Source organism: Primulina eburnea, chromosome 16, assembly GCF_022965805.1.
Source record: "Primulina eburnea isolate SZY01 chromosome 16, ASM2296580v1, whole genome shotgun sequence".
NCBI classification, from domain to species: domain Eukaryota; kingdom Viridiplantae; phylum Streptophyta; class Magnoliopsida; order Lamiales; family Gesneriaceae; genus Primulina; species Primulina eburnea.
In genome coordinates, this window is record NC_133116.1 from 6,707,754 (window position 1) to 6,772,171 (window position 64,418).

General features: G+C 37.0%; 3 protein-coding genes and 1 pseudogene across 3 annotated transcripts; all 4 read right to left on the bottom strand.

Moving 5' to 3' along the window:
• Positions 1 to 6,490: 6,490 nt before the first annotated feature.
• On the bottom strand, positions 6,491 to 7,904 carry LOC140817367 (uncharacterized). Its single transcript, XM_073177021.1, has 2 exons — positions 7,448 to 7,904; positions 6,491 to 6,534 (listed from the first exon to the last, which is right to left on the bottom strand). The coding sequence occupies exons 1-2, from the start codon at positions 7,902 to 7,904 to the stop codon at positions 6,491 to 6,493; spliced, it is 501 nt and encodes a 166-aa protein (XP_073033122.1).
• A 2,013-nt stretch (positions 7,905 to 9,917) lies between these two features.
• LOC140817370 (subtilisin-like protease SBT4.10) lies at positions 9,918 to 12,298 on the bottom strand (annotated as a pseudogene).
• Positions 12,299 to 24,944: 12,646 nt separating this feature from the next.
• Positions 24,945 to 28,473, bottom strand: LOC140816967 (subtilisin-like protease SBT4.3). Its single transcript, XM_073176487.1, has 9 exons — positions 28,245 to 28,473; positions 27,585 to 27,676; positions 27,227 to 27,473; positions 26,661 to 27,159; positions 26,485 to 26,579; positions 26,178 to 26,396; positions 25,984 to 26,095; positions 25,690 to 25,903; positions 24,945 to 25,602 (listed from the first exon to the last, which is right to left on the bottom strand). Exons 1-9 carry the CDS (start codon positions 28,433 to 28,435, stop codon positions 25,061 to 25,063), a joined length of 2,211 nt encoding a protein of 736 aa, XP_073032588.1. The 5' UTR covers positions 28,436 to 28,473; the 3' UTR covers positions 24,945 to 25,060.
• Positions 28,474 to 31,845: 3,372 nt separating this feature from the next.
• LOC140816710 (subtilisin-like protease SBT4.3) lies at positions 31,846 to 35,547 on the bottom strand. The gene is made up of 9 exons (XM_073176128.1): positions 35,382 to 35,547; positions 35,178 to 35,269; positions 34,809 to 35,055; positions 33,793 to 34,294; positions 33,614 to 33,708; positions 33,020 to 33,238; positions 32,825 to 32,936; positions 32,532 to 32,745; positions 31,846 to 32,439 (listed from the first exon to the last, which is right to left on the bottom strand). The coding sequence occupies exons 1-9, from the start codon at positions 35,504 to 35,506 to the stop codon at positions 31,898 to 31,900; spliced, it is 2,148 nt and encodes a 715-aa protein (XP_073032229.1). The 5' UTR covers positions 35,507 to 35,547; the 3' UTR covers positions 31,846 to 31,897.
• Between the last annotated feature and the right edge of the window lie 28,871 nt (positions 35,548 to 64,418).

The following is a 64,418-nucleotide window of genomic DNA, read 5'->3' on the forward strand; positions in this document are numbered from 1 at the left end:
AAATATTTTTAAATCACATTCAATAAAATTAATGAGAAATACATTTTTAAAAATTCAGTAATTTCTTCTAAATCCACATTCACGAACAATTTTGTGACATGACATGTGTTTGACACACTTGAATGATAACAATAATTGTTTTGTCAGTATCTTTATCGAAATGTGTTGTGATTTTATTTACAAAATCTCTTCATAATATACAAAACAATCTATTATTACGAAAGAAAAATGAAACATGTGATCATAAGTAAATTATATATAAATCAGAAAATTTATTTAATTAACATTTATTATGTGTATTCCAAAACAATGTCAATAAATTTTATAAGGTGTATTCTAATAAGATGATTACTTTCTTTAAAATTGGTAAGCATTTCTGTTATGAGAATTTTATACTATCATTATCCGTGAACTTTGTAATACAGAAGAAAATTATCACATTAGTAATACGTAATTTTTAAAATTTTGTACGAATAGATGAATAATATTTTTTACTTCTCGATCATGAAAGACATACAGATTTCAAAGTGCCTTGTTGTTTTCGTTGTTTCCATACGTAGGTAGTTTATAACAACGAACAAATCTAAATTTAAACGAACATACATTTTGAAATGATTCAACTCATATATGGTGCTGAAAAAATGAGTCATTTCAGAATTCAATTTTGGAGTAGATAAATTTAGTAAGAGAAATAGAATAAAATTGGTTTCTAATATAATATGTGATATTGCATTATTTATAATTTTAAATTCAAATAAGATATCTCAAAGGACAAAAATTATACATTGTATGCTTTTGACAGAATTATATCATACATTAACTATTTTAAATTATGGAAATCTTGAATTGCATGCATTGGATGTCAAACATGTCTGATTATTGATGGTAACACACATGTTTATTGAGAATAATTTAATATTCATTTGAAATTATTTTGAATTTATCTCTTTTAATTATTTTTGTGCTCTCTTATTTGAATTTTTAACAAAACAATTCAAGATATACAATATACATATGATTTTAGAAAAAAACTACAGCGCATTAATTATTTCAAATTAAGATAATTTCTAAATAATATGTATTTGAGATAAAAAATTTATGATTATTAAATGATAAATTAATGTTCATTGGAAAATCTTGTTGGTAGTGATAACTTTTAACATTTAACCAATTTTATTTTTATAAAAATTAAATAAATTAATTAATATTGTATTTCTTTTTTAGTAAGTAATTTGGGCAGAAAATTACTTAAAATAGAAAAATTTATTTTTGAATGATTTACCTCATAAGTGATACTGAGCATTGCAATCATTTGTTATCTAAATTTATTTAAACAGTTTTTAATTATACTGATTGATATAATCAATGCAAAATTTTTAATATATTTTATGTTTTTAATAGAGTTTAGTTTTAATTTGAAAAAAAAAACAAAAAAAAAACATATAATACATAAACTATATTTGAATTAATATAAAAATTAATTAAAATTAAAATTGAATTAAATGAATTGATATAATGAATGCAAACAATAATTGAAGTGATCATTTATTGCAGTACACATATGTCAATATTCATTATAAAAATTTCATTTTTTAGAAATGATATTTTGCCGGAAAATTACTATTTTTGGCAAAAACTCTGCTTTTTATATATACTAGTATTTAACTCGTGCGGTGCACGGGATGATATTATTAAAAATTAGTGAAAATGAATAGATATTTAAATTGAAAAAAATAATATAATTTTAAAAAATAAAAATAAAAACTATTTTTCGCTAATTTTAAAAAACTTTCTTAAATACAATAAATGTCGATTAATTTTTTTGGCTAATAATCACTATCATATCTCAAAAAATTAGATTGTGTTAGTCTAAGACAATGACATGATGCTTTTCGTGTTTAGTGAATTGATGTCGGCCACCAACCTTAATACATATTTAATTCTTTAATTTTCGAGAAGCTATATATTTTTATTTTTTAACCTGTGATAAAAAAAATATTTTTAAATCACATTCAATAAAAGTAATGAGAAATACTTTTTTAAAAATTCAGTAATTTCGTCTAAATCTACATTCACAAATAATTTTGTGACATGACACGTGTTTGACACATTTGAATGATAACAATAATTGTTTCATCAATAATGACCAGGGATCGAGTCTCGCAAGCGGCAGTGTAATGCCCGAGAATTTAATTACCGTAATCTGAAATGATTTGGGTATGATTACCGTAATTTGGAATTAATCTGGAAATGATTTATTAACTAATTACGGTAAATATAGATGGAACGGTTCGGACCAAAACACATGAGAAAGGTGTAAAGTGTGTGTGCAAGGAAAGGGGTCGGCGCTCATGCGCGAGGAATGGAGCGCACATGCGCGAGCAGGGCAGAAGCCTGCGCGCACATGCGCGACTTCACAGCGCGCACATGCGCGGAGCGTCCAGAGCCCTCGGCGCACATGCGCGGACGAGTAGCGCGCATATGCGCGGAAACTCCAGAGCTCTCGGCGCACATGCGCGGTAGAGTGTCGCGCATATGCGCGAGGCAGTGTGCAAGACACGCGCGGAGATTTTGGTGCTCGCGCATATGCGCCGCAATGAATCGCGCATATGCGCGAGACGTGCAATAGGCACACTCGGCCACTTGGCTCATTGCATGTGCGAGGTGTATATATATATATATATATACATGCAAAATAAATTCTCAGAAATGAAAAGGGGAAGGAAAAACGAGAATCGGGGAAACGCTTTCAAAATTCTTCGAGGAATATAATCGTGAGTTACGAGCGATCCGTCCGTTAGAATTTAAATCCGACTTCAGTACCGAGTTCCTATCAACGTAGACTACAACTGGACGTAAGTTTTGCTACGTTTAGACATGTTTTGAATTTATGATATTGTCTAAATTGAATAGGAGTTAGATATGATGCTCTTGACACAGTAGACATCATATATCTGAAGTCAGATTGAAGAACGGACTGTGTATGGAATTGTTATGAATTTTCAGAGTTTATTCGATTGTAATTATATTAATTGATATCAGAATCATGGTATTGTTGATTTTGTGATACTGGAATTAATATCTGATTTGTACTGTATCACTGGATATATTGATATTACCAGATTGAGATCAGATGAGTTGTTGATGTGTTTGTACTGAGATTGTATTGCCGGGATTGCGGGATTGTACAGAATTGATATAGAATCGGGTATTGATATTAATTATGAGTTTCTATATTATATCTGTGATGTTGGGATTGACGGGGTTACTGAGATTGTATTATTATACCGTCGAAACATCAGTGAATTGATATTGATCAGACTCAGTATTGATGGTGATTATATCGTGATATTGTTGATATTAATTGGATTGTGTCTGGATTCGATATTAATCAGAACGGGCTTTGAACTGAGCTGTATATTGACACAGTCTATTTGATATGGTGAATTCAGATTGACATGGACAGACATGAAATGGAGTCTTCGTCTTCGTCGGAGCGAGAAGATAAAGGTATAAGTCAATGTGGTATTGGGAGATGGACTTGAGTCGATTTAGACTTGGGTTTCCCTAAATCACATACTTTACTTTATTGCATTGATATTTGCATTGATTGATTGATATACTTGTTTTCTTGAGCTATAGATTACAGGTATTAGACGAGTAGTCTTATGACAGAAGTGCCGTTAGTGGTGGGATCACCACGGGCACATTGCACGATGTCATAAGATGGTGTATTGGCGGATGTGCCAAAGACTGTCACTGAATGTTGGATTATCGATGTGGATAGATTGAAAGCTTCTTCTATTACTGTTGGTTGATATTATATCGATGTGGATAGACGCATAGCTTCTTCTATTACTGTTAATTGATATTATATCGATGTGGATAGATTCATCGTTCCTTCTATTACTGTTAATCGATGGTATATCGATGTGGATAGAATCAGACTTTGTTCTATTACTGGTAATCGATATCATATCAATGTGGATAGAATCAGGGCTTGCTCTATTACTGGTAATCGATAATATATCAATGTGGATAGAATCAGGGCTTCGTCTATTACTGTTAATCGATACTGTATCGGTGTGGATAGAACTGGAGTCTTTTCTATTACTGTTAATCGATACTATATCGACGTGGATAGAACTGGAGTCTTTTCTATTACTGTTATTCGATATATACAGGCCAACTTCTGGAACCGGGATCCCTAGACTAGGATTGAGTCTAGTCTGAATTTAGTAGCTACGAGTATTGTTGACAGTGTGTTATTGATTATGTTTCAGATTTGTTACATATTGTTGATACCTGATTACATGCTTTATATTTGTTTATATGATTGCATGTTTCATTGATTTATACTGGGAGTTATTCTCACCGGTTTATCCGGCTGTTGTCTTGTCTGTATGTGTACTTGACAACAGGTGGGACAGGTTCAGGGTCGAGGAGATAAAGAGAGATCGAGTTAGAGTGGAGACTTCGGACTTTGATCTGAGATAGGGTTTGAACAATTGACATGAGTTGTTAAACTCTAGTTTGAATAAATGTTTTGTAATACAGGATTTGTATTTTATATACTGGAATGTATATATATGTTTTATTTCACTACGTTCCGCAATTTAAAAATAAAAATTTTTAGACCCTGATTTATAATTGATTAATTAGTCCCAATGATGATTAAGAACTTGATTAGCGTCCGGGTCCCCACAGGCAGTGTGGGAGTTAAATTCCCTCCAATGAGGGGAAGCTCCTTGTGCGCGGCGTAGCATAAGGTCTAGCTGCTGCTGGTTGGCTGAGTCACCACGATTTACCTCCTCTCACAATCCTGTCGGGCCGGGGGTGAGAGGCGCCTAAGGTGAGCGATTTCACCTTTGGAGCAATAATTGTTTCATCAATATCTTTATCCAAATGGGTTGTGATTTTATTTACAAAATCTCTTCGTGATATACACAACAGTCTATTGTTCCGAAAGAAAAAATGAAACATGAGATTATAAGTAAATTATGTATAAATCATAAAAGTTATTTAATTAACATTTATTATGTGTATTCAAAAACAATGTCAATAACTTTTATAAGGTGTTTTCTAATAAGATGCTTACTTTCTTTAGAATTGGTTTAATCATTTTCATTACGGGAAATGTTATACTATCATGTATCCGTGAACTTTGTAATATAGAAGAAAATTATCACATTAGTAATACGTAATAATCAAAATTTTGTACAAATAGATGAAATAATATTTTTTATTTCTTGATCATGAAAAACAGATTTCAAAGTGTCTTGTTGTTCTCGTTGTTTCCATGTGTATGTAGTTCATAACAACGAACAAATCTAAATTTAAACGAACATTACATCTCGGAAGGATTCAACTCATATATGGTGTTGAAAAGAGGATTCATTTCAGAATTCAATTTTGGAGTAGATAAATTTAGTAAGATAAATAGAATAAAATTGGTTGTCGATATAATATGCAATATCGCATTATTTATAATTTTAAATTCAAATAAGACATCCTAAGAGATAATAATTATACATTGTATGATTTTGACAAAATTATATCATACATTAACTCTTTCAAATTATGAAAATCTCAAATTGCATGCATTGAATGTCAAACATTTTTTTTTATTATTGAGAGTAATATACATGTTATTGAGAGTAATTTAATGTCCATTTGAAACTCTTTTGAATTTATCTCTTTTAATTTTTTTGTGCTCTCTTATTTGAATTTTTAATAATACAATTCAAGATATACAATATACATATGGTTTTGGAAGAAAACTACAACGCATTAACTCTTTCAAATTGAGGTAATTTCGAAATAATTTGTATTAGAGATAAAAAATTAATGATTATCAAAAGGTAAATTAATGTTCATTGGAAAACCTTGTTGTAGTGATATCTTTTTAACACTCAACCAATTTTATTTTTAGAAAAATTAAATAAACTAATTAAATATTGTATTTCTTTTTTAGTAAGTAACTTGGGCAGAAAATTACTTAAAATTGAAAATTTTATTTTTGAATGATTTACTTCATGAGTGATACTGAACATTGGAATCATTTGTATTTTAAATTTATTTATACAGTTTTTAATTAAACTGATTGATATAATCAATGCAAAATTTTTAATATTGTTTATGTTTTTAATAGAGTTTAGTTTTAATTTGAGTAAAAAAAACAAAAAAAAACATATAATACATAAACTATATTTAAATTAATATAAAAATTAATTAAAATCAAAATTGAATTAAATGAATTGATATAATGAATGGAAACAATAATTGAAGTGATTATTTATTGCAGTACACATATGTCAATAATAATGATAAATCTTTCTTTTTTTTAGAAATAACATTATGGCGGAAAATTATTATTTTTGGTAAAAACTCTACTTATATATTATTATTATTATTATTGTTGTTGTTGTTGTTGTTGTTGTTGTTGTTGTTGTTGCATGCGATTCGAGTAAGAAATCCATGCATTATACTCTTAGTCAGAATCACTGGTGCTAGATGGTAAAATTACTAAAAAAACTAAGCAAAAATAACATAAACAATGTTAACATTGAAATTGGAAAGAGATTGGCATAAATAGCCAAAATTATAATTTTTCTTTCCTTTGGTAATGTTCGCCATCCTCGACAAGGATTAATGTACATAATACAAGTTAATTAACTAATAAAAGATTTCATTAATTATTAATTAGTGGTGACACGTAAATGAGTTGACATTTTATTCAAATGTAAAACACTCTATAAAATTCGTGGCAAAAACTTGTGTGAGACGGTCTCACGGGTCGTACTTTTGAGACGGATATCTTATTTGGGTCATCCATGAAAAAATATTACTTTTATGCTAAGAATATTACTTTTTATTGTGAATATGAGTAGGGTTGACCCGTCTCACAGATTAGAATCCGTGAGACGGTCTCACATGAGACCCACTCAAAATTCGTATAGAGCTCTGTACAAATTTCGGCTAAGATAAGGGTAAGATCATTCCTGCCTAGGAAAAGTCAGTTTGGAACTTGTTTTCTTCCTACATTTGTAATCAGTTTGGAACTTGTTTTCTTTCCTGAACCATACGACCACCTATAGTAACACGTTCAATAAAATATTTTACGCACCTCAGAAGTGTCAAGTGCACTATGGCAGATATATGAAGTCTACGAGCACCTTTCAACACACTATTGAAACACTCCGACATATTGGTTGTCATCACCCCACGACGCCAACCACCGGCATGAGCCAAACTCCATTTTTCTTTCTCAATTCTACCCAAATATCGGCGCGCCAAAATGTTTTTATGCTTGATTGCCTCCATTATTGATCCAACTTACAAATTTGATTTTGTGTGCCTGCCGCCCAGCATAAATCTTTCAGATGCACGTTTTTGAATTTAGTGTTAAAGTTTGAACATACATGTCTCAAACAAAAACGATGCACACCGTGTGGAGGTTGAAAATATGGTAGATCTGCAGTTGCGCGCACGATTCTCTTATGTCTATCAGAAATAAGACACACGACACTTTCACCACGAACAACATGTCTTCCTAGGCTCTCCAAGAACCATTTCCAAGAATCTGTTGTTTTTTCATCCACAATAGCAAATGCTAGCGGTAGAACCTGATTGTTCGCATCCAGAGTGATACCGATCAACATTTTGTGCTTGTATTTGGTATACAACTGTGTACCATCAACACTAATTATTTTTCGACAATGCCGAAACCCATCAACACACGGCCTGAATTCCCAGAAAAGATAGTTCAGTGTCTTACTCATTTCATTGTTGGTTCTGAGATGCTTCCACTCCACAACTGTTCCCGGATTATATTTGAAAAGAGAAAAAATATATTTTGGAAGTAATTGAGCGGAGCTCTCCCAAGTATCATAAGCAATTTCCATAGTACGTTTCAAACTTCGCCATGTCTTCATGTACGAGATTTGATATCCATATTTATCTTTCATATTTATCGTACAAAGGTTCAGAACGAACAACTCCCAATAGCATATGTGCCACCATATCACTGTTCAAATTCTTATGGTCTATACCAACAGAGGTAGATATACATGTGTGAGGCCCGTCATATTTTGTTATTTTCCAATAACTAGTCTTGGCCTTCAAAGAAGCGCGAAGTCCCCATCGACAAATGGTCGTAGAAGAATTATTTTTACAACCTAACTTCCACAAACTGCGTGTGTTATCCACGACACAGTACTCACGCCTGAAAACTCTGACTGAATAATCCTTGACAGATGCAATAAGATCATTCTTATCTTTAAATAACATATTAACGCATAATTCACCTCTATCCGGATTGTAATAGCTTGATTGCACTCCACAAGGAACATCGAAAAATTCAGGAGGCTCTTCCTCAAAAAAATTATTAAAAAATGATGGCATTGCAGAAATGTTTGACAGAAATGGTACGGTCTGCCTCTGTAATGTGTCACGTGGTGGTTGTCGAGATGATGTCCTCTCATCAAGATTTGTAAAAGTATTAACTTCATCATCAACATTCACTTCTTCTTCTTGAGACTCGTTGTATGACTTATCGGGTTTGGAATCAGTCCTCCAAATATCATCATTATTGGCCTGATCCGGACAACGAGCACTCGTATCTAATGTTGGTTTCGGCCAACATGGAGCATTATTTTGTTCCGACGAGACATTTATATATTGGTCCCAAGGCCCACTTACATCATCGAAACTCATATTACCGAGTCCTTCAGTAACCTGTGGAACATAAGATTCTTGCTCCTGGAAACCACCATATGTAGACGTACAAGGTTGGTTATAAAAACCTGAATCTGATGCATGTGGAACGTAGGATTCAGGCTCATCAAATCCAACATTATGCTCAATTGAATTTGCTTCCACGTACAGTTGCAAAATATGCATATTCTCACATTGCATTATAAACTGTAAAGCATCGTCATCAACGAGATTGACTTGAATTTCATGCCAAGATGCTCTCTCCATGAATGAATACTTTGTTGACATCTATAGAGAAAAATTCACTGGATCGATTGCTAACATTTTATGAACAACTTCAACTAAATCCATCAAATTAATAGATCATAATACTCGTATCGGTCTAACAAATGGAATGTTATATTCAATCGATCCATTATCGCTAACTACATGACAACCAAAATAGGAGAAAATTTTGCCAATGAAAATTGAGAGAAAATTTAGGAGAAAGTTGATAACTCATTCGTTGAATTTTTCATCAATTATATAGGAGAAGAAATGTGAAGACTATTCATATTTGAATTATTGGTCTTCACGTGAATTTCGAGAGTCTCATCTTTGACTCTGAAATTATCATTTCAGAGTTTCAGCTTTCACGTGAAAATAATTTTCAGGCAGCGAATGTACGTAAACGATATGAGCGGACAATAAAAATCGAAAAAAATTTTAAAAAAAATATTAGCAAGCACGGACGGTACTCCACGTGAGCACCGTCCGCGCTTGGTAAGCGCGGATTACAGTAGAATTGCAATTTTTTTCTTTAAATTATTTTTGAAAAAAAGTTTTAAAATTAAATTACTTTTAAAAAAAACCCTGTTTTCTTCCCACATCTAACTCAAATTTTAAACTGTGTTATTTTAATTGAGATAAATTACTCGCACTGTAAATTTTGAAATGCAAATTGGAATATTTCAAATCTGTTTCCTGGCAGCTAGAAAAGAGTAAGAACGCAAAAAGAATTCTAACATGCAATAGCATATAGGATCTTGCAATTAAGAGGTGCGGGATTTTTATTAGTAATTCCCAGATCCAATAAACCAGTCAAGATCACTCAACATAAGAATTTGGAGCAATTCTTAGGATGAAAAATAATATGTTCGTGCAAATGAGGAAATTGTAGTTGATTTTGTAAGGAAAAACACAATCTTGTTCTTGCACTAAACTTTTGGTTGGATAGAAATATAAATTCTTGATCTAAATGTTATCTGTATACACAACAATTGGGCTCCTGACGTTATGAACGCCATCAGACCACTCCAATGATGCTGACAACACTGTCTTATCACGTATCTTCCCACTAATACTCACGGAAAACGATTGCTTTTGGTTCAGTGCGGAAAATTTAAGGATGCTAGGATTCACGGTGATGTTATAATATGAACTTTTGCTGATAATTGCCTTGTATGTCGAATTTGCGGATCCTTTATTAGTAACAGTTCTGTTGAATTTTGCTGTGAATGGTGTGGTCTTTTTACTTCCACTGGCTGTAACCATAAAAGCCATCGCAGGGTAGTTCAGATCGCCGGTTGTTGAATTCTTGCCTGGACATTGAACATGTACTCCAAATATTTTACTAAGGGTTGACTCATCATAGCCGGAGCCGCATAGGAATTTGACATAATCATCAGTTAAAATCTCGTAGATGAGACCAGGATCAGTAGCTTTGACCGGATCGATATGGCCTGTTCCGTAAGATAATTCAGCCATTGGATCCTTTTTGGCATTCATTCTCCATGCTACAAGCAAAAAACACATTTAGCATATGAAACAATGATGCATCTACAATCTTTAAATTTCTTATGATGAAAACTTGAATTACCAGTTGTCATGAGAGCTGATTTGATCGCAGAAGGTGACCAATCGGGGTGAAATGATCTAACATAGGCAGCTGCACCGGTGACATGAGGGCAAGACATCGATGTCCCAGATAATATATTATATTTAACGGATCGCTTATCTTCGGGAAAAATGAAGGTGAACTCACAGGTGAATATGCTGCTATGATTTCGACTCCAGGGGCTGTTACATCTGGCTGCATATGCAAATATTATATTACTACATCATCATATACATATTCTTAAATATAGTAGTAACTCTATTTTGTCCTATGTACCTTCAAGATATTTGGAAAAAGGACGCTAGGGCCTCTAGAAGAAAATGAAGCAACCGAAGGGGCATCTAGATTTTTCACTACTTCACTCTTGAGTATGTCCAGGGTATGATTTCTGCATTAAAGATTGGTTATTATAAAAATCTCGCTATGCTCGAGTTTCGGTATTATAATTGATGTTGGATTTTTACTTCGTTGAATTGAAGTATCTTAGCAAGTCGCTGAAGCGAGGTTTACTTAGAGCAGAAGCTGGAAATGGCACGACAGATGCCATATCTTTTTGAGACTGCACGACCGAACCGACTGCTCCAGCACTGTTGACTTCTTGCATGCCATTGTATTCGCTGCAAAGTACGACCTTGCCTTTTACTTGATTTCTATCTAAACAGTCAATACGACAGGTCCTGAAATTTTCAAACAGAAAAATGAATGCTACGTATAAATTTTGGTATAACAATGGTGAGAATTTCAAATTTCAAGAATTGAACTAACTGAACACTCTCTCCTATGCATTCACTGCTCGCCACTTCATCTCCATATGCTAAGGGAAATTTATGACCTTTCAAGTCGAAAGGATTGACCGATTTTCCCTGTAGGATATTGCATAATTTGATCAAAACGTGAGCCTAAAGATTTATTAATGAACAATATATATTTTCGGGAAAATGCATACCGTAATTATAGTTCCATTCCCAAGAACAACTTTGGTGATGATACTCCTATCAGTAGTGCTAGCTGCAACCGTGAAAATCCATGGAACGGTGCTTGAAACCTTTGATTGAAACCCACCGTTCCCTGCTGATTGTACAACTAAAATGCCCTTTTGGAAAGCATGAAGTGACCCGATCGCAACAGCATCATCTTCCAATCCAACTGGCTGACCGGCTACAAGAGAGACAGTTATGATATCAACTCCATCAGCTATAGCATCGTCAAATGCAGCTAATACATCTTCAGATGCGCATCCTAAGCCGTCGGGGTAGCAAACTTTATATGCGGCGATTCTTGCTGATGGTACCCCTCCTCTCGCGGTCCCGTCAGCGAAGCCATAAAAACTGGTACCTTTTACATAGTTTCCAGCTGCTATCGATGCTGTATGAGATCCGTGGCCTTCTATATCCCTGGTCGTTGTATAACTTGGTGGCAAAATCAAAGAAGAGGCATAGAAGCGGGCTCCGATTATTTTGCTGCATACAGAAAATTCAATATTAAAATTTTATGAACATGCATGAAATGCCGGTGAGAAAGGTATTTTTACTTATTGCAAGTGAAGTTTTCTCCTCCTTTACACGCTCCTTTCCATTTCCTTGGAGGATGGCTGAATCCCTTGTCGCTAAAACTCTCTGATTCTGGCCATATTCCGGTGTCAATGACTCCAATGATGGTGTCGCTCTCGACCGTGGGATTTCGATGAATTTTTTCAGGGAGTCCCATGAAATCCCATGATCTTGTTGTTTGTGTTCGGAAAGTCCTACTTGGAAATATTGATACTACTTCTTCTTTCTCTGTATTTCAATTTAAGTCGTTGCAAAAACTTCAAGTTACTGATTTTTTCCATCTTTTGAAGACATACCATTGGGAAATAGAAGGCAAAACATGTGAATATGGAGACTATAGAAGTTTACTTGCTAACTTTTCCCGCTCTTCATGTGTGAGATAGGCAGCAAATCCATTGAAACTCCTCGTATAACTTCTGACCAATGATCGATCTCGAAACCTTCAGGAAACACAAGGAAATCACAATATGATATATATGCACAAAAAGTTCGATCCTTTTTCTTGAAACCTCGTGTCTGTAAATTAAATTTGTGTTAATCGTGTTCATGATACCTGCTGTCCACAACTTCTTGAAGCATGTTCAAGTGGTCCGTCGAATACGATTGTCCCTTTTCACCATGATTTCCCATGTACACTATATAAACCTTCCTTTCTTGGTCCGAAGCCCGACAACAGATTATCCGACCCAAAACACACAGAGCAAGCAAAAGGTAGGAAAGTTTGAGAGAATGCTGCCGAGCCATTGTTGGCTGATTGACGAATGAAACAAAAACAAGTGAATGTGTCTTTTGTTTTAGCCATTTGACGTCCTTAAATAGGATGAAATTTCATTTAAGAATTATATTTGAAGGGTTGATTTCTATTATTGATCGAGATTTGTGCATTAATCGAAGTAAATCCTTGTTTTGGATTTCATATATTACCAGACTTTTAATCCGTTTTCCTCAAAATCAAATTGCTGATTTTGGGGTCAATTTTCATGGTGACCGATTACTAAATATAAATTTCAAAGTCGTTATCCAATAGTTAAATATTAAAAAGATTAAAAATTTCGTTAATTTCGGTCAACGGGAAATCAGCCAAGGATCGCATGCACACACATTATAAAATATTTGTGACAATTCAGATTTTTGGAGATTTAATTATTTATTTAATTATGTATATGTATAAGATTATATTTTCGAAATCTTGGTATTATGTTAAATAATAAAAAAATTTGAAAATATTAAATAGTAAATAGTATTCAAATTTTCGGAAGCCAATAAATACATGAAATTTGAAATCCAGTGCAAGACGTATATTAATATCGAAAATCAAGGCTCGGATATCAATCAAATTTGGAAGAAAGTATTACATACAATGTAGTTTTCTCAATAAGAAAGCTAGAAAATTTCAATGCAATCTAGATACAATATAAATTTATATAAGAAAACAGTTTACATTCAACCATCTAGTCCAACATCAAATTTCAAAAACTAATGATAGTGAACACATTTTTCTAAGTATTGTATGACATTAAGTATGGAAGAAACATCTCGAATTATGGAAGAATTATCTCAAAATTTTTGAAGGAATATTAACCGAATTATGGTAACATTTTCACAATATCACCTATAAATATCACCCTATGCTATGTGAAAAGTCACAATCAAAAAATTCAGTCATAATTTCGAGAATTTAATCTCAAAGTGCTCTCAAGATTTCGAGTTTTCTCCCAAGCTCTGTCGAGTTTCAAAGTTCTACCGTTGTTCAGATCTAAGGAGAATTCGAAAATCCAAACAACAAAATTGTTCTTCATGTTTTCTTCCAAATCTAAGGTGGGTGTGTTTGTATTAAAAAAGTACAAATTCGGTTATCAATTGATTTTTTTTTTTTTTTGAAAGTTAGGTCGAACACAATTCTTTTTCTACCACATCTTGATACGATTATCATATATTCTATATTTTGGCACAGTGATGATTCAATTGGATGTGCAAAAGAATTCCAATATGAGATATGTTTATGATCCTTTGGACAAGCTGTGCTTAGGTGGATGCTTATGATATATGTTATATGAAATATGTTATGCATGATATGTTTTTTCGAAAGTCATGTGTATTTGGCATGTATGTACTCGAACGGTCTCTACTTACTGAGTGACGACCATATCACTCACACTTTTCTCTACCCTCACCAAATAAGTCCGAAAAGAAAATCGAGGAACATGAACCAGACCAGTTTTGGGACTGATAACAAGAAGGATCGAGAAGTTTATTTTAGTTTTCTCTTATTTAAGTTTTTAACTCGATTTGTAAACGATTCTGCATATTTTTATTGTTTTAACAATTCACGTGTTAAAGACAATTTTATGATTGATTATGAGTAATAAACGATTTTTTGGTTTATACTGTACCACGAGGTTTGTTGTTTTCAATTGTGTGGTTGTAAAACAATGTCGGTGACAACTAATCCGGTCTCAGGGTGAGACGATATTAATTAAATATCACATAATTTTTTTTTTTAAAAATCAATTAGGAATATCGTATAAATCTTTATCTTTTATTACTTTGTATAGATCTCTGTTTTTAAAAAATATTGATAGAACGAGCAATACTGATAATTGAATTTTTTTGTCTTTTTATTTTCTATCTAATCATAAAAATATAGTCATTTCATTTTTTTTAACAACATCAGTAGTTTTAAAAATTTTATCTACTTTATTTTAGTGACTGCTATAAATAATTAAGTGATATATCTATATATTATATACTATGTAATAATACATCGACCCCTTATGTGAGAGCCCAGCCCGTTAGCCCAAGCCCAGCCCATTTAGTAATTAATATATAAAAAAAAAATAGATATAAAATAATGTAAAAAGAAAAAGAAAAAGAAGATCAGAAGCGCTTTCTCCTTCCCGTAACTTCCGCCAGCTTCGTTTTTCATTTTTCTTCAATTTCGAAACTTTGACCTTCGATTTTAGCCGCTCCGGTCGCCGAAAAATTCAAGTAAATATACGGTTTGAAAGCTCTCGACGAGGGCTACGTTTTGGTACCCATATTGAAAGGTTTCTCGACCCGTTTCGAAAACCCGTATTCTCTTTCTCCGTCGAATTGCCGCCCGTACGTCGCCGGAATTCGGAAATTGACTGAGGGATTTTGTTCCCTATGTCATAAGCTTCGTTTTGGTATATATATTGAGGTACAAATCATGATTCCAGCAAGGTGGTTGTATTTTTGTTGGGTTAAATTTGGTACCAATATTGATAATTGTTATATTATTGATTGTAGGTACGAGAATTGAGCCGATTTGAGGTATCTATCAGATTTTCGGAATTTATTTGGGATTAATTTCGAAAATTCAGAAATTTAAAATTGGGTTTTCGAATTTTAGTGTTCAATAATTAGGTGTTTCGATACTGTAGAATAGTCGTATATGAATTTGGAAATATGAAAGCCTAAATTATGGATTTTCGGAATTTTAGGCTAAATTAGTGAATATTGGAATAATAAATTGAAGTTGATATGAAATGTATTATTTGCCACAGGATTGGATTATTCAGAAATCCTTAAGAAATTCAGTGGTAAATTAAGGGTTCAGTTGAGGTACGCATGAACTGTTTTATTATGACGTCTATAGTGATGTGAAATGACGTTAAGTATTATGTATGAGTTGTGGCGTGCTTTATGTGCTTTTGTGAATAACGTGATTGCATTCACGCATTTATTTGAGTTGATCTCATTAGGGCATAGCATTTCGAGCCTTGACTCCGTTGATTGCTATTGTTACTGATCTATCGAGTTGTAGCGTCATCGATGGAGTGGGTGGGTAGGATTAGCACTCCTGATGACTTGCATGAGGACTGAGCGGGTCGCACCCGTACCCTCGATGCTACGTGCATGGATGAGCGGCGGCATGTTATTACGTTGCTGCAGTCCTGGCACGGGTGGCCACTGTTACTGTTGTTGATGCGATTCATTTGGACTCCATTTTGGTATCCATTATTTCGTTGCTACCGACACGCATTGCATTACATTGCATTGCATCGCATTTTACTTGACTTTATTTCATGTCAGTTATATTTGTCGTAATATTACTGGTTCGTCGTACTGGGGCCCGACCCCTCGTTTCTTTTTATGCTGTGGTTGTTTTTGATGCCATAGCAGGTTATTCAGGAGGATTTGACGCGTCTGGTGGAGCGTCAGGTAGTGGTGCCCAGTCGTCGAGTCGTGGTTGAGAGTTCCCAGATATATATATACTATATTATGGAGTCATACATTTACCGGGGAGATGCCCCGTGTAGCTGTACTGTTATTTTTACGATGTTTTGAATTGATAGTTGTGTGATCGAGCCTTGCCGGCTCTGCATGTGTTTAGTCCTGGCCAGTGCGGCTATAGGTTTGTGAATTGATGTTATGACTTTATTTCGAGTATATAAATGTTGTTGTGATATTTTGATATTTTTGGGATGTCCTATTTACGAATAGGTCATGCCGAAATTTCTGTAGGCCCAAAATGAGAAAATTTTAATCGCTTTCGCTGTTTACATTAATAAATCCTGGTTGTTTGGTCATTAAATATTAATCAGGAGCACGGGCCCCACAGTTGGTATCAGAGCGTAACTGGGATATGCTCGAATTAGGGTCTAGGGCACTTGAGTCTAGACACAAATAACATGATTGTGCATGTGTTTGACTATTTGCTCTTATTTGAATTATTTGGTGTGATTTGATTGAATTTACCTGCATTAGAATGACTAGCTGATTAGGCATGGTATGTAGTTTAAAAAAAAAAATTGCCTATAAATTTCTTTTACCTGTTATCTGCCTGTGGATTTAATCCTCGTGTCTTGTAGAATGGCACCTGGAGGAAGAGGTAGAAAAGGAAAAGAAATAGCACAAGAATCTGAGGCGCAAAATGTTCGAGGACTTGCAGATATCATTAGAGGTAGACGTGGTCGACCTCGAGGACAAGTCGCTCAAAATGTTGAAGAAGAAGTTAACCAAGAACCTCCTCGACTTGAAAGACCTGGAGCTAGACAGGTAGCGATTGAGCAAGAAGTGGAACAGCTGACACAGAAAGTTGGAGGAATGCAGTTAATAATTTCTCAGTTTCAAGAATTACGTCCTCCAAAATTCTTTGGCAACGAGAGCGGAGAAAAAGCATCAAGCTGGCTGAAAAGTATAAATCATCTATTTAATTTGTTGGAGTATTCCCAAGATATTAAATTGAAGCTTGCCATCTACCAACTTAAAGATCGAGCACAACTCTGGTGGGAAGCCACAGAAGAAGCAATGAAGGACTCTGGTGAAAGTATTACTTGGGATGCTTTTCGTGCTCACTTTACCCAGGAATATGCACCGCCATCATATTATGCTGCTAAAGAAGAAGAGTTCAATCAGTTGGTACAGGGCAACAAATCAGTGGTGGAATATGCTTCACAGTTTTCTGCTCTTTTGCCCTATGTTCCACATGTTGCCAGGAATGATCAGGCTAAACTATCACGTTTTCTGCATGGGTTGCAGCGGACTGTTCATACGTTGGTGATGACTGGATCGCCTAATACGTATATTCAAGCAGTGGAAAAGGCGAAGAAAATTGAAGCAAGTTTGCTTAGAGGAGATCCCCAGCCAGGTCCATCATCTGTTTCTCAGGGATCTGGGAGTAGTATGTCAATGCCAGTGGATTTACCTCCATATCAGCCTGTACAGTCATACCAACAACCCAAACAGCAGAGGTACAAGGCAAAAGGAAAGCAATTCAAGAAAAAGTCTCAATCCAGCTCCTCCAGTTCAGGCAGTGCACGAGGGGGAGGTTCTGTTGGGTCGTCTAGCACTGTGCATTGTGACCGATGTGGTGGTCGACATTTTAGTTCCCAATGTGTAGGAGTTCAGGGGTCTTGTTACGTTTGTGGTCAAGTTGGACATTTCGCCAGAGTATGTCCTAATGCACAAAGACAGCAATTTCAGCCACAACAGTCTGGACAAGTTCCCCGAGTACCAGCTTTCCAGCCACATGCTCCTGCACAGTCATTTCAGCAATCTGGTTATCCACCGCCTAGAGGTCCTCCTCAGCAACAATTTACAGTGCCACAGCAGGCTAGAGTCCATGCATTGACTCAGGATCAGGCTCAGGATGCACCAGGAGGAGTGATTGCAGGTATTTGCTATGTTTTTGACTATCCTGCACGCATATTGATAGACACAGGAGCATCTCATTCATTTTTATCTGCCGCATTTGTTGATGAGCATGAGATTGCTACTATTCCTTTGTTGGATACTGTGTCAGTTGCTACTCCTGCCGGTGTATACTTGATGTCCCATGAGATAGTTTTGAACTGTGTGATTAGATTTGAGGATAATATTATGATAACTAATCTAATCAAATTAGCTATGTCTGATTTCGACTGTATCCTCGGTATGGATATATTGACGAATTATCGAGCTACTGTGGATTGTTTCCATGGAGTTGTCAGATTTAGACCGTATTATGGCAGCAAATGGAATTTTTATGGTTATGATTCACAGTCTCGAATTCCATTAGTATCTGCAATGGAAATGTTCAGGTTGTTGTCAATCGGCAATGAAGGATTTTTGATCTATGCTCTTGATGCAACACGGGAAGAACGATTGAAAGTTTCAGACATTCCCGTTGTCAAGGATTTTCCAGATGTATTTCCTGATGAGATTCCAGGTTTTCCGCCTCAAAGGGAAATAGATCTTAGCATTGAATTAATGCCAGGGACAAATCCTATTTCTAGAGCACCATATCGTTTAGCTCCAACAGAGTTGAAAGAACTCAAGGAACAGTTACAGGATTTACTGGAGAAAGGCTATATCAGACCCAGTATGTCACCTTGGGGAGCTCCAGTATTGTTTGTAAAGAAGAAAGACGGAACGATGAGAATGTGCGTCGATTATCGGCAGTTGAACCGGGCTACTGTGAAGAATAAGTATCCTCTGCCGCGTATTGACGACTTGTTTGATCAGTTGCAGGGTACTTCTGTGTATTCCAAGATTGATCTTCGTTCCGGATACCATCAGCTCAGAGTCCGAGAGGAAGATGTTCCTAAAACAGCATTTCGGACACGTTATGGACACTATGAATTCCTAGTCGTGCCGTTTGGTTTGACTAATGCTCCAGCGGTTTTTATGGATTTAATGAATCGTGTATTCCGGGAATTCATAGATAAATTTGTTATCGTTTTCATTGATGACATCTTGATTTATTCTAAGTCAAAAACAGAGCACAAAGAACATTTGAAATTAGTTCTCCAAACACTCAGAGAAGCGCAATTGTACGCCAAATTTTCTAAGTGTGAGTTCTGGTTGGACAGAGTTTTATTTTTAGGCCATGTTATATCTGCACAAGGAGTATCTGTTGATCCTAATAAAGTTGAAGCTGTTATCAATTGGCCTAAACCAACCAATGTGTCTGAGATTCGAAGCTTTTTGGGATTAGCTGGGTACTATAGGCGTTTCATTGAAGGATTTTCTAGAATAGCTAGACCTATGACCCAGTTGACACAGAAAGATCGACGTTTTGTATGGACTGCAGAATGTGAGTCTAGTTTTCGGACTTTAAAAGAAAAGTTGACCACATCTCCAGTGCTAGCTTTGCCTTCAGGCTCAGGTGGATTTGTTGTCTGTACAGATGCTTCTTTAAATGGACTGGGTTGTGTTTTGATGCAAAATGGGCGAGTGATTGCGTATGCTTCTCGTCAATTGAAGTCACATGAGACTCGATATCCAGTTCATGATTTGGAGTTAGCTGCCATTGTGTTTGCATTGAAGATATGGCGTCATTATCTGTACGGAGAACAGTTTGTGATTTATTCTGATCACAAGAGTCTGAAGTATCTTTTTACACAGTCTGACTTGAACATGAGACAGCGTCGATGGTTGGAATTACTTAAAGACTTTGATTGTGAGATTCAGTACCAACCAGGGCGAATGAATCAAGTTGCAGATGCTCTGAGCAGAAAGGTTCAGCCTAAAATGTTGACATCTTTGACTATTTCAAAGATTCATGAGCATTTGGGAACTTCAGGATGGACTTATCAGTCTAAGGGCGACTACTTTATAGTTTCATCTATACAAGTTGAACCACAAATTGTTTCTAAAATCAAAGCAGCACAGAGAACTGATCCGCATGTTCATAGATTGAAAGAATTGACTCAGACAGGTCAATCAGAAAAGTTCAGTGTTGCTTCAGATGGATGTCTGCGCTATCAAGGTAGACTTGTGGTTCCGAATTTGATAGATTTGAAAGAATCTATACTTCGTGAAGCTCATTGTAGTCGACACAGTGTTCATCCTGGAATGAGAAAGATGTATCATATCTTGAAATCTCATTACTGGTGGGAAGGTATGAAGAAAGAGATTTCTGATTTTGTGGCTAGATGTTTGACGTGCCAACAGGTTAAAGCTGAGAGAATGAGACCTGGTGGTATGTTACATAGTCTTGAAGTACCACAGTGGAATTGGGAGCACATTGCTATGGATTTTGTGACACACCTACCTCGTTCTAATCGTGGTTGTGATGCGATTTGGGTGATTGTTGATAGATTGTCTAAATCAGCCCACTTTATTCCTTATGATCGTACTTGTACTTATAAGAAAATGGCGAAAATGTACATCGATCATGTGGTGAGATTGCATGGTGTGCCCGTAACCATAGTATCAGATCGTGATCCCAGGTTTGCTTCGAAGTTTTGGGGTAGTTTGCAATCAGCATTGGGTTCAAAGCTGGCGATGAGTACTGCATATCACCCACAGACAGATGGTCAGTCTGAAAGGACCATTCAGACACTCGAGGATATGTTGCGAGCAGTCGTGATGGATTTCAGGGGTGGTTGGCAGGAATCATTGTCACTTGTTGAGTTCTCTTACAATAACAGCTTCCAAGCAACCATCGGAATGGCACCATTTGAAGCTTTGTACGGTAGAAAGTGTAGATCTCCGATATGCTGGGAAGATGTAGGAGAAAGACAAATGTCAATGCCAGAATTTATTCAAGAAATGAAAGAGAAGGTTGAAATGATCAGGAAAAGAATGAAAGCAGCTCAGGATCGTCAAGCCAGTTATGCTAATAAAAGGCGTAGGCCTTTAGAATTTCAGGTTGGCGATCAGGTTTTCTTGAAAGTATCACCGTTTCGTGGTACTATGAGATTTGGGCGCAAAGGGAAACTAGCTCCGCGTTATATTGGTCCATATGCGATTGTTGAGAGGATTGGCACTTTGGCTTATCGTTTGGACTTACCGCAGAGTTTGTCTGCGATACATGATGTGTTTCATGTATCTATGTTACGAAAGTATGAGCCAGATCCTTCTCATGTCTTGAGGACTGATGAGGTGGAGTTGGATAGTTCCCTTAGCTATGTTGAACATCCAGTGCAAATCCTTGATCGCAAAGAGAAGCAACTGAGGAATAAGACGATTCCACTGGTTATGGTGCAGTGGAGTAGACATGGGAGAGAAGAAGCTACATGGGAATTAGAGGCTAAGATGCGTCAGGAATGGCCTCATTTGTTTGAAAATGTAATAAATTATTCCATGTATTCTGATTTCCCAATGTACTATCAGTGGTAAATGTTTATAAACCACTTTTGTATAAATGTTATGTATGCTAGATTTCGAGGACGAAATCTTTTATTAGTAGGGGAGAATGTGAGAGCCCAGCCCGTTAGCCCAAGCCCAGCCCATTTAGTAATTAATATATAAAAAAAAAATAGATATAAAATAATGTAAAAAGAAAAAGAAAAAGAAGATCAGAAGCGCTTTCTCCTTCCCGTAACTTCCGCCAGCTTCGTTTTTCATTTTTCTTCAATTTCGAAACTTTGACCTTCGATTTTAGCCGCTCCGGTCGCCGAAAAATTCAAGTAAATATACGGTTTGAAAGCTCTCGACGAGGGCTACGTTTTGGTACCCATATTGAAAGGTTTCTCGACCCGTTTCGAAAACCCGTATTCTCTTTCTCCGTCGAATTGCCGCCCGTACGTCGCCGGAATTCGGAAATTGACTGAGGGATTTTGTTCCCTATGTCATAAGCTTCGTTTTGGTATATATATTGAGGTACAAATCATGATTCCAGCAAGGTGGTTGTATTTTTGTTGGGTTAAATTTGGTACCAATATTGATAATTGTTATATTATTGATTGTAGGTACGAGAATTGAGCCGATTTGAGGTATCTATCAGATTTTCGGAATTTATTTGGGATTAATTTCGAAAATTCAGAAATTTAAAATTGGGTTTTCGAATTTTAGTGTTCAATAATTAGGTGTTTCGATACTGTAGAATAGTCGTATATGAATTTGGAAATATGAAAGCCTAAATTATGGATTTTCGGAATTTTAGGCTAAATTAGTGAATATTGGAATAATAAATTGAAGTTGATATGAAATGTATTATTTGCCACAGGATTGGATTATTCAGAAATCCTTAAGAAATTCAGTGGTAAATTAAGGGTTCAGTTGAGGTACGCATGAACTGTTTTATTATGACGTCTATAGTGATGTGAAATGACGTTAAGTATTATGTATGAGTTGTGGCGTGCTTTATGTGCTTTTGTGAATAACGTGATTGCATTCACGCATTTATTTGAGTTGATCTCATTAGGGCATAGCATTTCGAGCCTTGACTCCGTTGATTGCTATTGTTACTGATCTATCGAGTTGTAGCGTCATCGATGGAGTGGGTGGGTAGGATTAGCACTCCTGATGACTTGCATGAGGACTGAGCGGGTCGCACCCGTACCCTCGATGCTACGTGCATGGATGAGCGGCGGCATGTTATTACGTTGCTGCAGTCCTGGCACGGGTGGCCACTGTTACTGTTGTTGATGCGATTCATTTGGACTCCATTTTGGTATCCATTATTTCGTTGCTACCGACACGCATTGCATTACATTGCATTGCATCGCATTTTACTTGACTTTATTTCATGTCAGTTATATTTGTCGTAATATTACTGGTTCGTCGTACTGGGGCCCGACCCCTCGTTTCTTTTTATGCTGTGGTTGTTTTTGATGCCATAGCAGGTTATTCAGGAGGATTTGACGCGTCTGGTGGAGCGTCAGGTAGTGGTGCCCAGTCGTCGAGTCGTGGTTGAGAGTTCCCAGATATATATATACTATATTATGGAGTCATACATTTACCGGGGAGATGCCCCGTGTAGCTGTACTGTTATTTTTACGATGTTTTGAATTGATAGTTGTGTGATCGAGCCTTGCCGGCTCTGCATGTGTTTAGTCCTGGCCAGTGCGGCTATAGGTTTGTGAATTGATGTTATGACTTTATTTCGAGTATAGAAATGTTGTTGTGATATTTTGATATTTTTGGGATGTCCTATTTACGAATAGGTCATGCCGAAATTTCTGTAGGCCCAAAATGAGAAAATTTTAATCGCTTTCGCTGTTTACATTAATAAATCCTGGTTGTTTGGTCATTAAATATTAATCAGGAGCACGGGCCCCACACCTTATAATAACTACTTTGATCTTTAATAGAAAGACAAAAATACTCTTTTTCAATCTAATAAAAGATATTATACCAAATATTTTAGTAAATTATAAAAATAACTAAATAATTACTTAAATCGTAATCAATAACTTAAAATATAATTTTAATAATTACGTTAAAAATTTATGCATTCAAATTATCGTGTATGTTGGTTATTAGTGTACATGATGCTACTTCGCACATGCTGCATAATACGGCAAAATGGGTGGTTTTTGAGGTGAGTCTATGCTACATCGAGAGTTTTACTTCCGATGTGTTTATATAAATAGAAAAATATACATGACGACCTATATTTTATAGAAAAATATACGGCAAAAATATAGATTCCATCAATATAGAAAAATATTGATGGAACATATATTTTTTGTTTTCAAATGAGATGATCGACCTATTATTTATACAAAACAAAAAACGAGAATATATCTCTTAGTATAAAATCGGGACGACCCTGGGAATTATTTTTAGGGGCCTAAATTTTACATGAAAAAATTTATAAATAAAAAATCGACGCAAGATACATATAGGTTATATTAATCTGTCAGTCTCTTAATTTATTTATCGTTTAGTTATTTTTATGTTTTTAAATTGCAATTTCATTAATAATGATACGAAGCGCCAATTTATTTTATCCATATCAATTTATTATATTAATATTCTGTGCATTTAACAGATTATATATTATATTGCATTCTGCTAATTAAAATCTATTTTGAGAAATAATTGCGTAAAAATCCGATGGGTGAACGATTTTTTTTTTTGTGACTTAAAGAATTAAATATTTATATTATTGTCATAGTATAAATATTGGGGTTAGCCCCTACAATGGGCCATGATAATAATTGCCTATATATGTTGAGATTAATCGAAAGTGTTTCAACTATTTTTTAGATTAGTGCTTCTATAAAGACCCGAAAATTGTTATCATCGTATAAGGAAATTAATGGACAATTATCAGTAATTATCACATATTATATATAAGTCATAAACTCAAAAATAAAGCGGAAAAAAAGGATTCAAAAACTTGAGTGAGACGATCTCAAGAAAAAAAAAAGAGGATTCAAAAAAAGAGTTGTAACATCTAAATAAAAGATAATTACGTCATTTAAAGATGGCTATGTTTAGGACCTTTCAGCTCACCTCTTTGGAGATTATAAATAGTGGTTTGAGCTTAAGAAAAATCGCATATTTTTTTGAAAAGTTCTTTTAGACATATTTTTGGATTGTTTTTCTTCGTCACTTTGATGTTTCTTGACATTTTATTCAGCATTTTCAATCAAATTTCTACAGTCTAAATGGCCGTGATTCTGTTCATTAACAGACTATCAGCAATAATTTTTTTTTACATACTATGAAAAGATGCTGGATTGCTTCATGTAATATAACTTTATTATTGATAAGATAGAAATAATCAATTCTTCATCTATGCTTGATGTGGATATATAACAATCGGGCTCCTGACACTATGGACGCCATCGGACCACACTAACGATGCAGACAACATTTTCCTATCACTTAACTTCCCGCTAATACTAACAACAAAAGATTGTTTTTCATTCAATGCCTTGAAATTAAGGGTGCTAGGATTAACGGTGATATTATAATCCAAACTTGTGCTGGTTATTGCTTTGTATGTTGAGTTTGGGGATCCTACATTTGTTACTGTCCTGTTGAACTCCACTGAGTATGGCGTGCTCGTGTTCGTTCTACCCGTCGTAACTCTAAAAGTCATGGCAGGATAATTCAGATCGTTGGATGTTGTTTTCTTGTCAGGGCAGCGGATAGTTTCTCCAAATATTATGCTTAGTTTTGATGCATTGTATCCAGAGTTGCACATAAATATGATATAGTCAGCAATTAAGATCTCGTATACGAGGCCTGGATCAGCAGCTTTGATCGGATCAATATGGCCCGTACCATAAGAAAATTCAGCTTTTGGATCCTTGGTGGCATTCATTCTCCACGCTATCAGATGAGCCAAAACAATATATTAGCGTACAAAGCAATGATGCAACAACAACATTTAAATTTCAGTAGAGAAACAAGAATTACCGGTTGTCATGAGAGCTGATTTGATTGCGGAAGGTGACCAATCAGGGTGAAATGATTTGACGTAAGCAGCTGCGCCAGCAACATGAGGGCAAGACATTGATGTCCCGGATAATATACTGTATTTCACAGAGCGTTTATCTTCAGAATCATCTGAAGGTGAACTCAAAGGTGAATAGGCTGCTAAGATTTCAACTCCGGGGGCTGTTAGATCTGGCTGTATGTACAGTTTTAGTCCAATGTCTTCATGTATACATTCACAAATGTGGGAATAGATGTATTTTATTAGCAATGTACCTTCAAAATATTCGGAAAAATGACGTTTGGGCCTCTTGAAGAAAATGAAGCGACGGAGGGTGCATCAAGATTTTTCTCGACTTCGCTCTTGAGTATGCTAAGAGTTGGATTTCTGCATGCATCAAAGATTGATCAGTATAAATGATTTGTTATCCTGGAGTCTCTCTATATGTTAATTTGAATATCAGATTAACTTAGTAGAATTGAAGTAGCCGTGTACGTCACTGAAGCTTAATTGGCTTAAACTAGAAGCTGGAAATGGAACGACAAAGGAAACATTAAGAAGCTCTAAAGTCGGTACGACGGAACCAACTGCTCCAGCACTCAAGGCTTTTTCCATGCCACTGTACATGTTGCAAAGCACAACCTTGCCTTCTACTTTTCTTTTATCTAAACAGTTTTTACGGCATGACCTGCATTTTTCAAACCGAAAATTAAAATTATAATATGATATCTATGTTTTGTCATAACCATGCTAAGAATTTCAAGAGTCTAACTAACTGAGCATCCCGTTCACTGCATGTGCTCGTCACTTCTTTCCCGTATACTGAGGGAAAACTATTCCCCTTCAAGTCGAAGGTATTGACCGATTTTCCCTGTTAGAAATGGTAAATATAATCAAAATGGGAGCTCAAAAGATTTAGTAACGAATCGTATATTTTCAGGAAAATGCAAACCTTAATTATGGCTCCATTCCCAAGAACAACTTTGGTGATGATAGCTCTATCTGTAGTGCTAGCTGCAGCAGTGAAAATCCATGGAACGATGCTTGTAAGAGGATGTTCAGGTCCCGTATTCCCTGCTGAGTGTACAACTAAAATACCCTTCTGGGTAGCGTGAACCGCCCCGACAGCAATCACGTCGTTGTACAATGTTTGTGGCACAAAATATCCAATAGAGATGGTTATGATATCAACTCCATCAGCTATAGCATCGTCAAATGCAGCCAATATATCTTCAGACTTGCAATCCGAAAAACAAGCTTTATATACAGCGATTCTAGCAGATGGTACACCTCCTCGTGCAGTCCCATTAGCAATGCCATAAAAACTGGTCTCTTTTACGTAGTTTCCAGCTGCTGTTGATGCTGTATGAGATCCGTGGCCATCAGTATCCCTTGCCGAATCAGTTTCCGACGGCATATCCGAGTTGTAGTACCGAGCTCCTATTAGTTTGCTGCACGCACAAAATGCATGGTTAAAATATCAAGCATATAGAAATGACAATGAGAAAGGGATTTTACTTGTTACAAGTGAAGTTTTGTCCTCCTTTACACACTCCTTTCCATTTCTTGGGAGGAGCGCTGAAGCCTTTGTCATTGAAACTCTCTGATTCGGGCCATATTCCGGTGTCAAAGACGCCAACAATCGTATCACTCTCGACTGAGGGATTTCGATGAACATTTTCAGATAATCCCATGAAATCCCATGATCTCGTTGTTTGTAGTTGAAGAGTTGTACTGGCAAAAATTGATACTACTTCCTCCTTCCCTGGATTTCAAATTGCATAAACTTCCAACTTAACTGATTTTTTTCTTTTGCAGGCATACCATTGGGAATTAGAAAGCGAAATAAGTGAATATGGAGATGATAGACGTTTACTTGCTATCTTTTCCTGCTCTTCATTTGTGAGATATGCAGCAAATCCATTGAAACTCCTCGTATAACTTCTGATTAATGATTTACCTTGAAACCTTTAAGAAACACAAGAAAATTTCAAGAATGAGTTGAATGGCATGTTGGAAGTTCAGAAAACTGAATGGGATGTTGGATGTCTATCTGCAGCAATTAATCATAAAAAAAAAAGAAGATTAAAATTACCAAAAATTAAAAGATACCTACCTACTCCGTTTTGACAACACAGCGGTCCAACATCGCGAATAGGCCAAAATAAATATGTATGCAGTTGTCATGTAAATTTAATCAATCAAAAAATTAAAGAAATAAAATAATACTAGAGTATTGCATCACACTGAACTGTTCTGCAGTTTGTTAAGTTGTATTCGCTGTGATTTTCAAGTTTCAACACACAAAAGGTTATATCATTTTTCTTTAAATCCCATTTTTTTTGGGAAAAGACTCGGTTGTTTCAACAAGTGGAGTCGTTTTGGGTACATGTCATGTCTACTGTTAGTTTTAAACATTAAATTGATGAAAAGACCGATCGAAATTTATAAATGTTTAAGACTAAAGAGAGAACCGAAAGGTTTGGGATTAAATCGAGAAAATGAATTCAAATAACGTTAAAATTGTTCATGGTACCTTGTGTCCACAACTTCTTGAAGCATATTTTGGTGGTACGCGGACGTGGATTGTTCGCTTTCACCGGGATTTCCCATGTACACTATATAAACCCTCCTTTCTTGATCGGAAGCAAGACAACCGGCCGTCAAACTCAAAAGACAAAGAACAAATACAACGTAGGAAAGTTTCAGTGAATGCAGCCTATCCATCGTAGAATGATTGAAATTTCAAACAAAGTTCGACTAAGTTTTCAATATGAACGTCTGTTTATGTTTAGCCCATTGACATCCTTAATTAAATAGAGTGAAATTTCACTCAAGAATTGATTAATATTCCGTTGATTGAATAATATTCGTGCTTTACCATAAGTGAATCTTTTTTTTGGAAGCCATATTGTCAAGATTATAATTTCCCCTGTACTGATTTCATGGCTAAATTTTGACCTCTTTTTTAATTAACAAAATCTCAGACTTTTACTGAGTTGCCAAAAAGATGCCTTTGATTTTTAATTTTTATTTTTACTTTTGGTCAATGCAAAAATGGACAGGGATTGCATATTAAAGCAAATTAAATATAATAGATATTATACAAAGATTTTGCATAGTAAAGATAAAAAGTTATCTCTTGATAAACCAATTGTAAATGAAGTGAGTCTTATGTGAAACCGTCTCACGGACCATAATCTGTGTGACGGGTCAACCCTACCCATATTCACAAAAAAAAAGTAATATTCTTAACATAAAAAATAATATTTTTTCATGTGTGACACAAATAAGAGATCCGTAACACAAATACGACTCATGAGACCGTTTCACATAAATTTTTACCTTGTAAATGAATGGAATCAATTTTGTTAATTATGATTTTATTAATATATAAAATCTTGATGGAACTCCCGAATTTATATGTTGGCAATAACTATTGAAATTATTATGTTTGCGAAAGTTTACTATATCTTATATTTTATCTCGAATTTTACAAAAGATATATAAAACATTGCTTTACTCAAATTAAATATCAACCATAAACTAAAATTGTATGCGTAACTTGATTTGGTTAATTCATTATATCTATGATTAATTTGAAACATATAAGTTAGTTTATTTCATTTTATTAATTTTTTAAAAATTCGAAAAACAAATAAAATGAAGTTTAGGGGAAAATATTTGTTATTCATATTTTGATTATATTTTTTTTCTAAAAAATTTTATTCAACTGTCTTTGTTTAACGAAAATATTTACTTAATCTTCTTACTTAGAAATAAATTAAATTAGTTTGATTTTCAATAATTATATTTAATTGGTAACCCAATCAAGTTATACACAATATTATATATATTACTAATACTAGCGTCCTTTTTGTATGCATTACGTGTTAATTATCTGATTTTGTTTTAAAAAAAAATCAAATTAATGATTTCCATATTTTTTTAATTAAGAGTAACATAGTAATTAAAATATAGAAAAAATTTATGATTCAATTTAAAATATAGATAAAGATATGACTGTAATAATTAAAGATATGCTATTTTACGGAAATAAACTTGAAATGAATTTATTAAGAAAAAAATTTGGACTTTTTATGAACGTTTGATCAACATCTATATAAAATGGACGCATAAGAGAACTTTACGAAGAATTGCATTTTGAAATTATTTCGACCCGATATGCACAAGCTAAATAGTTTTACCATATCATTTAAGGATCATTCTGAGCAATCATTTGTTCTCATTTATATTTTGTATTGATGAGCTTAATTTTTTTGTGAGAATCATTGTAACTGTAATAAATTTTTTTCTGAACAGATTGAATTGTTTGGATGGTTTTTAGGAGTTTAAGCTCAATAAGATGGTGAACCAAGCTAAAGTGGGTTTGTATAATGAGTTGTGCATATCAAATCTTCTAGTGAAATTCTTCTAAAAACAAAAAGGGAGACGTAGAGGTTTTGTGTTCGAGCTTCCATAAACAAACTCTTGCCCTTATTTACTTTTAATCACTTACTTATCTATTCTGATTTTATCTGAGTTTATTATTTTCTTTGTATATTGATATGGTATGCACTTTATCAGTTTAGTTATTCTACGTACTAATTTTGATTGTAAAATTAACTTCAGATGCTCACTCGGCTTAACGGTTTCAAAATATGTCAAAAGATTTAAATAAGTTTATTCACCCATTTTAAACTTATTTTCGATCCAAATAAGTTGTATCAGAACGGATTTATCTGATCTTTGAATATTTTATATACTCATATGACTTCTTTCAATAAGTTTTCCATGTTTTCAAAAGAGGAATATGATGATTGAAATTTTCGAATGTAGTCACACCTGTCAGCTCAAGAAGATAACATTTGGTACGTCATAACAGATGGACTCATGAAGATCCTAAAAGCAAACACCCTCGTAGCCATATCAGAAGAAGCTCCACAAATGATAGAAAAACCAAAAATGAAATGGACTGCCAAAGATAAAACGAATGTTAATCTGGACAATGTGGCCTAATATAGTATTTATAAAACTTAATTTAGATAAAAATATGCCCATTTAAATTAAAACTTGTTCTACAACAAATGAGATCTGAGAAAATTCCACTCAACTTGTAAATGAAATGATCAGACCAAATAAAACAACCAGGGATCACTCATTCCAGAATTACCTTATATGAATTTATATGAGATGATTTAATCATTGTACTTAATGAGATAGTTATGGGGTACAAAAGACTTTCACAGACATTTGAAAAAGTTAAAACAGAAAACAAGCGTCTGACAAATAATTTTAACCACTAGCAGACCAACAATGAGAATTCAGACAGAATTGAGTCAAACACTTGAACAAAAGGTGATAAATTAGGACACTAAAACCAGCAAAAAATAAAGTTACAAGAATAAAGCACAGGTTTAACATATTGAAGGATCAAAACAGAAAACATGAGAATCTAGATGATTATATTGGTTATTTTCCCTAGTTGTTTTTAAGAAAAAAATATTTTGGCGCATGACCTTTTGACTGGAGCAAATTGATATAGAAACTTTTATTATTGACTCAATTGGTACATATATACATCTCAAATTAGGGTAAAGTTTGTATGAAATTTTACTAAGATGCCTATTATACCGCATATTGATTATAATTTAATTTTTAAATTATGTATGTATTTAAATAACTAAATTTATTAAAATATGAAATAAATTAGATATTTTAATTTGGTTAAATTTTTAAATCAAATTTCTAATTTTTTTTATGACGTAACCGCTACCTTTTAGTGCGCACTAGGTAAACTTTCGAGCTAACACAAGAACTTACAAATCACGTTATCTAGTTAAATCACACTAGACAAATCTTATGTTACAAGCTCATCTAGGAAGTTATTGGTTGGTAAGGAGAATCGGGCCCTTGATCACTGGTCAAATATTCACAAATTCGGACATCGTGTTGGGGCTCAATTTTCTAAATTTAGTTACAACGGCGATGATATTGAGTTATTTTATTATGCCTGACTGCCCGAGATTTCCCATGTATGCCATATCTTTTTAGGTAAGTTCAAGGAAAAATAAGGCTTTCAACATCCTTAATGTAAGAATTCAAATAAATTTTTAGGATGCAAAAAAATACATGCCTGCATGTCTTATTCATGCAATAAACATTTATTATTGGTATATAGAAATTGATCTATAAGTCACTTGAAAACATCACGATTGGACTCCTAACACTATGAACGCCATCCGACCACTCCAATGATGCAGACATTAACTTTATCTTAGAACTTACCTTCCCACTAATTGTGACTACAAATGATTGTTTTTGATTGAGTTCCTTAAATTTAAGAATTCTAGGGTTCACGGTGATGTTATAATCCAAACTACTGCTAGTAATTGCCTCGTATATTGAGTTTTTGGATCCTACATTTGTTACTGTTCTGTTGAATCGTGCTGAGAATGTTGCACTCTCGTTATTACTTGGACTAACGAACCGAAAAGTCATTGCGGGGTAATTCAAGTCGTTGGAAGTTTTCTTGTCTGGACAGCGGATGCTTATTCCGAATATTTTTCTCAGCGGTGGCGCATCATAGCCAGAGTTGCAAAGGAATTTGATATAATCATCGGGTAAAATCTCATAGACGAGGCCAGGGTCAGCAGCTTTGACAGGATCAATATGGCCTGCTCCGTAAGAAAATTCGGCCTTTGGATCCTTGGTGGCATTCATTCTCCATGCTATGATTTGGAAGGTAAAAAAAAATCAGTTAGCATACAGAAGAATGACGAGACTACCATCTTTAAATTTCACTCAATGGAACATGGATTACCGGTTGTCATGAGAGCTGATTTGATTGCAGAAGGCGACCAATTGGGGTGAAATGATTTTACATAAGCAGCAGCACCAGCGACGTGAGGACAAGACATTGATGTCCCGGATAAAATACTATATTTCACGGATCGCTTGTCTTCCGGATAATCTGAAGGTGAACTCAAAGGCGAAAATGCGGCTAAAATTTCAACTCCTGGGGCTGTTACATCTGGCTGCATGGACATAACCATTCCTATGTTATCTTATATACTTTCTTAAAATACGGTAATTACATAAGTTTTTACTATGTACCTTCAAAATATTGGAAAAAAATATATTAGGGCCTCTTGAAGAAAAGGAAACAACAGAAGGGGCATTAAGATTTTTCACAACTTCGCTCTTGAGTATGTCCACGGTATGATTTCTGCATTGAATTATCGATTAGTAAAACATTTGTCATACCCAATATATTCGAAATTTGAAAAATGAGACGTGACAGGGATTTACTTTGTAGAGTTGAAGTAGACTAGTAAGTCAATGAAGCGTTGCGGACTTAAACCAGAAGCTGGAAAGGGAACAACGAAGGAAACATCATGTGCGTCTGTTGACGGTACGACGGAACCAACTGCTCCAGCACTGAAAGCTTCTTCCATGCCGTCGAATTCGTTGCAAAGCACAACCTTGCCTTTTACTCTTCTTCTATCTAAACAGTCTAAATCACAGCCCCTGAAATTTTCAAACAGAAAATTAAGATTATGTCTATGTTTTGTTACAACAGTGGTAAGAATTTTTATAATTGAACAAAGAGAAAATAACTTTTTAGTACTTTTTTTTATTTTGAGTTTTGATCCACTCAATTTTCAAAGTTTAGTTTAGTATACTGATTTTGATTTTTTTTTATTAAAAAAATCAGTCTTATTTACAAGAGTACTAATGTGACATCGAAAATTACTGAGTTAACTTAATGACACGTCAACAATTGGATTAAAATCATCGAAAAATAAAAGTTAGTACCAAACGAAATTTTAAAAACTTATCGGAACAAAACAAAAATTGGAAAACTTTTAAGAACAAAACTTATTTTCCCTGTAATTAATTAACCTAGCATATTTTTCCTCGCATGTGCTCGTTACTTCTTTCCCATATGCCAAGGGAAAACTCTTCCCCTTCAAGTCGAAAGGATTGACAGCTTTTCCCTGTAAGGCAAGGTAAACTTTCATCAAAATGGCCGGAGCATAGAAGTTTAGAAATGATTCTAATATTTTTAAGAACACGCGTACCGTAATTGTAGTTCCATTCCCAAGAACCACTTTGGTGATGATACCTCTGTCAGTAATGCTAGCTGCAACTGTGAAAACCCATGGAACGGTGCTCGCAACCAGTCCAGGCCCTGAATTCCCAGCTGATTGTACAACTAAAATACCCTTTTGTGAAGCATGAAGTGATCCAATGGCAATCACGTCCTTCTCCAACACAACTGGCTCGGGGTTTCCAAGAGAGACAGTTATGATATCAACTCCATCAGCTATAGCATCGTCAAATGCAGCTAATACATCTGCAGACTGGCACCCAAAATCAGGGCGACAAACTTTATATGCAGCGATTCTAGCTGATGGTACTCCTCCTCTTGCAGTCCCATTTGCAATGCCATAAAAACTGGCATCTTTAACCACGTTCCCAGCTGCTGTTGATGCTGTATGAGATCCGTGGCCTTCTATATCCCTTGCTGAATCAGTTCCCGACGGCTTAAAGGAGTTGTAGTACCGGGCTCCAATTAGTTTGCTGCACGCACAAAATGCATTGTTAAGTGTTAATTGTCCCATATCGGTTGGATAAATAACTTGGGAGTTGTATATATTGGCTTGGACAATCCTCCCCCCTTGAACTAGCTTTTGGGGTTGAGTTAGGTCCAAGTTCCAATCTTAACATGCTATCAGAGCTCAGGTTCCACCGTAATGTGTTGGACCACCTGATCTGCCCATTATTGGGTCATTTGTAAACTCCACGCTCCAGATGTTCATTCTTGGGCGTGAGAGGGGTGTGTTAATTGTCCCACATCGATTGAATAAATAACCTTTGAGTGGTATATATGGGATTGGACAATCCTCCTCCCTTGAGCTAGCTTTTGGGGTTGAGTTAGGTCCAAGTCCCAATTTTAACATGGTATCAGAGCCAGGGTTCAACCATTATGTGTTGGACGTGATAGGGGTGTGGGATTGAATTAGGTCCAAATTTTAATCTTAACATTAAGTTTTCAAGAATATGCAGGACATGACTGCGAGAATAGGGATTTTACTTATTGCAGGTGAAATTTTGTCCTCCTTTACACACTCCTTTCCATTTCTTGGGAGGAGGGCTGAAGCCTTTGTCACCGAAACTCTCTGATTCGGGCCATATTCCGGTGTCAATGACCCCAACAATCGTGTCACTCTCGACAGTTGGATTTCGATGAGCATTTTCCTGGAGTCCCATGAAATCCCATGATCTTGTTGTTTGTGGACGAAGAGCTATACTAGGAAAAATTGATACTACTTCTTCCTTACCTGGATTTCATTTTGAAACATTACATACGCTTTCATACCTATCCATTATATTCTCTCTTTTTAATGCAAAGCATTAGGAATAAGAAAGCATAATAAGTAAAATTGAGAGAACATAAGTTTACTTCCCAACTTTTCCTGCTCTTCATGTGTGAGATAGGCGGCAAATCCGTTGAAACTCCGCCTGTAACTTCTGACTAATGATTGACTTAGAAACCTTCGAGATATATACAAGAACAAATTAGGAACAATACAAACGAAAACTTTAATATTTTCTTTGAAATCCTATACCTATATTTTATGGAAAATCTTACACAAATTTACGATACCTGCTATCAACAATATCATGAAGCATGTTCGAGTGGTATGTCGAAAATGATCCTTCGTTCTCACCAAGATGTCCCATATACACTATGTAAATCTTCCTTTCTTGATCGAAAGCATGACAATCCATTATCCGACCCAAAACACAAAGAACAAATAAAACAGACGAAAGTTTAAGACATCGCAGTCCGAGCATTGTTGAATGATTGAAAGGCCGAGTTTTGATTGTGAATGTGTCTGTGTTAGTCTTTTGAGCTCCTTAAATAGAGTGAACGAGTAAAATTTCGCTGGCTTGAAGGGGTTGATTCTACTAATTGATTTAAGATTTTCTGCATTGACATAAGTGTATTTTGTTTTGGATTACATGTATTCTCAAAAATTTTATTTTTATTTTTGCAAGTCATAAAGCTGATTTATTTGGTGAATTTGCTTGATTTTATGTGGGCTTGACTGAATTTGGGCTTTTTTCCAGTTCAAATTTCATGGTCGTTAGTTAGTTGCAAAAAATGTATTTTGATTTTGTTATTATTATTTTTTATGACACGAGAATCAGTCGGCCATTTCTGCTATTTTTCGATATGCATTGGGTAAATTTTCCAATTTATCTTTATTACAACAACAATAATAGTACTTGGATTGATGAAATTGATTTGAAGAGGGATTTGAGAGATGGTTTTCAAATAACAATCATATTTGGTATATTTGGAAATACTAGGAATGATCACGTGCGATGCATGTAGGTGACTAATAATGAAAAATAAAGATTTAGATAATTTTTAAAATCGTTTGAATAACATCTTGTTTATAAGTATTTTTTAATCTAAATATATCAAAACACAATAAATAAAAATACATGATGAAGATAAATCAAATATATTCATTTATTTATATAACATTTTTCAATTCGTGTGTTTATAACATAATGATAGCTCTATCAAATTAACAAAGATATTTTTCATGCAAATATTATTCATAATGGAAAACAATAAAAATAATATTAATGGAATAATGAATAATTACTAAAACAAAAATCACAAATTTTTAAATGAAGTACATATAGCGATTGTCAAATAAAATTCTCTTAATTAACTGAATTATCATAGTGATGTTAAAATAAAACCCCCAAACTTGTTATTAAATTAAATATCAATTTTGTTTTTGCTAACTTTTAACTCTTAGCGAATTTTGTTTAACTTTCTCCTTTTTTAAAATATATATTATACATAGTTAATTTATACCAAAATAGATCATTTGAAAATTAATACTGATGATTAATAATTTCACGTTAAATAAAATTTTAAAATAATATCAATCAAATAAATATGTGTAGTAAAACACATTTACGTAACATTCAGTTTAAAAATATCATATATAAAAAAATTAATTTCTAACAAATGATAATAAATTAGCTAATTCATATTTATTATAAAGATTACCTTAATTAAAAAAATTATAAAGATTATCTCATAAATTTAATATAAAAGTATAAAGTAATTTTTATTCTTTTTAATTTTTCATTAATTTCTTTTTCTATGAATAAAGTTGAAATAACTCGAAATAATCAAATTATATTGCAAATAAAATATTAAAAAATTTGCAAAAGAGCATATAGAATCTGTATGCTCTCAATATCCATTTTAATTGGAAAAAAAAATCATAAGAAAAATGACATTCTCTCGCATAATTTTTATAATACTTTTACTTAGAAAATTGTAAGCTTGAGATATATATTGAGACATTAATTAATATCACAATTTATTAAATTAAAAATATAAAAAAGTATCATACTAATGTATTTGTAATACTTTTCATCAATTCAACTAAAATAATGAAATAAAATTATTCTCATTTTTCATCTCAACTCTTAAATAATAAAATTAAAAAATCACCAAAATAAATAAATGAAACAATAACTAAGTAATGGTGTGTAAAAGTATAAACAAAACGTTAATGAAGTAATGATTAGTGAAAGGGTAATTTAGTAAAACATTAATGAAGTAAATGAGTGAAAGGGTAATTAAGTAAATTCACAATTCAAACTCACATATTTATTTGGTTTATTTCATCTTATCCATGTGGGCATTGCCCTCATGATAGGATGGATGACCAAGATTTGCCCATGCATATATAGAACCCACTTTTTCTTTGAAATTGTATGTGTGGCAAGATCTTACCCGCTGAAATGAAGTGAGGGTAGTGTCAACATAGGTAAGATCTCATAAACCTATTTATAGATAGTAGAGATATAGATATCAAAATTACTATTAAATTTATATAACTTGATATAAAGTAAATTTGAAAACAACTTGATTTTTGTCCGTCTAAACAAATCAAAGAATTTGAAATTCACCATATTAAATTCTTCTACCCAACGCAACATAAGAAAATATAAACAGTAAGAAAAGGATCCAATATCCATTATTTGAATTAACAACAAATTAAAAGCAATGCAGGGTGAAAATAATTCAAAAAAAACTTATTTGACATCGTCATTCAAGTCAATTTTGCGAGAAAGATTTCTTATCCGACCCGATTTGTGAAAAAAATACTACTTTTTTTATGTCAAAAATATTAATTTTCGCTTCAGATATAAATCGGACCAACTCATCTAACAATTATAAATCCGTGAGACCTTATCACGGGAAACCTACCCAAATAATTAAAGAAATCAGCAAATTAACTTCACATATGGTTAAAATAAAATATTGATGCAGCCTCCAAATGGTGTCCGAGTTGAAAAATAGCTGAGCGCTTGATCAGTTGTTAGGATTTCGATTTATCCTACTAACACATTCTCGGGCAATCCTATCGCACATAACTTGCCCAATCCGGTTTACCTGACTAGTGTAGTTTTCAAGTTATTGCATTATCCCATTGATTTACAAAATGCCTACCGAAACGTAGCGGCTACGAGTTCCCATGCACAAAAAAAATTATTGACGCCCATGGACAATTAAAATGACATCAAACAAAAGTAGTGGAGGATATTTGGGAGAATAACCATGGTCAAACTTCAATTTTTTTAAAAAATAAAAATCTCCAAGTGTTTTTGAGTGTTTTCAAATACACACAAGTTCATATTTTTAAAAAAATATTTGACCAATGTTATTTTGCTAACTACTCCAGCCGTACAGTTATTTATCACAAGTAAACTCAAATTAAAGATTTTAAGGTATGTATAAACGGAAATAAATTTAAAAACTCATAATATGTCCTACCTTTCATCATAGTTAAGTGACAAAATTATGATATTTCTTTTAATCAAAATTCTAATCACAATCTCAATCAATAAGACTAAACATATTATTTTTCGACTACCATTCTACATCATATTCAATTATTTAAATAATCATTTATATCTCGAAAATAATCACACTAATGAGCAGCAAGACCATAATGAGCAAACTCTGGGGGGCTGAGACTGGCCTCCACTGCATGGATCATCACCAAAATAATCAGAGGCCGATGGGCGATGTGTATTTCCGATTCAATTGATTATAAGTTTCGGTCTCAAATTAGAGACCGGATATACACATTGCCCATCGGAAATTTTTTTGCATAAAAATTAAGCGAAAAAAAAATCATTTATTTTTTAAGAAATAGGATTGATGTGTTTCACAACCGCCTCTATCAGCACAGAATTGATGAGATAATAAAATAAAGAGTTTGTTGAGGATCGAAGTTGAGTTTAGAGGGGAGGTGAATAAACTCTACTGGTTTTTCTTTCGTTTATGAGGTACTAAAATCCTATTAGAGATAGTAGTTTATCTTGTTGCGTATACCTTCACCTAGATTACAATAATAGGTGCGGAATCAATCTGATGAAATAAGTGAAAGACAATAATAACTGTAAGGACCGTGTATCGTATTATCGTAAATCTTATATGATTATCGATAATCAATGAATTTGATATGTGATTATACCTTTGATGTATATCGTGACAATGAAATTGGGAAATGAATATTGAATATGAATTGACGTTGTAAGAGCTCGAGTGGAGAGGTCGGACGCCAAAACAGTACAAATACGAACATTTGTACAGAAGAGGTGGCGCCCGGGTAGTAGAAAATGACCGCCCGAGCGCCAAAGTATGAAAAGGTAGTGTTCGGGCAGAACACTCCGCGCCCGAGCGGTAACTTTTGACCGCTCGAGCGCGGCGTAAATAAAATCCGGGGGCAGAATGTCTCGCGCTCGGGCGCGAGAATTCTACCGCCCGAGCGCGAGAGGCGGTGGGAGGAGAATAAATTCCTTCTTTCCTTCTTCCGTCAATAGTTATCGTAGAATTCGAGAGAAAGTTTGGGAATTTGATTTTATTTCTTCCGATTCGACTTTGAAACGTTGTCTAAACGCGAAACAAATTATATATTTGTAATCGTCGCGTCGAGGGCCTCAGAATGAGGTAATTTTCTTCTGATTTCAGCAGCTTGAAATATTAAAGTGCTGGAATAGCTTGTATTTGAAGTTGAATTTCTGATATGTAGTAGAATAACCGACAAGAAACTTGTATTCGAAGTCGGAATTAAATTATGATATGATTTTGATTTGATATGAATTTTTGAAGTTTCAAATGATATTTGAAACTCATATTAATGATTCTGGAGTATGTTATTGATTGAAATGAGTATGTAATTGATGTAGATAAAGCGTTATATCAATATCTTCAGGCTACATCAATTGGAAACAAAGAATTGAGATATGTTGCGACCGGATAACATACGACAGGTATCTGTATTATATGATATATATGTCGGTTTGATTGGATTGATTGGATTGGAATACGTGTCTATGTGCCTATTTGATGATTTGATGTGGCATACATGACATTGAGATTTGAGTATCGATGTACAAAATAAATGTTTTGTTAACACACATCATTTTATGCATACATCGATACATTACATGCACGTTGAGCTATGATCCTTGGATACCCTGATATGATTGGATTGGATTCCGGGGTTTGTGAACACAATCGCTATGCCGGTATTATATGACCCGTAAAGCATAGACAATTGTGGCCCCATATGATTGGATATGAGATGTGGGATTGATGGCGCTTCGTCGACGCTATCATATGTGTATTCCCATATCGGCCGGTGTGCCAGCTCGAGCATTGATTTGATTTGATAGCGATTCGATTGAGAATGTGCTCAGTGGATGGGCATTTGACCTGATACCTCCACGACATACATGCATTGCATACCATATATCATTGTTTAGATACTTGTGGTATATATTGTGGTTGTTCCTTACGGAGCTTTGCTCACCCCCAAGGGGGGCTGTTGTTGTCTTTGTGTGTGGACAATGGCAGGTACTCCAGGATATCAGGAGACCGGAGAGGGTACTTCTGGTGGGAGCCACAGCTTGGGCTGAGGTTTTATGTTTATGTCTGATTCCCAGTATATATGTATATGTATCTATATACCGGGGCATGTCCCGAGGATATGAGATGTTTGTATGTGATTGATTACGTGTGGGCATGTTTATGATTTGAATTTAGATACTATTTTTAGTATTTAAATATCAGAAGAGATATTTTGGGCTAATTGTAAAGAAATTTTAAACCCGTTTTCCGCTGTGATTAATTAAACCCTAATCAGATTGCATTGTAATAACGATTAGGAGTTAAGGGCCCCACACAGAGTGGTATCAGAGCATAGCTGGGAATGCTCTATTGAGTCTTGTGTACACTTGAATAGGCACAAATGAATTGTGCGTATGTGTTTGATTTATTTGTATTACTTGCTCTTATGTGATTTGATTTGAGTAAGTATCTGATGAGATGATGATATGAGACGATGAGATTATGAATTGATATGAAATTGTGATATTCATCTTTTGATTTATAGATGGATCACACAAATGAAACTGCGAGTAGCAGTACTGAGAGGATTGTTGGGCAATTTGAAGGATTGTCCATGTAGTAGCCCGAATTCTAAATTGGGTAATTAACGGATTAATGGTGATTAAGAAGGTTTAATGTGTAATTTTGACCGAGTCATGATCGGACGGACCGAAGATGGTTCGGAAGCACCGAAGAGTTCGTAAGGTCCGAAGTGGGTTCGGTGGATCCGACCATTAGGTGTCAAGAGTTGATCGACACGTGCATGTTCGGACGGTCCGAAGTGTATGATCGGAGGTTCCGATCATGAGCTGTCAAGAGCCAATGGACACGTAGCGTTCGGACGTTCCGAAGTGGTGTTCGGAGGATCCGAACATGGCCTATAAATAGTGGTCGGATTTCCTCATTTTGACTCGCCAATTCAGAGAATTCCATAGCATTTCAGTCGTTTCTGACAGGTTCTAGTCTTGTTCCGAGATTTGGGCACTAGCGGGGAGCTGCTGGTCTTGTAGCAGAGCTGTGCTCTAGTTGGGAGCTAGCGGCATCAGCGGGCTAGCGACGGACGAAGGTTTGGAATTTTATCAGTATTTATCTCAGGATTATCTAGTTAAGTCTGGTAGATAAGTTTAGTGATGGTTTTCACTTGATGAATAGGCTTGGATTAGACCTGTTGTCTGGTGGTTCCAGTGGATTAGGATTGCAGTGATAGAGGTACGAAAGTACTATCCGAGATATCCTGGTTGAGTATACATTCTTATATGTGTTGCATGATTATGTGGTGCATTGATATATGTCATATGATGCATACTATTATGTCACGTTTATTACTGCACGTTGCATTTCATGTTGAGCCGTATTCTCCTTCGAGATAGCCTTTACTGTTGAGCTGTATCTCTTTCGAGATAAGCTATATCTTGGGGCCGCTCAGCCCTGTCTTGTGGACGCATGGACACCGAGAGTACACAGTGGCCGACGGGTCGGGAGGGCTTCGGTGGTCCGGGACATTTTAGGTCCACGTCTGTCTTGTAGTGGATGCAGTGACCCAGAGGTGTACCGCGCGGCACTATCCACTTGGCGCCTCTAGACTGAGCAGTTTGAGATCCTTTGTGATTCCTGTTTCTTGACTACCCCGGTATCATGATCATAGCATGTGCATTTCATATAGGTCTGTATACTCATACTTTTGTACTGGGCGTTCTTATCGCTCACGTCCTCGGTTTTGTTTATTCTTGGACACCCTATTCCCACGGGGCAGGCCTCAGGTTGGACAGCTCAGGAGGAGCAGGAGGAGGACGTTGAGTAGCTGGTTGGTTTAGTTTATCGGTATTGTTTTGATTCGATATGGTTGTATTGGATATTTTATTTTGAGTTAGTCTAGACTTCGATTTTCGATTGGGTTGTATAACCATTATTTTGTTGACTATTTCCGCTGTTATCTCTGATTATTGTTAATTAGGTTAATTGCATGCTTAGTTCTTGACTAGTAGGTGATTCTGGAACGGGTCACTACATTTATGGTATCAGAGCATGCGTACGATTTTGGGATATAGATTTCTGTTTTGGGATTTCCGTTGACCAATTTACTAGTTCCCCATTCTATGTTGTAGCAATGGCTGACCACTTTGGTGATGAGAGTAGTCAGGGAAGTGTAGGTCGTTGGGGTGACCAGGACGATCGTAGGCGTCATCGTGAACATCGTCATCGTCGGGATGGTCCTAGGCGTTTCGATATGCATCGTTTCATTCAGATGGGGCCTAAGCCTCTAGTTGGTGGAGAGACTCCTGATGATGCTGAGGATTGGATAGAGCGCATGGAGAGTTGTTTCCGCGCATTCCAGTGCACCGATGAGCAGAAGATGGAGACCCTTAGTTTTCTTCTCGAGGGCCGTGCTCGCAGGTGGTGGCGATCGACTTCTGCGCCGATAGTTCAGTCGCAGGGTAGAGCGACTTGGGTCGATTTCCGTGCATCGTTCATGCAGCTGTACTTTCCTCCAGCCCTTCGCCAGGCCAAGACGATTGAGCTCCTGAACCTTAAGCAGGGGAGTATGTCTGTTGATGAGTATCAGCAGAAATTCTTCGAGTTGTTACCCTTTGCGCCTCATATCAGTGGCAGTTCTGAAGCCAAGTACGATCATTTCCTTCAGGGCCTTAACCAGGAGATTTTTGATCGTGTCACCGTCTGTGATAATCCTACTTCTTACGATGGGTTGGTGAACCGGTGTCGCCAGGCAGAGATCAGTCTCCAGCGTGGTAGGGCTATTTTTTCTTCTAGACCTTCGCATACTTTGAGCCCTCGACCTCAGTCTTTCAAGAAGTCAGGTTCTTCTTCTTCTGGATCTGGATCAAGGTCTAGCGGTGATGTTCGCTTTGGTGAGAAGAAGGATTCTTGTGCACATTGTGGGAAGAACCATCCATCGGAGCAATGCCGATTAGTAGCAGGAGCTTGTTTTCAGTGCGGAGAGATGGGTCATCTCAAGAAGAATTGTCCTCAGCTGCGAGGTGGAGCAGGATCTGGTTCTGGATCCCAGACGACTGTTCAGCAGAGGAGACAGGGTCAGGCAGTGGGTAGTTCGAATCTTCGACCTCGTGCCCAAGGTCAGGTTTTTGCGCTGAACCAGGATCAGCCTGAGATGTAATTGTTATACAGTTGTAATGAAGAATATTTGCAGTGTATTACAATGGTGTTTTATTCTCTTGCCTAGATTTCGAGGACGAAATCGTTTTTAAGGGGGGGAGAATGTAGTAGCCCGAATTCTAAATTGGGTAATTAACGGATTAATGGTGATTAAGAAGGTTTAATGTGTAATTTTGACCGAGTCATGATCGGACGGACCGAAGATGGTTCGGAAGCACCGAAGAGTTCGTAAGGTCCGAAGTGGGTTCGGTGGATCCGACCATTAGGTGTCAAGAGTTGATCGACACGTGCATGTTCGGACGGTCCGAAGTGTATGATCGGAGGTTCCGATCATGAGCTGTCAAGAGCCAATGGACACGTAGCGTTCGGACGTTCCGAAGTGGTGTTCGGAGGATCCGAACATGGCCTATAAATAGTGGTCGGATTTCCTCATTTTGACTCGCCAATTCAGAGAATTCCATAGCATTTCAGTCGTTTCTGACAGGTTCTAGTCTTGTTCCGAGATTTGGGCACTAGCGGGGAGCTGCTGGTCTTGTAGCAGAGCTGTGCTCTAGTTGGGAGCTAGCGGCATCAGCGGGCTAGCGACGGACGAAGGTTTGGAATTTTATCAGTATTTATCTCAGGATTATCTAGTTAAGTCTGGTAGATAAGTTTAGTGATGGTTTTCACTTGATGAATAGGCTTGGATTAGACCTGTTGTCTGGTGGTTCCAGTGGATTAGGATTGCAGTGATAGAGGTACGAAAGTACTATCCGAGATATCCTGGTTGAGTATACATTCTTATATGTGTTGCATGATTATGTGGTGCATTGATATATGTCATATGATGCATACTATTATGTCACGTTTATTACTGCACGTTGCATTTCATGTTGAGCCGTATTCTCCTTCGAGATAGCCTTTACTGTTGAGCTGTATCTCTTTCGAGATAAGCTATATCTTGGGGCCGCTCAGCCCTGTCTTGTGGACGCATGGACACCGAGAGTACACAGTGGCCGACGGGTCGGGAGGGCTTCGGTGGTCCGGGACATTTTAGGTCCACGTCTGTCTTGTAGTGGATGCAGTGACCCAGAGGTGTACCGCGCGGCACTATCCACTTGGCGCCTCTAGACTGAGCAGTTTGAGATCCTTTGTGATTCCTGTTTCTTGACTACCCCGGTATCATGATCATAGCATGTGCATTTCATATAGGTCTGTATACTCATACTTTTGTACTGGGCGTTCTTATCGCTCACGTCCTCGGTTTTGTTTATTCTTGGACACCCTATTCCCACGGGGCAGGCCTCAGGTTGGACAGCTCAGGAGGAGCAGGAGGAGGACGTTGAGTAGCTGGTTGGTTTAGTTTATCGGTATTGTTTTGATTCGATATGGTTGTATTGGATATTTTATTTTGAGTTAGTCTAGACTTCGATTTTCGATTGAGTTGTATAACCATTATTTTGTTGACTATTTCCGCTGTTATCTCTGATTATTGTTAATTAGGTTAATTGCATGCTTAGTTCTTGACTAGTAGGTGATTCTGGAACGGGTCACTACAGTCCATGGATGTTGTGATGGCTCGATTCCAGGATCTGAAACCACCAAGGTTCTTTGGCACTGAGAGTGCTGAACGAGCTGAGGCCTGGTTGAAGGACATCGAGCATTTGTTTAATATTGTTGAGTATTCCAAGGCTCGGAGACTGAAACTTGCTTTGTATCAGTTGAAGGACCGAGCTAAATCTTGGTGGGAAGCCGCTGAGATTGGACTGAAAGAGGCCGGGACTGAAGTCACCTGGGATGTCTTCAAGGCCCAATTTCTGGAGCAGTATTCCTCTCCTTCTTATTATACTGCTCAGGAGAATGAATTCAATAATCTGCAGCAGGGAACGATGTCTGTTGCAGAGTATGCTTCGAAATTTTCTACTTTGTTGAAGTATGCACCTCACGTGGCTGGGAATGCGAGGGCAAAATATAACAGGTTTGTAAATGGTTTACATCCTGCTTTGTATACCTAGGTTGTTTCTGGATTGCCTACCAGCTACGCAGAGGCAGTTGAACGAGCCAAGGCAGCCGAGGTTGGACTTAGGCGGGGAGGTCCACAGTATACTCCTCCACCACCGGTGTCAGCTCAGCAGCCTACTTTGCGACCGAGAGGTAAGAAGTTCAAGAAGACTGGCTCTGCTTCTTCGTCTTCTTCGAGTTCGAGTGGATCACATCGAGGGAGTCCTGTGATTGCTCCCTACTGTAGTCATTGTGGAGGCAAACATACTATCGAGCAGTGTCGAGGTATGTTTGGTACTTGTTATCAATGTGGGCAGGAAGGCCATTTCTCTCGAGTATGTCCGAACAGGGGTACGACTTCTGCTCAACCCCATCCAGGATTTAGAGGTGGCCCTTGTATGACGAGACCTGCTGTTCCTGTTCCATCTTTTCAGCAGTCGAATGTCCCACGATATCGAGGACCGGGTGGTCAGAATGCCCAAGTTCCTCCTCAAGTGAGAGTGTATGCCATGACTGAGGATCAGGCGAGAGAAGCTCCTGGAGGCGTGATTGCAGGTATTTGCACGCTTTGCGATTATCCTGCACGTGTTTTATTTGATACAAGAGCATCTCATTCATTCATATCTCATGCATTTGTTGCATATCACGATATTGAGTGTACCCCGTTGTATGATACTCTGTTGATAGCCACGCCAGCAGGGAAGATTATTTTGTCTGAGAAAGTTGTGCATAATTGTGTATTGATATATGAGGATAATGTGGTATTTCTGAATCTGATTGTCCTCCCTATGCACGACTTTGATTGTATTGTTGGCATGGATATCTTGATGACGAATCGAGCTACTGTTGATTGTTGTCATGGAGTAGTTCGATTTCGACCTATTGATGGACCCAAGTGGAATTTTTATGGCAAGGGTTCCCTAGCCAAGATTCCATTGGTATCTTCCTTGGAAATGTCTCGATTGTTGGCTAGCGGAGATGAGGGTTATCTGATCTACGCTATTGATATTTCGAAGAAGGAGTCTTCTTTATCTGAGATTCCTGTGGCGAAATAGTTTCCGGATGTATTTCCCGATGAGATTCCTGATTTTCCTCCTCATCGAGAAGTTGAGTTTAGTATTGATCTTGTGCCGGGGACTGTGCCTATTTCTAAAGCTCCCTATCGTATGGCACCATTGGAATTGAAAGAATTGAAAGAACAATTACAGGATCTTCTCGATAAGGGATATATTCGACCGAGTGTATCACCTTGGGGAGCTCCAGTTTTATTTGTTCGAAAGAAAGATGGTACGATGCGAATGTGTATCGACTATAGACAACTGAATCGGGCTACTGTGAAAAATAAGTACCCACTTCCGCGTATTGATGATTTGTTTGATCAGCTTCAGGGTACTTCTGTTTACTCGAAGATTGATCTTCGTTCTGGGTATCATCAAGTACGAGTTCGAGACGAAGATGTGCCCAAAACTGCTTTTCGTACGAGGTTTGGCCACTATGAATTCTTGGTTATGCCTTTTGGTCTTACAAATGCTCCTGCTATTTTTATGGATTTAATGAATCGGGTCTTTCGAGATTATCTAGACCGATTCGTTATTGTATTTATTGATGATATTCTCGTGTATTCGAAATCGAAGAAGGAGCATGCTGAACATCTGAGACTCGTTGTAACGCCCCAGATTTGACGACTGTTCTCACTGTACCAAGACGAGTCTTTCCAGCATGCTTATGTCCTCACTCACACGCACCCTAGGAAACTTCCCAGGAGGTCACCCATCCCAAAATTGCCCCAAGTCAAGCACGCTTAACTTTGGAGTTCTTATGTGATGAGCTACCGAAAAGAAGATGCACCTTCGTGATATGAGTAGTACTAATCAAATCTTTTAAGCCCTCTTCAACTGTTCAGTCCATTACATTGCCCAGTCTCGGAATCCCTCTCATTCCCGTGTGGGTCGGTTCATTCATGTTCCCTTCACCTAGAAGCCTGCCAGGAGCCGCTCATTGTCCGTGCAACTAATGGCACCGGCGTTCACCCCCCGCCCTCTTCGGCCCCGAGCCTCACATACTTCAAACTCTTCGTACTAGTCATTTATATGTCAAACTGTCCAAATGTGAATTCTGGATGGACAAAGTGGTATTTTTGGGCCACATCATTTCGAGACATGGCATATCTGTTGATCCTTCGAAGGTCGAAGCTGTATTGAATTGGCCAAGACCTACGAATGTTCCTGAGATCCGTAGCTTCATGGGTTTAGCTGGATATTATCGTCGTTTTATTGAAGGATTTTCGAAGATAGCTAAACCTATTACTCAACTGACACAGAAGAATCAGAGATTCATTTGGTCAGATGAATGTGAAGCTAGTTTTCTTGAATTGAAGACGAGATTAACCACAGCACATGTGCTTACTATTCCCTCAGGTACCGGAGGATTTGTGGTGTGTACAGATGCGTCTGGTAAAGGTTTGGGCTGTGTTCTGATGCAACATGGCAAAGTGGTTGCTTATGCGTCTCGTCAATTGAAATCTCATGAAACACGTTATCATGTTCATGATCTCGAATTGGCTGCCATTGTGTTTGCTTTGAAAATCTGGCGCCATTACTTGTACGGAGAAAAGTTTGTTATTTATTCAGACTATAAGAGTCTGAAATATCTCTTTTCTCAATCTGATTTGAATATGAGGCAACGCAGGTGGATGGATCTCCTGAAGGATTTTGATTGTGAGATTCAATATCACCCTGGATCGGTGAATGTTACTGCGGATGCCCTGAGCCAGAAAGTTTATGATTCTGTTCTAGCTTCTGTTAGTGTCGCCAAGGTACATGATGATATATGTACTTCTGGTTGGACTTTTCACTCGAATTGGAATTCTGTCACTGTCTCAGCATTGCAAATTGAGTCGAGTTTGATATCGAAGATACGAAAGGCCCAACGAAGCGATGCTCAGATTCAAAAGTCGAAAGAACTTGTATCTGCAGGACATCAGTCTGGATTTCAGATTTCTTCTGATGGTTCTTTACGACTTAATGGTCGGCTGGTAGTTCCTGAAGACTCTGATTTGAGATCTGCCCTTCTTCGAGAAGCACATTGTAGCAAATATAGTATTCACCCTGGAGGTCGGAAGATGTATTTGACATTGAGACCTCAATTTTGGTGGAAACGTATGAAGAAAGACATTGCTGAATTTATTTCTAAATGTCTTATCTGCCAGCAAGTGAAAGCCGAGAGAATGAAACCGGGGGGATTGCTCCATAGTCTTGAAATCCCGAAATGGAATTGGGAACATATTGCTATGGATTTTGTGACTCATTTGCCTCGTTCGCCCAGGGGCTGTGATGCTATTTGGGTGATTATTGATCGGCTTTCGAAATCTGCACATTTTATTCCGTATGAGCGGACTTATCCTTATAAGAGAATGACCCGTTTATACATTGAGAATGTTGTGAGACTGCATGGTGTGCCAATCTCAATTGTATCTGACCGTGATCCCAGATTTGCCTCTAAATTCTGGGGTAGTTTCCAGGAAGCGATGGGTACGCGTTTGGCTATGAGTACTGCTTATCATCCTCAAACTGATGGCCAGACTGAGCGTACGATTCAGACTCTAGAGGATATGTTACGTGCGATTGTGATGGACTTTAGAATGGGATGGCAAGATGCCTTACCATTGGTTGAATTTTCTTATAATAATAGCTTTCAGACGAGTATCGGTATGGTACCGTTTGAAGCTATATATGAGAGACGATGTAGATCACCGTTATTCTGGGATGAGATTGGTGAGAGACAATTGACTGGACCTGAAATGATACAGGAAATGAACGATAAGGTTCAGTTGATTCGGCAGCGGATGAAAGCTGCTCAGGATCGTCAAACGAGTTATGCGAATAAACGAAGACGACCCTTGGAATTCCAGAAAGGTGACAGAGTGTTTTTGAAAATATATCCCTTTAGAGGCACTGTTCGATTTGGCATGCGAGGGAAATTATCTCCTCGATATGTTGGTCCGTACGAGATTCTCGATCGAGTTGGTGATCTTGCGTATCGATTGGCATTGCCACCAGCTCTATCTGCCATTCACGATGTGTTTCATGTTTCTATGTTGAGGAAATATGAACCAGATCCATCACATGTACTTGCACCTGATGAGGTTGAACTGGATCCTTCTCTTTCCTATGTTGAACAACCTGTTCGTATTATGGATCGAAAGGAAAAGATATTGAGAAACAAATCGATTCCTCTAGTACGAGTGCAATGGACACGACATGGTGTTGAAGAATCGACATGGGAATTGGAGAGCAAGATGCGAGATTCGTATCCGCATTTGTTTGATTCTACGACATCTATTCCATTGTATTCGATGTATTCTGATCCTTATTCTGATTTTAGCTTTGATATGTACTATAACTGGTAACATATGTATGTTTGCCCATGTTATGTATATAAGAATGTTTGAGATTTCGAGGACGAAATCTTTTAAGAGGGGGAGAAATGTAAGGACCGTGTATCGTATTATCGTAAATCTTATATGATTATCGATAATCAATGAATTTGATATGTGATTATACCTTTGATGTATATCGTGACAATGAAATTGGGAAATGAATATTGAATATGAATTGACGTTGTAAGAGCTCGAGTGGAGAGGCCGGACGCCAAAACAGTACAAATACGAACATTTGTACAGAAGAGGTGGTGCCCGGGCAGTAGAAAATGACCGCCCGAGCGCCAAAGTATGAAAAGGTAGTGTTCGGGCAGAACACTCCGCGCCCGAGCGGTAACTTTTGACCGCTCGAGCGCGGCGTAAATAAAATCCGGGGGCAGAATGTCTCGCGCTCGGGCGCGAGAATTCTACCGCCCGAGCGCGAGAGGCGGTGGGAGGAGAATAAATTCCTTCTTTCCTTCTTCCGTCAATAGTTATCGTAGAATTCGAGAGAAAGTTCGGGAATTTGATTTTCTTTCTTCCGATTCGACTTTGAAACGTTGTCTAAACGCGAAACAAATTATATATTTGTAATCGTCGCGTCGAGGGCCTCAGACTGAGGTAATTTTCTTCTGATTTCAGCAGATTGAAATATTAAAGTGCTGGAATAGCTTGTATTTGAAGTTGAATTTCTGATATGTAGTAGAATAACCGACAAGAAACTTGTATTCGAAGTCGGAATTAAATTATGATATGATTTTGATTTGATATGAATTTTTGAAGTTTCAAATGATATTTGAAACTCATATTAATGATTCTGGAGTATGTTATTGATTGAAATGAGTATGTAATTGATGTAGATAAAGCGTTATATCAATATCTTCAGGCTACATCAATTGGAAACGAAGAATTGAGGTATGTTGCGACCGGATAACATACGACATGTATCTGTATTATATGATATATGTCGGTTTGATTGGATTGATTGGATTGGAATACGTGTCTATGTGCCTATTTGATGATTTGATGTGGCATACATGACATTGAGATTTGAGTATCGATGTACAAAATAAATGTTTTGTTAACACACATCATTTTATGCATACATCGATACATGACATGCACGTTGAGCTATGATCCTTGGATACCCTGATATGATTGGATTGGATTCCGGGGTTTGTGAACACAATCGCTATGCCGGTATTATATGACCCGTAAAGCATAGACAATTGTGGCCCCATATGATTGGATATGAGATGTGGGATTGATGGCGCTTCGTCGACGCTATCATATGTGTATTCCCATATCGGCCGGTGTGCCAGCTCGAGCATTGATTTGATTTGATAGCGATTCGATTGAGAATGTGCTCAGTGGATGGGCATTTGACCTGATACCTCCACGACATACATGCATTGCATACCATATATCATTGTTTAGATACTTGTGGTATATATTGTGGTTGTTCCATACGGAGCTTTGCTCACCCCCAAGGGGGGGCTGTTGTTGTCTTTGTGTGTGGACAATGGCAGGTACTCCAGGATATCAGGAGACCGGAGAGGGTACTTCTGGTGGGAGCCACAGCTTGGGCTGAGGTTTTATGTTTATGTCTGATTCCCAGTATATATGTATATGTATCTATATACCGGGGCATGTCCCGAGGATATGAGATGTTTGTATGTGATTGATTACGTGTGGGCATGTTTATGATTTGAATTTAGATACTATTTTTAGTATTTAAATATCAGAAGAGATATTTTGGGCTCATTGTAAAGAAATTTTAAACCCGTTTTCCGCTGTGATTAATTAAACCCTAATCAGATTGCATTGTAATAACGATTAGGAGTTAAGGGCCCCACAATAACAGTAGGCAATAGTTGTTTATGGAAGTTCGAATATGAAATCTTCTACGTCTCCCCTTCTCCTGTTTCCAGAAGGTATAACTAAAAGACTTTGGATATTACAGTACAACTCTTGTACACAACCAACTTCAGAAGGACGACTTACACCTTTGCCTACTGAAACTCTTAGTTACTCAACTCAAAATGAACGTGATACAAAAAGTTCTGAAAAGACTCTTTTCTGATTACAAGCTCTTACTGATAAAGTATAAGTGTTGTAAAAGATTGTGAAGAGTGTAAGAATCAATTGCACAAGATGATCTTCAAAAGATCATATATTTGCTATGAAGCGTGTGCTACTTTTCTTTGTGTTGAACTCAAAGTTATCAAGGAATTTCGAGGTTGTCTCGTTGAGTGAAATAGCGTGGATCCTTGAAAAGATATTACGCGTCGGGTGCTCTGTTTGTTCCATGTATATATAAGCGACTGAGTTCAACGTTCATAATCAGAAGATGTCTTTCAGATTTCTGATAGAGTCAGCTTTATTACCAAAAAAAGTTCCGGCAGAAAAGCTATAAAACAATCAGTTCTGTTTTATACTAAACTCGGTAAAGTGAATTAAATGATTCCGTATAGCATTTAATGCTGCAATAAATACTAGTACTTAGTAACTTTAATGGTAACATTTAAAGTGGTCACGTTAGGTGATATGACTCGTTTTTACGTGTTTTTAGTGTTGGTTTTGAGTCGCATTCATGCATCATATTAGTTTGTTTAGTTTAATTTAGCATTCATTTAGCATTATTTAGCATTTGGCTGATCTCGTGTATTTTGTGGTGGTTTTGTAGGAAGTGGACCAAAAAGTGGGATTTTATTTGCATAGCATCGAAGAGGTCTCGCTAGGACGGTCAAAAGTGACCGCCCCAGCGAGCATATTGGCCCAGCCGAGGAGTTTCTGCGCGAGTCCCTCGCTAGGGCGGTCAAAAGTGACCGCCCCAGCGAATCCATCGATGTGAACGAGAATATTTTGCGCAAAGCTCTCGCTAGGGCGGTCAAAAGTGACCGCCCCAGCGAGACCAAAGACACGGCCAGGAATTTTAATTCGAGAATCACTCGCCCCAGCGGACAATCTTGACCGCCCTAGCGAGCGACGCAATCCGGGAAGATTTGTTTCCAAGTTTTGTGGACTCTATCTTACACCATAACCTAATACACGAGGGAGGCGCCGTTTTGGAGACTATTCTGATATTTTCCATCATTTTTTCTTGGGAGGAAGGCTAGTAGCAAGAGAGACTTTCGAAGAACTCGAGAATTCCAAGCGTCGCAGCCGTCATCCATCGTCAACCTTAGTATTTTAATTATTCAGTTTTTATTTCTTGCATAGATTGTTGATTTTTATTATGAATTTTGTTGGCTAAACTCTATATTTGTTGGGAATTATCAGTTCACCTACCGCTCGTGTTCAAATAATTATACTCGACTTTGGAAGTAATCAAAAATCTACCACATCCGTCATCAATCAAGGGAGTCCGCAGTTTCTTGGGGCATGCTGGTTTTTATAGGCGTTTCATTAAAGATTTTTCTAAAATCGCTAAGCCCTTGTCCTCTCTATTGATGAAAGATGTTGAGTTTAATTTTGATTCTACTTGTCTGCAGGCATTCGAGATACTCAAGGAGAGTTTGGTGACAGCACCTGTTCTGACTGCCCCTGATTGGGAGCTACCGTTTGAGGTGATGTGTGATGCTAGTGATACAGCTGTTGGTGCGGTGCTGGGTCAAAGGAAGAACAAGGTATTTCATACCATCTACTACGTAAGTAAGACTTTAAATGATGCTCAATTGAATTACGCTACTACTGAAAAGGAATTACTTGCTATAGTATTTGCTTTCGAGAAATTTCATTCATATCTTGTTCTGTCTAAAGTGATTGTGTATACAGATCATTCTGCCCTAAAATACTTGCTTGCTAAGAAAGATGCAAAACCTAGGTTAATTAGGTGGATTTTACTATTGCAAGAATTTGATCTCGAGATTCGAGATAAAAAGGGTGTAGAAAATGTGGTTGCTGATCATCTGTCTAGGCTTGAGGATGTTAGAATTAATGGCGTTGATGCTGATATAGATGATTGGTTCCCTGATGAGCAATTGTTTGAGGTGAATGCGTGCCCTTGGTATGCCAATTTTGCCAATTTTCTTGTCACCGGCACACCCCCCCCAAATTTATCATTTCACCAAAGAAAGAAATTCTTTTCTGATGTGAAATATTATTTTTGGGAGGAACCGTTTTTGTTTAAAATCTGTGCAGATGCCATGATAAGGAGATGTGTAGCGGAGGAGGAAACCAGTCAAATTCTGAACCACTGCCATGACCGTGAGGTAGGTGGTCACTTTGGACCCATACGGACGGCATCTAAGGTACTTGAATGTGGCTTCTATTGGCCAACTCTTTTTAAGGATGCTCGTTTGTATGTTCTCAATTGTGATAGATGCCAACGCACAGGTAATATTTCCAACCGTCATGAGATGCCTTTGAATAATATTATTGAGTGTGAAATATTTGATGTGTGGGGGATTGATTTTATGGGTCCTTTTCCTGCTTCTTTTGGAAAGAAATTTATTTTGGTGGCAGTGGAGTATGTGTCGAAATGGGTGGAGGCAGAGACTTGTGCCACGAATGATGCACAAGTGGTGTTAAAATTTTTAAAGAAACACATTTTTAATCGATTTGGTACACCGCGTGCAATCATAAGTGATGGTGGCACCCATTTTTGCAATAAAATTTTTGATAAACTGTTGGGCAAATATGGTGTCACCCACAAAGTTTCCACTCCATACCATCCCCAAACTAGTGGACAAGTTGAAGTGTCCAATCGAGAGATTAAGAGGATTTTAGAAAAGACGGTTAATGTGAATCGAAAGGACTGGTCCATTCGGTTAGATGATGCTTTGTGGGCTTATCGTACTGCGTTCAAAACACCTATAGGCACTACACCATATAGGTTACTTTTTAGTAAAGCATGTCATCTACCCGTAGAATTAGAGCATAGAGCATATTGGGCGACCAAGGCACTAAACTTTGATTTTGCTCTTGCAGGTGAGAAACGATTGCTGCAGTTGAGTCAGTTGGATGAGTTCCGAGGTACAGCTTATGATCTTGCCCTATCTTACAAGGAACGCACCAAAAGAGCCCATGATAAACACATTGTAAGAAGAGAATTCAAAGTGGGTGAAGCAGTGTTGTTATACAACTCTCGCTTACGACTTTTTCCGGGCAAGCTGAAGTCCAGATGGTCAGGACCATTCATCATAGCCGAGGTGTTCCCATCAGGTGCAGTGGTGTTGCATGATGGCAAGGAAGGGACGTTTACTGTGAACGCCCAAAGATTAAAGCACTATATTGGTGGCACAATTGAGCCACAAATTGGAGTCACTCGGCTCCATGACAGTCGTTGAGGACATGGGTGAAAAGTCGAGCTCTAGACTATAAATTGAGAACTACCTCTACTCCTTATTTTGATTTTAATTAGATTTTTTTTTAGCATTCGCATCATTTGTATTTAGGTAGTTGCATGGCATGGCATTCATTGTTTTTATTTATTTTTTTTCGAGAGTATCTCGCTAGGGCGGTCAAAACCGACCGCCCCAGCGAGCCGTCGTTTTTAAAAAAAAAATTTTCACCGAATATAAATCGCTAGGGCGGTTATTTTTGACCACCTCAGCGAGGCGTCATTTTTAGAAAATTTTTTTTTCACCGAATATACCTCGCTAGGGCGGTCACTTTTGACCGCCCCCGCGAGCACTCATATTTTTTAAATTTGTCTTGGCGAGAACCCCTCGCTAGGGCGGTCAAAACTGACCGCCCCAGCGAGCACGCGTAAAAAAAATAATTGGTCACCGCAAACCACTCGCTAGGGCGGACACTTTTGACCGCCCTAGCGAGTCGCGCAGACTATAAAAAAAAATTTTTTTCCCCTTTCTTCCCCACTTCGAACCCTACCCCTTTCCTCTCCAATAATCGGCGCCTCCTCCTTCTTTTAAGCTCAATTCTTCTTATTTTGTGATAATTTCAAGAAAAGACTCGATCTTGGATGCTACACTCCACCGGGACGCGTTTACACTACAATTTCTTCTACTCCGGTCATCTTCCAAGGATTCCGGCGAGCTTTTCCGGCGAACTTCGAAAATTTTCCAGCGACTTCAGACTCTTTGCACTCCCATCTCGACATGGCACCTAAACGGTCTAAGGTAACTCACGGTGCCTCTAGTTCTCGTTCGACTCCGTCTAATTTTGTTAATGAGAAAGCTCGGGAGCGGTTTGAGCATGCTAAACTACATAGAAAACCAATCCCTGAGCGAGGGTTTACTACATCTGTTATTAGTGATTTTCCGGAAGTCTTAGTAGAGGGACGAGGGTGGAGTAATTTCTTAGCACAACCGAATGCCGCGGTGATTCCGGTTGTGCGTGAATTCTATGCAAATGCTCCGGAGCGGAGTGAGCCTAAGGCATCTGTGCGGGGGCGTCTAGTCTCGTATGATGCGAGAACTATCAATGACTTGCTGGGTTTACCGTCGGTCGATGACTCTGAGTTTCAGGCGTGGGTGCTCAACCCGGACTATGATTTAATTATTCGCACGCTCTGCTATCCGGGCACCACGTGGAAACAGCCGGGGACGTATACGGTTTTTCTTGAAAAATTTTTGAGAGTGGACGCGGCAATGTGGTATGCGTTTCTATCTAAGAGATTGATGCCGGTCGGGCATACGAGCGATGTCCAGCGTGAGCGGGCGGTTGTTCTGTATGCCATCCAGACTGGGATGGCGATTGATGTGGGCAGACTCATCTTTGGACAGCTCAACATGTGCATACACAGCAGCAATTTGGCGTTTTATTTTCCGACGATCGTGACTGAGTTATGTGCCCGAGCGGGGGTGATATTTGCCGATGATGATGAGTGGCTACCACCGATGAGAGCTATTGATGACGCTCTTTATCGATCCAAGAGGGAGAAGAGGCAGGCAGAGCTGCCCGAGGATGTATTTTTCGAGTATGGGGGCGCAGCTCAACCACCTCCGGCTTTAGGACATGCACTGCCTCCTCCGCAGCCACGCCGCCGTACCATGCGTGATCGCATCAACGAATTGGGCGCTTGGGCCACTTACCAGACTGAGTATCAGACCGTAAATCAAGCTCATATTCAGAACGTCGAGTACTTGGTACAGGGGATCTCAACGCATTTGGGCATCGACACATCCGGCCTGCCACCACCACCCGCATACCCGCCACCCTTCCAGTTCCAGTACCATTATCCTATGCCGCCACCAGCTGACGAGGGAGTCCCACCACCTGAGCATGACGAGGATGAGGACTTCTGATCAGGGGAGTTTACTGTTTCCCCTTTCTTTTTTATTTGTTTGCTTATTTCAGTCCTTGCATTTGCATTCATGCGTTTTTATGTTTGTTTTTAGTCTTTGTATCGTTTTGTGCTATGAGGACATGGCACAACTCTAGTATGAGGGGGTGGGTAGTTTGTTTTGGTTGTTTAGCTATTTGTTTTAGTTCATTGCATTTCTTTAAGTTTCGTTGCATTTCTTTTAGTTGGTGTCGTTTATGGTGAGAAGACATAGTTTATAAGCCAATGATGATCTTGAATTGATAGTTTACAAAAATGTTGATTGGGTCACTTCGTGAACGGTACTCTTAATTGTTGAAGCATAAAGTTTGGTACAAAATTTGAACTTTTGAGCACATTTGCGTGGGGACTAGGATTTTGTAGGAATAATGGTGAAATTTGAAAATTTTGTTTCGTTAACTTGAAAGGCACCATTTATGAGTTGATTTAGCATGCAAACCCGTGAAAATAAGTCGCTAATAGTGACCTTGATTGAGAAAAGTTGATTTGCCTTGAACTTTACTTGTACCTCCTCTCCAATGCACTAATTAAAAGATCAAACTCCCAACCGGCTATAATCCAAAGTGATATCATTCTTAGCCTAGGGAGTACATGTGTGAAAATTGTGCATTCAAAAAAAAAAAAAAAGAAGAAAAGAAAATAAGGAGATGTAAGGTGAGGGGGAGCCTAAATAAAAGGAATGAAATTCTATTCATAGGCTAAAAGTTGGAGATGTAAGGAGACGAGGAAAGTCAGACGCAAAAGTCTTGACGATTGCACAATGAAAATGATCGGTGTACTCCCAACTTTTTAGCCACTTGAGCTTATTTCCCTTCCTTTCGACACCCCTATCTGCTCTTAAAAGTTGAATAAAGTTCACTTTATGGCTAGTGATAAATGGATACGGGAATGCATGCTAGTGAGACTTGTATTGAAGTGCTAATTAAGTGACTCGCATGATTTGATAATTGATCTATTTGACGTACGAATGACTAGACCCATCACGACACACACACGTTCAAACTAGTGTTGATATTTATGTGTAGATGAGAAATGAGTATTCGTTTGCGATTTGACTTGACTATGATTGGTAGTGGGAAAGTAAACTGAGGCATGAACATAACCGTTGTCTACTCACCATTGACATTTACTTGTGTTGGTTTTTCTTGTTTGAGTTTGTTTGTTTTTGTTGAGTTTGTTTAGTATCTCGTGCTTTAACCTATTTTACTCGAGGGCGAGCAAAAGGTAAGTATGAGGGGGTTGATAGGACTCGTTTTTACGTGTTTTTAGTGTTGGTTTTGAGTCGCATTCATGCATCATATTAGTTTGTTTAGTTTAATTTAGCATTCATTTAGCATTATTTAGCATTTGGCTGATCTCGTGTATTTTGTGGTGGTTTTGTAGGAAGTGGACCAAAAAGTGGGATTTTATTTGCATAGCATCGAAGAGGTCTCGCTAGGGCGGTCAAAAGTGACCGCCCCAGCGAGCATATTGGCCCAGCCGAGGAGTTTCTGCGCGAGTCCCTCGCTAGGGCGGTCAAAAGTGACCGCCCCAGCGAATCCATCGATGTGAACGAGAATATTTTGCGCAAAGCTCTCGCTAGGGCGGTCAAAAGTGACCGCCCCAGCGAGACCAAAGACACGGCCAGGAATTTTAATTCGAGAATCACTCGCCCCAGCGGACAATCTTGACCGCCCTATCGAGCGACGCAATCCGGGAAGATTTGTTTCCAAGTTTTGTGGACTCTATCTTACACCATAACCTAATACACGAGGGAGGCGCCGTTTTGGAGACTATTCTGATATTTTCCATCATTTTTTCTTGGGAGGAAGGCTAGTAGCAAGAGAGACTTTCGAAGAACTCGAGAATTCCAAGCGTCGCAGCCGTCATCCATCGTCAACCTTAGTATTTAATTATTCAGTTTTTATTTCTTGCATAGATTGTTGATTTTTATTATGAATTTTGTTGGCTAAACTCTATATTTGTTGGGATTTGAGGGGATCCTACCCCGTACTCGTTGTTTAACATTATTTATCGACGTTTTTATGAGTGATTTGTTTATGCTTTTGTGTTTTCTTATTTACATTGAAGTCTAGCTAACTTCCTTTGATTATTTCATGTTGTTAATGATTTCGATAGAATAATTGACAATAGGATCGAATAGCATAGACCACGGATTTACAATTTTAGTAGATATACGGAATTGGGTACGTATCGATAGTGATAATTCACCCGGATGAAAGCTAGCGGATTCCATAGAATGTAATGCAATCGTGAACTGTTAAATAATTGAGGATACTTGATTACTGCATGTTTATGATTAGTATTAATATAGCTCGACAGAGTATATTAATTAGTCTAGGGAATTCCGTCGAATGCACGAGTAAAAGTCGAGTATAATTATTTGAACACGAGCGGTAGGTGAACTGATAATTCCCAACAAATTCGCTTCTCATTTGATTTACATCCAATTTAATCATTGATTTCTTGATTATTTGTTCTTGCATTTTAATCATTTTAGTTATTAAATTCACTTTAGTTTAATCACCAACTCAATCTATCGTTGCTAAAGAAATTGAAGTGAAAATAAGAATATTGTAACGCAGTCCTTGTGGATCGATACTCGTATTCACTTACGTTTATTATAACTTGACTATCGTGCACTTGCGATATTTTAAATCGAGCTTTCATTTATAAAACAAATTTTGGGACTATTCACTGTGCAAGTTTTGCTCGATCATTAGGCAACATCTTCTACTGATTCTGTGGGGACCCGGACGCTAATCAAGTTCTTAATCATCATTGGGACTAATTAATCAATTATAAAACAGGGTCTAAAAATTTTTCTTTTTAAATTGCGGAACGTAGTGAAATAAAACATATATACATCGCAGTATATAAAATACAAATCCTGTATTACAAAACATTTATTCAAACTAGAGTTTAACATCTAATATCAATTGTTCAAACCCTATCTCAGATCAAAGTCCGAAGTCTCCACTCTAACTCGATCTCTCCTCATCTCCTCGACCCTGAACCTGTCCCACCTGTTGTCAAGTACACATACAGACAAGACAACAGCCGGATAAACCGGTGAGAATAACTCCCAGTATAAATCAATGAAACATGAAATCATATAACAAATATAAAGCATGTAATCAGGTATCAACAATATGTAACGAATCTGAAACATAATCAATAACACACTGTCAACTATACTCGTAGCTACAAAATTCAGACTAGACTCAATCCTAGTCTAGGGATCCCGGTTCCAGAAGTTGGCATGCGTATATCGATTAGCAGTAATAGAAAAGACTCCAGTTCTATCCACGCCGATATGTTATCGATCAACAGTAATAGAAAAGACTCTAGTTCAATTCACATCGATACGGTATCGATTACCAGTAATAGAGGAAGCTATTATTCTATTCACATCAATATAGTACCGATTAACAGTAATAGAAGCAACTCTAATTCTATCCACATCGATATGACATCGATTAACAGTAATAGAAGAGCTACTAATCTATCCACATCGATACAATACTGATTAACAGTAATAGAAAAAGCCACCATCCTATCCACATCGATAGCCAAACATCCCGTGACAGTCTTTGGCACAACCGCCAATACACCATGTTATGACATCGTGCAATGTGCCCGTGGCGATCCCCCCACTAACGGCACTTCTGTCATAAGATTACTCTTCTAATACCTGAAATCTATAACTCAAGAAAACAAGTATAACAATCAATCAATGCAAATATCAATGCAATAAAGTAAAGTATGTGATTTAGGGAAACCCAAGTCTAAACCGACTCAAGTCCATCTCCCAATACCACATTGACTTATACCTTTATCTTCTCGCTCAGAAGAAGAAGAAGAAGAAGAAGTCCCACTCTATCTCGGTCCATTCCCAATCTGGTAATACAATACCGAACAGATATAATATCAATATTCAACTCAATTCAATACCTGTTCTGATTAATATTCAAATAAAAAATATACGCTGATCGATATCCAATCAAGATACACTCTAATCCATATCGATCATATCACAATATAATCGAAATCACTACAGAATCTGATCAATATCAATTAACTGATGTTTTCGACGGTATAATAATATTGTCTCGATAATCCCGTCAATCCAAACATTCTAGATATAATACCAAAACTCATAATCAATACTGACATAACTCCTAATCTCAACGATAACACAAATCTGATATCGAATCTCTGTCAATATCTTTCGAAAATCATAACAAATACAGAGACAATCTGTTCTTCAATCTGACTTCAATTCTATAATATCTACTGTAGCAAGAACACCATATCTGAAGCATATTCAATTCTGACAATATCATAAATTCAAATCTTGTCTAAACGTAACAAAACTTACGTCCAGTTGTAGCCTGCGTTGATAGGAACACAGTACTATAATCGGATTCAAAAACACACGAACGGATTTCTCACAAAAGGCGTAAGGATTTTCCACACAAATTCTCTGAAGCTTCTCCTCGACTTTTGTTGATTCTTCATTCTGAAGAATGATATATATGTATATATATCCCAATTGCATGTTAAGGCAACGTGTTTACTTTTCGTGAATTTCGGTCGGCGCTCGAGCGGTGGAAATCTACCGCTCGAGCGCGGTATCTTCTGTCCAGCAAATTTCAAGTCGCACTCTTGGCGCTCGGGCGGTAATAATCTACCGCCCGGGCGCCACATCTTCTGCCCGCGACGTACTTTTCAGGGACACTGGCGCTCGGGCGGTCGATCTTTACCGCTCGGGCGCCAACACTTCTGTCCCAAAAATTGTATACTCTAAATGTTTGGCCAATCTGGTCTCGTAGTAGCCCGTCTATAATTATATCAATTTAACTTCAATAATCTCATGTTAATATAATTAAAATCTCATATTAACAGAGTCAAGATCTTGGCCCTTACAGATTCTGTTTTTCTATCCTTTCTAATGCTTTTATTTTACTAGACCAGTAGCTTCTGATTTTCTTGTTGTCTACTGCTGCTGGTCTGCTGGTTTTTATTTTCATCGGCACAATTAATTTATGTCTATCAGAGTTTGAGACGAAGAAATTAATGGTGAATAGAAATTAAAAAATAGAGGATATCTTTGTAATTTGATATGGTAAAAAAATTATTTTGGTAAATTAATTTAATTGAAGGTTAAAATTGATTATAGTACTTGGGTGAAGCCTATTTAAGAAAATCTCTTTGTTTTTTTTTTTTTTTTTTATCTAAAATACGTCCATTATTTTTAATCTTCATCTCCCATTTTAAAAAAGAAGTAAAAATTAATAATTGTTTTTAAAATTATATAATACAATTTTATATTTATAATTTTATTTTATTTTATTTATTTCTTTTTAATATATATGTTTTTAGTAATATTTTTTTACATATTTTTATTTTTTTAAAAAAATAATTAAAACATATAAATTTGTATTACATACAATATACACTATTTGCGAAGGGAAAGACCCGGTTCAGTTCCAGATCTTTGGCCCCTTTTTCGATTTGGTCTTTAATATTTCGGGGTTGCCGATTTATTCATAAACGTCTACAAATTTTGAATGAGTTGGTTCTTTCGATAATTTAATTGTTAAAACTAACAGTAGACATGCCATATGACGGAAAAAGACTTAATTCAGTCTCAGATGTTTAGCCTATTTCCCTTTTTTACCTCAAATGTTTCAACGTTCACACTTTAATCCTAAATGTTTACAAATTTTGATCGAGTTGATTATTCATCAATTTAATAATTAAAACTAACGGTAGACATGACATGTGACATTTATATTCCTAGAGTGAGTCTCATGTGAGACCGTCTCACGGATCCTAATCTGTGAGACGGGTCAACCCTACTCATATTCACAATAAAAAGTAATATTCTTAGCATAAAAAATAATACTCTTTCGTGGATAACCCAAATAAGATATTCGTCTCAAAAATACAACACGTGAGACCGTCTCACACAAGTTTTTGACATATTCCTATCCCCAAAACCCAAATCAGATGCCCTAATTTCCTATCACTACAAAAAAAAAAAAAAGTTAGCGACGGTTTGTAAAGCGACGGTTTTAACGACGGTTTGAAAGTCCGACACAGAAGTGCGTGTCGCCTTCTCAAAGCGACGATTTTTGAACACACGTCGCTTAATAGCGACGGTTTATTTAAAGAAGACCGTCGCTATTTAGCGACGGTTATACATCACCATCGCTAAATATAGCGACCGTTATTTGAACACGGTCGCTATAAAAAGCGACGGTTTTTCAAAAAACCGTGGCTAAAAAAGCGACGGTTGTTTTTAAACCGTGGCTTTAGAAACGACGGTTTTGTTTATACCGTCGCCTGTTTATAGTAGCGACGGTTTATTAAAACGCTCGCAATATATTACGACGGTTTATTAAAACCGTCGCAATATATTACGACGCTTTATTCAAGCGTGGCTAAAAAAGCGACGGTTTGTAGTAAACCGTGGCTAAAAAAGCGACGGTTTTTATTAAACCGTGGCTAAAAAAGCGACAGTATTTATTAAATCGTCGCTTTTTTTATTTCGCAACGGTTTTGTAACAACATTTGCGACGGTTTCCGTAAAAACCGTCGCTAAGCCTTCCGTTTTTTTGTAGTGATATCCAATTCGAGTAGGGAAGAATTTTTTCTTTCTCGCTACCATCAAACTCGTAAATTTGGCTCAACCTTGATAATTGCATAAACAACCAAGAACAACTTTTTCCTCTACAACCACCAATAGATGTTTACTCGTATATGGATAAACAATCATCAAAAATTGTTTCCTCTACATTAAATTAGTGTAAGTTGTGCAATTTTCAGTAGCAGTTCAACACAAAATCACAATCGATCAGAAAAATGATGAATTTGAATAATTCGGTGTAAAAATTAGAAAAGGAGAAACGCAAGC

Bases quoted from the DNA above. Each gene is read 5' to 3' on its own strand.
- LOC140817367 (XM_073177021.1), bottom strand. From the start codon at position 7,904: ATGGAAATTGCTTATGATACTTGGGAGAGCTCCGCTCAATTACTTCCA. The intron at 6,535-7,447 runs GTGTGCATCGTT...ATTTTTGCTTAG, and splicing joins ATATTTTCAACCTCCACACG to TTTTTTTAGTAATTTTACCA.
- LOC140816967 (XM_073176487.1), bottom strand. From the start codon at position 28,435: ATGGATAGGCTGCATTCACTGAAACTTTCCTACGTTGTATTTGTTCTT. The intron at 27,474-27,584 runs GTAAACGTCTAT...TTTGAAATCCAG, and splicing joins AGAGCAGGAAAAGATAGCAA to GGAAGGAGGAAGTAGTATCA. The intron at 26,096-26,177 runs GTTAATCTGATA...TGATGCATGCAG, and splicing joins GGCTACTTCAATTCTACTAA to AAATCCAACTCTTAGCATAC.
- LOC140816710 (XM_073176128.1), bottom strand. From the start codon at position 35,506: ATGGATTGTCATGCTTTCGATCAAGAAAGGAAGATTTACATAGTGTAT. The intron at 35,056-35,177 runs GTAAACTTATGT...AATGAAATCCAG, and splicing joins AGAGCAGGAAAAGTTGGGAA to GTAAGGAAGAAGTAGTATCA. The intron at 34,295-34,808 runs GTAAAATCCCTA...TTGTGCGTGCAG, and splicing joins CAAAATTTCACCTGCAATAA to CAAACTAATTGGAGCCCGGT.